Source organism: Rana temporaria, chromosome 6 (genome assembly GCF_905171775.1).
Source record: "Rana temporaria chromosome 6, aRanTem1.1, whole genome shotgun sequence".
Lineage (NCBI taxonomy): Eukaryota > Metazoa > Chordata > Amphibia > Anura > Ranidae > Rana > Rana temporaria.
The window spans coordinates 11,609,737-11,671,782 of NC_053494.1; the positions used below are offsets into that span (position 1 = coordinate 11,609,737).

Sequence of the window (62,046 nt, forward strand, 5' to 3'; positions counted from 1 at the left end):
GGAGAGAGGAAAGAAGGAGAAACAGAGATATCAGAGAGAAGAATAGAGTGTAGTGAAGGGGTGTGCACTCCGGCCCTGGAGGAAGATACTCCCGAGCCAATCCCTTCTCATTATGTAGTTGATCCAGGGGTCCCATATTTTGTTGAACCATGCAACTATTACATTTAAAATTGCTGAGAGGTGCTCATTCACCATTATCCATGATAGTTTAGCTTTCAGCAGGTGAAAAGGGATAGTAGGGGACCTCCAAGATTTGGCTATAGATATTCTTGCTGCAACAAATATAAAGGCTATAAGTCTCTTCGTTTGTTTCGATGCCCCCTCCACGGGACGTCCCAACAATGCTTGTAGAGGTGATTTAATGAGGTTCACTTGGGTCAATGAGTTTATAAAATTGTATGTCCGTCTCACTTTCGGACACATCCACCAAGTGTGAAACATAATACCGTCCGTGTTACCACCTCTAAAGCACCGTGGGGAGGCCCCCGGGACGTAGGTTGCGACTTGCGCCGGGACCATATACCTGTCAGGGCTGGATTCAGCCCTTCCTTCTCTGTGCTGGCAGCTCAGCTGTCAGCTAATTGCCAGCTCCCATCTCTCCACAGTGATCCACCTGTTGATGATCCTGCTCTTCAGCTCTGGCTGCTTAAAGCCTTCCAGTTCATTTGCTCTCTGCCTTCGCCTGTGTTAACATCACAAGAGACTTTCTCCTGCGTTCCTGTTGAAGACCTGCTTGACTGACGTTCCCTCTGGCTACAGATCCTGCTTGCTGTATGTCTACCTTTATCGCTGGCTCTTGGACATTGGCTTGGCCGACTACCCGATCCGGTTACTGAACTCTGGCTATGTTTTGACTACGCTTACTCTGTTTACCTTTTTATTTTTATTATTAAAAAATGTGATTTAACTGTAATTCTGTCTCAGTCTGATTCATGGTTTCTGACAATACCACTGCATGAAGACTTTATAGTTTGCCTCTATCAAAGAAGTATTAACCACTTCAGCCCCGGACCATATTGCTGGTCACGGACCGGGCCACTTTTTGCGATTCGGCACTGCGTCGCTTTAACTGACAATTGCGCAGTCGTGCGACGTGGCTCCCAAACAAAATTGGGGTCCTTTTTTTCCCACAAATAGAGCTTTCTTTTGGTGGTATTTGATCACCTTTATTTTTTGCGCTATAAACAAAAATAGAGCGACAATTTTGAAAAAAAAATAATATTTTTTACTTTTTGCTGTAATAAATATCCCCAAAATATATATATAAAAAATAAATTTTTCCTCAGTTTAGGCCGATACGTATTCTTCTACATATTTTTCATAAAAAAAAAACGCAATAAGCATTTATTGATTGGTTTGTGCAAAAGTTATAGCGTTTACAAAATAGGGGGTAGTTTTATGGCATTTTTATTAATATTTTTTTTTTACTAGTAATGGCGGCGATCAGCGATTTTTTTCGGTACTGCGACATTATGGCGGACACTTCGGACACTTTTGACACATTTTTGGGACCATTGGCATTTTTATAGCGATCAGTGCTATGAAAATGCATTGATTACTATAAAAATGCCACTGGCAGGGAAGGGGTTAACACTAGGGGGCGGGAAAGGGGTTAAGTATGTTCCCTGGGTGTGTTCTAACTGAAGGGGGGGGGGGTGGACTGACTTGGAGAAATGACAGATCGCTGTTCATACATTGTATGAACAGAAGATCAGCATTTCTCCCCTGACAGGACCGGGAGCTGTGGGTTTACACACACAGCTCCCGGTTCTCGCTCTGTAACGAGCGATCGCGGGTGCCCGGTGGTGATCGCGCCCGCCGGGCAGGCGCACCGGGATCAGGGACGAGCCCATGTATTTGTTTTAAGGTAATAATGTGAAAAACAAACTCCTGAACAACATGTTCCAGTTTTCAACAGAATCTAGCGTATATGACAGCATTGTAAATTAAGATCTAATTTAAAGTTTAACCCCTTCCATACCGGGGGGCACTTATACACCTTCCCGCCCAGACCAATTTTTAGCTTTCAGCGCTGTTGCAATTTGAATGACAATTGCGCAGTTGTGCTACACTGTACACAAACTAAATTTTTATCATTTTGTACCCACAAATAGAGCTTTCTTTTGGTGGTATTTGATCACCTCTGGGATATTTATTTTCTGCAAAAAAAAAAAAAAAATGACCGAAAATTTAGAAAAAAAAAGATTTTTTTTGTTTCTGTTATAAAACATTGTAAATAAGTATGTTTTCTCCTTCACTGATGAGCACTGATGGTACTGCAGTGACGGGCACTGATAAGGCGGCACTGATGGGCACCGACGAGGTGGAACTGATGTGGTGGCATTGGTGGGCACTGATAGGCGGCATGGATGGGCACTGATAGGCGGCATGGATGGGCACTGATAGGTTGCACGGATGGGCACTATTGTATGTGTTGTACTAATGGATGCCAATCAGTGCCAAACAATGCCTGCCAATCAGTGATGCCCATTGTGGGCACTGATTGGCATCCATTTTGTGTGTCCTCCTCATCCCTGGTGGTCTAGGGTGGCATCCTTTTTTTTTTTTTTTTTTTCACTGCTGTTCTATATGACCATCCCTGGTGGTCCAGTGGGCATCCCTGGTGGTCCAGTGGGCATCCCTGGTGGTCCAGTGGGCATCCTCGGGGGGGGGGGCTGTGCTGATGATCGATCGAGCACAAACCCCCCCCCTGTCACAGGAGCAGCCGATCGGCTCTCCTCTACTCGCGTCTGACAGACGCGAGTGAGGAAAAGCCGATTACCGTCTTTTCCTATTTACATCGTGATCAGCCGTGATTGGACACGGCTGATCACGTGGTAAAGAGTCTCCGTGAGAGACTCTTTACCTTGATCGGTGTTGCGGGGGGTGTCAGACTGACACCCTGCAACAACGATCGCCGCGATGCGCGCCCCCGGGGGCGCGCAGCGGCTCAGAATCCTGAGGACGTCATATGACGTCCAGTCAGGATTCTACAACCACTTTGCCGACGTCAATTTGTCATTGGTGGTTAAAGTAGAGCCTATAATAACAAGCTTTGGAAAACTGAGCCAGATCTTCTGATGGTGCTCATTTAGAAGTTCCAGGTTTGTGTTGGACCTAATTCAACACTCATCATATACATGAGAGCTGTACCAAAATTACTGCAAAAATTGGCATAAGATTTTTATTACCTTGCATAGATTGTTCAAATTTCACATGTTGGTAAAGTAAGGTTTCCTCCATAGCAACTCTGTCTTCATTTTCGTTGTGGGTAAATAATGGATTCCAAGCAGAAGCAATGTGCCATCATTGAGTTCTTGACGAAAGAGGGATGCAGGCTGTCCGACATTCACAGAAATAGCGTAAAGAAAGTGCAGCGCTAATAAGTGAACAATATCAAATTTGTGTAGAAATTCAGGGCCAGATTCACATAGAAATGTGTTACGCTGCAGCGGCGTAACGTATCCCATTTACGTTACACCGCCGCAAGTTTACAGCGTAAGTGCTTGATTCACAAAGCACTTGCCTGTAAACTTGCGGCGGCGTAGCGTAAATCCGCCTGGCGCAAGCCTGCCTAATTCAAATGGGGCGGGGACCATTTAAATTAGGCGCGTTCCCGCGACGAACGTACTGCGCATGCTCCGTCCCTAAAATTTCCCGACGTGCATTGCCCTAAATGCAGTCGCAAGGACGTCATTGGTTTCGACGTTAACGTAAATGGCGTCCAGCGTCATTCACGGACGACTTACGCAAACGACGTGAAATTTCAAATTTCGACGCGGGAACGACGGCCATACTTAACATTGGCTAGACCACCTAGAGGGCAGCTTTAGTTTTACGCGACGTATCTCTACGGAAACGATGTAAATTTAGAGCGACGGGCAAAGCGGACGTTCGTGAATTGGCGTAACTAGTCATTTGCATATTCTACGCCGACCGCAATGGTATCGCCACCTAGCGGCCGGCCTAGAATTGCAGCCTAAGATCCGACGGTGTAAGTCACTTACACCTGTCGGATCTTAGGGCTATTTATGCGTAACCTGATTCTATGAATTAAGCGCATAGATACGACAATCGTATCTCAGAGATACGACGGCGTATCAGGAGATACGCCGTCGTATCTCTTTTGTGAATCTGGCCCTCAATATATAAAGTAGCATTAAACTCAATGGCCCAGATTCACATACCTTGGCGCATAGTTATGCCGACGTAGCGTATCGAATATACGCTACGCCGACGTAGCGCAGAGCGGCGAGCACAGTATTCACAAAGCACTTGCTCCCTAATCTACGCTGGGTTCCCTCGGCGTAACTCGTCGTAAGTGGCAGTGGGCGTGAGCCATGCTAATGAGGCGTGACCCCATGTAAATGATGGGCCGAGCGCCATCAAGATACGAATAACGAACGGCGCATGCGCCGTCCCATGGACGCTTCCCAGTGCGCATGCTCAGAATCACGTCGAAACAACTGCCTAATTTATGTCGAATCACTGCCTACGACTTTTACGTAACCTACGACTAGCCCTATTCACATAAAAAACGACTAGCCCTATTCACGTAAAAAACGGCGGCTGTGTTCCCTGGTGCAGCCCTTTGCATTGATGCTGCAGATTCACAAAGATCTGCACCGGCGCAGCGTATCTGATATACGCTACGCCGCCGTAACTTACCTGGCTTTGGTTTGAATCCAGAATGAATTTGCGCCATAAGTTACGGCGGCGTAGTGTATCTCTCGCGGCGTAAGGGCGCGGAATTCAAATGCGGCGAGTAGGGGACGTGTTTCATTTAAATGAAGCGCGTCCCCGCGCCGAACGAACTGCGCATGCCCTCTCCGTCAAAACTCCCAGGGTGCATTGCTCCAAATGACGTCGCAAGGACGTCATTGTTTTCAGCGTGAACGTAAATGGCGTCCAGCCCCATTCACGGACGACTTACGCAAACGCGGGAACGACTGGCATACTTAACATTGAGTACGCCACCAGATAGCAGCTTTAACTATACGCCGGAAAAAGCCGAACGGAAACGACGTAAAAGAATGCGACGGCCGCTCGTACGTTCGTGGATCGTCGGAAATAGCTAATTTGCATACTCGCCGCGGATTTCGACGTGAACGCCACCCAGCAGTCGCCGGAAAATTGCATCTTAGATCCGACGGCGTACTAAGGCGTACGCCTGTCGGATCTAACACAGATGCCGTCGTATCTTGTTTGGTGGATACCAAAACAAAGATACGACGCGCAAAATTTGAAATTACGCGGCGTATCAACAGATACGCCGGCGTCATTTCTTTGAGGATCTGCCCCACTGCGTACATTAATGCGCCAGGCGCAAGTATGTTGGTGAATCGGCGTATCTCACTCATTTGCATATTCGAATCGTAAATCAATGGAAGCGCGTAAATATGCGCCCACGATACGACGGCGTAGGAAACTTACGTCGGTCGGATGAAGCCTATTTTCAGGCGTATCTTGCTTTCAGAGTCAGGCGCGGCGTATCTCGAGATACGTCAGTGTAAGTGCTACGTGAATCCGGGCCAATAGATTGAACACATCTAAGGGCCAGATTCTCAAAGGGTTTACGACGGCGCAACGCCATTTGCGCCGTCGTAAGTCCTAATCTGGCCCGGCCTATCTATGCGACTGATTCTTAGAATCAGTTCCGCATAGATATCCATTAGATCTGACAGGCGTAAGGCTCTCACGCTGTCAAATCTTAGATGTAATTTTTTTTCCCGCCAATAGGTGTCGCCGACGTCGTTTTCCCCGTCGTCTATGCAAATTAGCTATTTGCGCGAGATTCCCGAACGTACGCGCGGTCGACGCAGTGAATTTACGACGTTTCCCTAGCTTTTGCGACGCGTAAAGTTGCCCCTGCTATATGAGGGGCAACCAATGTTAAGTATGGCCGTAGTTCCCGCGTCAAAATTTTAAAAAAGTAAGTCGTTTGCGTAAGTCGTCCGTGAATGGCGCTGGACGCCATTTACGTTAACGTCGAAAACCAATGACGTCCTTGCAACGTCATTTAGCGCAATGCACGTCAGGGAAATTTTAGGGACGGCGCATGTGCCGTACGATCGGCGCGGGAACGCGCCTAATTTAAATGATCCACGCCCCCTACGGGATCATTTAAATTACACGCCCTTACGCCGGGCAGTTTTCCGGAGCGCACACGCAATTTACGGAGCTACTGCTCCGTGAATCAAGCGTAGCGCAGGAAATTTACGGAGGCGCAGCGCCAAAACGGTGCGCTGCGCCTCCGTAAAAAATGGGCAAAGCAACCAGAATCTACCCCAATTAGTCCAATCTAAATGGTGCATCCAAATCTAGTGAAAAGCAACTTTTATAAAAGATCCACCACCAATAACACCAGCCTCTTACCGGAGAGATTGAACCCAAGTAGGTGTAGACCTATTGAGTCAATCTGGCTTTGTATGATGGTAAAGATAATTCGGGGTCACCATACACACACAGCTTCCAGGGGGGTGTTTGAGATGATGGATGTCAGATTATATTCAAAACCGACTCTGTTCCTGTTGCAGATCAGCTGTGTCCAATGAGAGTTGATCGCGATGTAAACACATGCTGGATGAAAGCAGGAGGTAGAAGAGAACCGATAACCAGCTTGTGTTGAAGGGAGATCTACACTGATAATCAGGGCGCTAATTATCAATGCCCTGATTATCAATTCAGTCCCAACAGTGCCAAACAGTGCCGCTTATCAGTGCTGCCAATCAGTGGCCATCATTGCTGCCAATCAGTCCCTCCTCATCATTGTCACCTATCATTGCTGTCTATCAGTGCCCATCAGTGTCACCTACCAGTGCCCATCAGTGCCACTTCTATCTGGCTGTTACTAGGCAGTATTCGTAATCTGCCTAGTTCCTGGTTCTCTAAATACAGAAATTTAACTGTTTACCCCCATCCTCCAGGTCTTTTATGAAAAAATTAAATAGGATTGGTCCCAGCACAGAACCCTGGGGGACCCCACTACCCACCCCTGACCATTCCGAGTACTCCCCATTTATCACCACCCTCTGAACTCGCCCTTGTAGCCAGTTTTCAATCCATGTACTCACCCCATGGTCCGTGCCAATGGACAGTAAGGCCCCGTACACACGAGAGGATTTATCCGCGGATACGGTCCAGCGGACCGTTTCCGCGGATAAATCCTCTCGAGGATTTCAGCGGATTTGGATCCGATGGAGTGTACTCACCATAGGATCGAAATCCGCGCCGAAATCCCCTTGCGATGACGTGTCACGCCGTTGCCGCGATGATGACGCGGCGACGAGCGCGACGCTGTCATATAAGGAGTTCCACGCATGCGTCGAATCATTACGACGCATGCGGGGGATCCCTTCGGACGGATTGATCTGGTGAGTCTGTACAGACCAGCGGATCAATCCGTTGGGATCGATTCCAGCGGATAGATTTGTAGACATGTCTACAAATTTTTATCTGCTGGAATTGTGAAATTTCCGCGGATAAATATCCGCAGGAATGTACACACCATAGAATCTATCCGCTGAAACCGATCCGCTGAGATTTTTCAGCGGATGGATTCTATCGTGTGTACGGGGCCTCAGGGGCAAAGCCACGTACAGTGGCGCATATTACCGCCGGGCGTAGCGTATCTAAGATACACTACGCCGCCGTAACTTACTTATTTTTTTTGAATCCTCAAAGAATGCGCGCCGTAAGTTACGGCGGCGTAGTGTATCTTTGGCGGCGTAAGGGCACGTAATTCAAATCGATGTGATGGGGGCGTGTTTTATGTAAATACGTCGTGACCCGACGTAAACAATGTTTTTTTTTAACGGTGCATGCGCCGTCCGTGGGGGTATCCCAGTGCGCATGCTCGAAATTAAACCGGAACAAGCCAATGCTTACGACGGTGACGTCATTCTACGCAAATCCCTATTCGCGAACGACTTACACAAACAACGTAAAAAATTCAAATTTCGACGCGGGAACGACGGCCATACTTAACATTGAGTACGCCACCATATAGCAGCTTTAACTATACGCCGGAAAAAGCCGAACGCAAACGACGTAAAAAAAAGCGCCGGCCGGACGTACGTTCGTGGATCGCCGTATCTAGCTAATTTGCATACTCGACGCGGAATTCGACGGAAACGCCACCTAGCGGCCAGCGTAAATATACACCTACGATCCGACGGCGTACTAAGACGTACGCCTGTCGGATCGATCCCTCATTCCGTCGTATCTTGTTTTGTGGATACAAAACAAAGATACGACGCGGGAACTTTGAAATTACGCGGCGTATCAATAGATACGCCGGCGTAATTTCTTTGTGGATCTGCCCCTAAATGTTTAACCACTTAAGGACCGCCTCCTGCACATATACGTCGGCAGAATGGCACGGCTGGGCACATCCACGTACAGGTACGTCCTGTACTAGTACCCAGCCGGTCGGAAGCTCCGTGACCGGGACTCACAGACCCGATCGCCGCTGGAGTCCCGCGATCGCTCCCCGGAGCTGAAGAACGGGGAGAGGTGTGTGTAAACACGGCTTCCCCGTTCTTCACTGTGGCGGCTGCATCGATCGTGTGTTCCCTTTTATAGGGGGACACAATCGATGACGTCACACCTACAGCCACACCCCCTACAGTTGTAAACACACTTCAGGTCACACCTAACGCCATCAGCGCCCCCTTGTGGTTAACTCCCAAACTGCAACTGTCATTTTCACAATAAACAATGCATTTTAAATGCATTTTTTACTGTGAAAATGACAATGGTCCCAAAAATGTGTCAAAATTGTCCGAAGTGTCTGCCATAATGTCGCAGTCACGAAAAAAAATCGCTGATCGCCGCCATTAGTAGTAAAAAAATAATAATTAATAAAAATGCAATAAAACTATCCCCTATTTTGTAAACGCTATAAATTTTGCGCAAACCAACCGATAAACGCTTATTGCGATTTTTTTGACCAAAAATAGGTAGAAGAATACGTATCGGCCTAAACTGAGGAAAAAAAAAATTTATATATATTTTTGGGGGATATTTATTATAGCAAAAAGTAAAAAATATTGCATTTTTTTAAAAATTGACGCTCTATTTTTGTTTATAGCACAAAAAATAAAAACCGCAGAGGTGATCAAATACCACCAAAAGAAAGCTCTATTTGTGGGAAAAAAAGGACGCCAATTTTGTTTGGGAGCCACGTCGCACGACAGCGCAATTGTCAGTTAACGCGACGCAGTGCCGAATCGCAAAAAGGGACCTGATCTTTTACCTGCATTTTGGTCCGGGTCTTAAGTGGTTAAGGGGAACTGTGTCAAATGTTTTTGCAAAATCCAGATACACCACGTCTACGGGCCTTCCTTTATCTAGATGGCAACTCACCTCCTCATAGAAGGTTAATAAATTGTTTTGGCAAGAACGATGCTTCATGAATCCATGCTGATTACTGCTAATCATACCGTTTTCATTGCTAAAATCTTGTATATAGTTCCTTATCATCCCCTCCAAGAGCTTGCATACTGTTGATGTTAGGCTAAGTGGTCTGTAATTCCCAGGGATGTATTTTGGGCCCTTTTTAAATATTGGTGCTGATTTTGGACATCAGGTTTTATTTAAGAGATTTTAGATGTTTTTCTATGTTGTAGAATATATAAAATAAAAAAATAGTTGTATTTTTGTTCCTAAAAAGTCCACGATTCTCCACTTTACATTGTGCAATATCCAAATAAGCCCCTGTACATACACACACACAAACACTACTACAGATGAGATAACCTGAATGTTTTTTATTTTGGCAATTCAGCAAAATTCTCTGGGGTCATGAAAGGTAAAATTATGTTTTGTTTGGGTGTTTTTCCAAGGGTGCAAGAAGACTTATGGGTAGGGAAAATCCTTGAAACTTTTTATTTTGCATTTTAAAAGAAATACTAAAAGTCAAAATCATGGGTGGATAGGGTGTTAAAGGGAACTGTGTCAAATGTTTTTGCAAAATCCAGATACACCACGTCTACGGGCCTTCCTTTATCTAGATGGCAACTTACCTCCTCATAGAAGGTTAATAGATTGGTTTGGCAAGAACGATTATTCATGAATCCATGCTGATTACTGCTAATGATACCGTTTTTATTGCTAAAATCTTGTATCTAGTTCCTTATCATCCCCTCCAAGAGCTTGCATACTATTGATGTTAGACTAAGTGGTCTGTAATTCCCAGGGATGTATTTTGGGCCCTTTTTAAATATTGGTGCTGATTTTGGACATCAGGTTTTATTTAAGAGATCTTAGATGTTTTTCTATGTTGTAGAATATATAAAATAAAATAAAAATATATATATATATTTTTAAATTAGTTGTATTTTTGTGCCTAAAAAATCCATGGGCCAGATTCAGGTAGATCCGCGCAATATTTGCGTGGGCAAAGGGCAACGATTTTTGCTCTGCGCCCACGCAAATATTTTGATATGCCCGCGATTCACGGATCAGTAGCTCCGTAAATTGCGCGGGCGCTATGCTAAATAGCCCGGCGTAAGGGCGCCTAATGTAAATGATCCCGCCGGGGGCGGGAATCATTTAAATTAGGCGCGCTCCCGCGCCGAGCGAACAGCGTATGCTCCGTCGGGAAACTTTCCCGACGTGCATTGCGGCAAATGACGTCGCAAGGACGTCATTTGCTTCTAAGTGAACGTGAATGGCGTCCAGCGCCATTCACGAATCACTTACGTAAACGACGTGAAATTTAAATTTCACGAGCGGGAAGGGCGGCTATACTTTAGCATTGGTTGCCCCTGCTATAGCAGGAGCAACCTTGCGCTAAAGTCGCCGTACGGAAACTCCGTACCTTGCGTGTGCAGGGCCCGCGCAACTTTTGTGAATCGGTGGTAGTATGCAATTTGCATACTATACGCCGATCACAATGGCCGCGCCCCCTAGCGGACAACGCAAGAATGCAGCCTGAGATATGAAGGCATAAGGAGGCTTATGTCTGTCATATCCTAGGCTGCAGTCCGCGTAGCGATGTTCCTGAATCAGGGGCATTCGCTACGCGGGAGCAAAACAGGTTGCGCGGGCGCAATAGCTTCTTGAATCTGGGCCCATGATTTTCCATTTTACATTGTGCAATATCCAAATAAGCCCCTGTACACACACACACACACACACACACACACACACACAAACACTACTACACAGATGAGACAAACTGAAAGCTTTTATTTTGTCAAAAATAATATATATATATATATTTTTTAACATTTTACCCAGTTATTGCCAATTCAGTCATGAAAGGTAAAATTACATTTTTTTTTTGTGTTTTTCCGAGGATTTTGTTTTTAAATTTTTTTTTTATATTTTATAAGTTAAATACAAAATGTAAATTTCAAAAGTTATAGAATTAAAAGCTTTCTGAATTCTTATATAAAAAAAATTAGACAGCTTGAATCAATCTTTTTGTTTTTTTCTGAAGTCGGGTCAGTCAGCTGGCGCCTAACACCGTAATACATACTAATATGATACTATAAAGACATTAGTCAGAGGGAGACCCAAACCCTGACACAGCAACAAAGTGTGTAGAAGGAGCTTGACCTGAAAATTACCGCCATCGTGACTTCAGCTTCAAAAATGTGACAAAAAGTTTACTGAAACTTCACTGAGAATTGCTGAAAGACGCCTCCCACTCCCAATCATTCAAGTTCTTCGTTTTACTTTTTTCATGTTCCCCATTTATGTTCCGTCACCCAGTAATAGGGTTTCACAGCTGAAAAAGTGCTAAACAGAAAATATGATTTAAAAAATTTTTTTTTTAGTATGACAGCTAAATTATGCTTTCTTTTACTTTAACTCTTTAATGGGTAATGACTTAAATGATTCACTTCAACACTCATAAATCATTTGACGCTGGCTTTTTTTCTGAAATTTTTTAGGGTAAATTTGACTTAAATGTCCCTTGTCCCTCTGCAATTTAGATATTTTGTTTAAAAGCAATTAACATAAAATGATTAAAAAAGAAAACATTTTGAAAAATAGAAAGTATTTCTTACAAATGTGACAAATAATAATAATAATAAAAAAAATTGTGAAAAATAAAAGGCATTCCCTACAAATCAGACACATAACTGAAAGTTATTAACATAAATTTTTTTTAACTTAAAAAAAAAATGGAAATGACATACATTTAATAAGTACATAGCAAACTACAAGTTAGACACACAATTAGAATTTAAATTAAAAAAAATAGAGAATTCCCTACAAATCAGGCAAATTAACAAAAGGTACAAAAAACAAAAAACAAAAAACACAAGGGCCCAGATTCAAGAAGCACTTGCGCCCGCGCAACCATAGGTTGCGCGGCGCAAGGGCTTACTTGCTCCGGTGTAACGAGTGCTCCTGATTCAGGAACCTCGTTACACCGACTGCAGCCTAGGATGTGACAGACATAAGCCTCCTTATGCCTTCACATCTCAGGCTGCATTCTTGCGTTGGCCGCTAGGGGGCGCGGCCATTGTGATCGGCGTATAGTATGCAAATTGCATACTACCACCGATTCACAAAAGTTGCGCGGGCCCTGCGCACGCAAGGTACGGAGTTTCCGTACGGCAACTTTAGCGCAAGGTTGCTCCTGCTAATAGCAGGGGCAACCAATGCTAAAGTATAGCTGCGCTTCCCGCTCGTGAAATTTAAATTTCACGTCGTTTACGTAAGTGATTCGTGAATGGCGCTGGACGCCATTCACGTTCACTTAGAAGCAAATGACGTCCTTGCGACGTCATTTGCCGCAATGCACGTCGGGAAAGTTTCCCGACGGAGCATGCGCTGTTCGCTCGGCGCGGGAGCGCGCCTAATTTAAATGATTCCCGCCCCCGGCGGGATCATTTACATTAGGCGCCCTTACGCAGGGCTAATTAGCATAGCGCCCGCGCAATTTACGTAGCTACTGCTCCGTGAATCGCGGGCAAATCGAAATATTTGCGTGGGCGCAGAGAAAAATCTTTGCTCTTTGCCCACGCAAATATTGCCCCGATCTACCTGAATCTGGGCCAAGGTGTGGCCCACACTTGTCTTTTGTTTTCAATTTAAAATGTAATTTAAAATTTATTGAAGCCTGTTTATGTCTCGTGTTACATAATTACATAGTAGGTGAGATTGAAAAAAAGACACAAATACATGGGGCCAGATTCTCAGAGCAAGTACGCCGGCGTATCTACTGATACGCCGGCGTACTTTCAAATTTGCCGCGTTCGTATCTTTAGTTTGAATCTTCAAACCAAGATACGACGGCGTCTGGCTTCGATCCGACAGGCGTACGGCTTTGTGCGCCTTCGGATCTTAGGTGCAATACTTCGGGGCCAGCTGGGTGGAGTTTGCGTCGTTTTCCGCGTCGGGTATGCTAATTAGCTTTTTCCGGCGATCCACGAACGTACGTACGCGCGGCCGTCGCATTCTCTTATGTCGTCGCTAGTCGGCTTTTCCCGGCGTATAGTTAAAGCTGCTATTTTGTGGCGTATAGATAGACCTGCCATGTTAAAGTATGGCCGTCGTTCCCGCGTCAAATTTAATTTTTTATTTTTTTTGCGTAAGTCGTCCGTTAATAGGGATGGACGTAACTCACGTCGAAGTTGTTTTACAAGCCGATCGTTTACAATCACTTTAAAGAGCGCACAATGGCTCTCCTGCGTGAATTGCCATAGGTGTATGGTGGCTCGCGCAGGCTCAGCTGTGGGCAGGCGGGCGTGCGCACTGTCCGTGCTGCCCCCCTGCAAAGTTCTGCCCTAGGCCTGGGCCTTGTTGGCCTAGGCCAGGATACAGCATTGCTGATCTCCTCCAATTATCAGATTTGTGCTGACACGCCCCCACCCTGCACAGCCATTCTGGGAAGCTCAGTGTGCTGCTGTTTTGCCTCCCCAGCTTTTATGCAGCTGAGAAAAGAGGGAATGTGATCATTTATAAAAAAGGGAGAAAGGGTATTTATAATTTTTTTTAGTTTTTTTTTTATATCTATACACAAATGTTTTGCCTTTCATTTCTATTTTAAACAACACCTCCTAACTTTTTGGGATGGGAAAGAGGGACACCTATCAGCAGAAGTATGCAGGCATAGGACACACCCCTTGCCACGCCCCCCTAAAGGAGAATTGCACAAAAAAAACTAGATTGGTTAAACCCACAAGTGCTTTTTTTATATTTTATATTCCTTTATATTGGCTTTTGGAATTTAGAAATGCAGCAATTTAGAAATCGGATGAAAGGTTTAGCGCTGGGAAACACTTTTTGAAAGATAAAAAGTGCATTTTATATACATCTATAGAGATCAGACCAAAATGAGGGACAAATGAAGAGGAAAGAGGGACAGAGGGACATTGCTCCAAATCAGGGACAGTCCCTCGTAATCAGGGACAGTTTGGGAGCTATGTTTAAACTGAATGGGTTGTTTTACAAGCCGATCGTTTACAATCACTTTAATTACAGAAGTACCTTCAGTCTGAGATGCTGTGAGAAAGACAAAATTCCCTTTTCTGTAATGATTAAGAAGATTTTCAGAATTGCTTACTAAGTGTGAAGACGGTGTCAGTTCTCACGACGTTGACAGATGGGTGTTAAAATGTATTAAGTGGCATGGCGGTCCCTATGAAATTCCAGAAAAATGTGGACTTTAATGAGGGAATTTTGAGAAAATAATGTTTTTGATAAAAACATATCAGAAGATACAGTGGGGATCGAAAGTTTGGGCACCCCAGGTAAAAAATTTCATTAATGTGCATAACGAAGCCAAGGAAAGATGGAAAAATCTCCAAAAGGCATCAAATTACAGATTAGACATTCTTATAATATGTCAAAAAAAGTTAGATTTTATTTCCATCATTAACACTTTCAAAGTCTGCAAAAGTTTGGGCACCCTGCAGAATTTCTAGCATGCACTGCCCCCTTTGCAAAGCTGAGACCCGCCAGTGTCATGGATTGTTCTCAATCATCGTCTGGGAAGACCAGGTGATGTCAATCTCAAAGGTTTTAAATGCCCAGATTCATCTGACCTTGCCCCAACAATCAGCACCATGGGTTCTTCTAAGCAGTTGTCTAGAAAACTGAAAGTGAAAATAGTTGTCGCTCACAAAGCTGGAGAAGGCTATAAGAAGATAGCAAAGCGTTTTCAGATGTCAATATCCTCTGTTCGGAATGTAATTAAGAAATGGCAGTCATCAGGAACAGTGGAAGGTAAAGCAAGATCTGGAAGACCAAGAAAAATATCAGACAGAACAGCTCGCAGGATTGTGAGAAAAGCAATTCAAAACCCACGTTTGACGGCACGATCCCTCCAGAAAGATCTGGCAGACACTGGAGTTGTGGTACACTATTCCACTATAAAGAGATACTTGTACAAATATGGTCTTCATGGAAGAGTCATCAGAAGAAAACCTCTTCTACGTCCTCACCACAAAAATCAGCGCTTGAACTTTGCAAATGAACATATAGACAAGCCTGATGCATTTTGGAAACAAGTTCTGTGGACCGATGAGGATAAAATAGAACTTTTTGGCCGGAATGAGCAAAGGTACGTTTGGAGAAGAAAGGGCACAGAATTTAATGAAAAGAACCTCTGTCCAACTGTGAAGCATGGGGGTGGATCAATCGTGCTCTGGGGTTGTATTGCAGCCAGTGGCACAGGGAACATTTCACGAGTAGAAGGAAAAATGGATTCAATAAAATTTCAGCAAATTTTGGATGGTAACTTGATGCCATCTGTGAAAAAGCTGAAGTTAAAGAGAGGATGGCTTCTACAAATGGATAATGATCCTAAACACCTCAAAATCCACGGGGGATTACATCAAGAGGAGTAAACTGAAGGTGTTGCCATTGCCTTCACAATCTCCTGACCTCAACATAATTGAAAATCTATGGATAGACCTTTAAAGAGCAGTGCGTGACAGACAGCCCAGAAATCTCAAAGAACTGGAAGACTTTTGTAAGGAAGAATGGGCAAAGATCCCTCAAACAAGAATTGAAAGACTCTTGGCTGGCTACAAAAAGCGTTTACAAGCCAAAGGGGGCAGTACAAGATATTAACTCTGCAGGGTGCCCAAACTTTTGCAGACGCCATTTTTTTGTTTTCTGTAATTTGGAAAGTGTAAATTATGGAAGTAAAATCTAACTTTTTTTGGACATATTATAAGAATGTCTGATCTGTAATTTGATGCCTTTTGGAGATTTCTCCATCTTGCCTTGGCTTCGTTATGTACATTAATACAAATTTTTACCTGGGGTGCCCAAACTTTCGATCCCCACTGTATGAGGAAAGGTTGTATTGTGTAGGGCTTGTTATCTTGTTTAGAGGTAGGAACAATGCAATTGCCAAGTTGCAGAACGTGAGATGTTACAAAACCAATCAGAACCTAATAATGCCGATTTGGATTTGCATGCAGGCACTATTAGGGAAGCATTGACTGAGAAATCCAAACAGTGTGATCAGAGAAATTCACAGGAATGCATCGGATATAGAATTCAGCAATCTGCAGGAAAAGACAAACTCAAACTCTCCACTCTCCTGTGAACTCTCTTTGGACCACTGTATCCCCCCCACTATCTATTCATTCTGGCACTTCTCTCCTTCATGTAAAGGAGGGGTAGGTTCATTGCCTAAATACATTGTGCAAAAAGGTGTCCCTCTTTCTGATCTTGGAAGCAGTGGCGGTTCGTCCATAGATGGCGCTGGAGCGCCGCCCCCTCTGGCTCTCGCCCGCCACTGAGTCTAATAACATACATTAATGCATTGCATGAATGTATGTTATTGTTGCCAGTTGCCGCTGGTCTATTCAGAGATGGCCGGAACTTGAGCGCCGGTCACCTGAATAACGGCAGCTGGTTGGCTGTGCGGAAGTGCCTATCAGAGCATTATTGTATATTGTGATGTATTTATAAAGGGAATTTTTTTTATTTTTTATTTACTGACGGGTCACTTATGAAACCCCAGAACCGGTGAAAGGTTAAAGCCGAACATCAGGCAAACACATCTAAATACACAATTGAAGTATCGTTCTCATCTGTTCCACCTGCCAAAAAACATTCCATATCCTGTATCCTTAAATAGTCATTTTCTGGACGGATTTAGAATTCTTTTTAGGCTGTTGCAACATAAAACTAAAAAATCATTACGAAGCAAAACTTCACTACTAGCTTTGTCATACATGACGTCATGTATGACGAAACGATTGGGTGGAGTATATGCTCAATACACCATGCTAGTTTGTGATCTGTAGATGACATCAATTGAGCCGAGGCAAAGTCACTGGACTGCAAATATAAGATGACTTTTGACTAATAAAGGATGGAGCATTTCTGAAAATTGTTACCTTCGTTGTATATTGTGATGTATTTATAAGGGGATTTTTTTTATTTTTTATTTACTGACGGGTCACTTATGAAACCCCAGAACCGGTGAAAGGTTAAAGCCGAACATCAGGCAAACATCTAAATACACAATTGAAGTATCGTTCTCATCTGTTCCACCTGCCAAAAAACATTCCATATCCTGTATCCTTAAATAGTCATTTTCTGGACCAATTTAGAATTCTTTTTCGGCTGTTGCAACATAAAACTAAAAAATCATTACGAAGCAAAACTTCACTACTAGCTTTGTCATACATGACGTCATGTATGACGAAACGATTGGGTGGAGTATATGCTCAATACACCATGCTAGTTTGTGATCTGTAGATGACATCATCTGAGCCGAGGCAAAGTCACTGGACTGCAAATATAAGATGACTTTTGATTAATAAAGGATGGAGCATTTCTGAAAATTGTTACCTTCGTTGTATATTGTGATGTATTTATAAGGGGAAATTTCTATTTTTTTTATTTACTGACGGGTCACTTATGAAACCCCAGAACCGGTGAAGGTTAAAGCCAAACATCAGGCAAACATCTAAATACACAATTGAAGTATCGTTCTCATCTGTTCCACCTGCCAAAGGACATTCCATATCCTGTATCCTTAAATAGTCATTTTCTGGACCGATTTAGAATTCTTTTTCGGCTGTTGCAACATAAAACTAAAAAATCATTACGAAGCAAAACTTCACTTTTTTGTTGCTTTTTCAGTTTTGTCACGTCAACAAAACCCGCAGCAAGGAGACCTCTGCATTTCATGGAAAAGATGATACAACTCATGCAGAGTAAAACTAACATTGATACAACCCTACCGCTGTCAGAGCCATTTTTTGCATTTTTGCCCACATGCTCAAAAAATTATTTTAGGCCTGAAGATGACTTAACACCCCCCAAACATTATATAGTGTATGAAACCATGGAAAATAAAATGGCCGTATTTTCCAGTTTCTATGTCACATGATTTTTAACGCAACAGTTTATCAAGAGTAAAGATATACTCAAACTATAAAAGATTAGGTTACGCCGAGTAAATAGATACCAAACATATCGAGTGCTTCCGAGAAATGGCAACAAACTTTTCTACATAAATTTTTCATAGGCGAAACTTCAAATCCCCCTACAGGTCATCAGTATAAAGTTAAAGGGGTTGTAAAGGTAAAAAAAAAAATCCCTGAATAGCTTCCTTTACCTTAGTGCCGTCCTCCTTCACTTACCTCATCCTTCCATTTTGCTTTTAAATGTCCTTATTTCTTCTGAGAAATCCTCACTTCCTGTTCTTCTGTCTGTAACTCCACACCGTAATGCGAGGCTTTCTCCCTGGTGTGGAGAAAGCCTCTTGAGGGGGGACGGGGCGAGCAGGAGTGTCAGGACGCCCACTAAAACACAACTCCTTACTCTATCTGCAAAGTAGAGAGTGTCCTGACACTCCTGCTCGCCCCCTCCCACCTCAAGAGGCTTTCTCCACACCACACCAAAAAAATTGCATTTGAAAGACTGCCAAAATACAGTGTGACATAAAATATTGCAACAACCGCCATATTATTCTCTAGGGTCTCTGCCAAAATAATATATATATAATGTTTGGAGGTTCTAAGTAATTTTCTAGCAAAAAAATACTTATTTAAAATGTCAGAAAAGACCTGGGCTCGGATTCACAGAGAGCAAGGCGCACATTACGCCGCCGTAGAGCAAACACCGTACGACACGCCAACGTAGCGCGGAGAGGCAAGCATTGCATTCAGCAAGCCAGTGCTCCCAACGCTTCGCCAGCGTGGCGTGGGTTTCGAAGGCGCACGCCGGCGTAGGTGGAAGTGGGCGTGACCCCATGCAAATGATGGGCCGAGCACCAGACAGGTACGTAGGTATCACGAACTGCGCATGCGCCGTGACGTGGACGCATGCACAGCACCCCCCTGCGCCTGCTCACAACCACGCCGGCACAACTGCCTAAGCTACGCCAGATCACCGCGTACGCCGTGAACATAACGTACGCCCAGCCAGACACACGTCCAACGCACAATACGCCGGCCTGTGTTCCCTGGTGCAGACCCGTGCATGTCTGTTGCCGGGTTGCACCTCCTTTATGGGGAATAACTTTACGCCGGACGTACAACTTACGCGCATCTCGCGTAGCATGCGCCGGGCACACGCACGTCCGTGAATCTGCGTATTTCCCTCATTTGCATGTTTGAATGGCTAATCAATGGGAGCAGCACCATGCGTCCAGCCCATATGTGCGCCCACCCTACGCCGGCGTGTGCAAGCTACATCGGCGGGGTGTAGCCTGTTTTTAGGCGCATGTTGGTTCGTGGGTCTGCCGCACACATACGCCGGCGCACATTTGCACTTACGCGGCGCAAAAAAAAATGTGCATTTATAATTTTTTGTCAAAAGTTGAACTTATCCTTTAACTTTAAAAAAAAAAAACATCAACAGGGGTGGGGGAAATAGTGTGTATAACATTTTAGGAAGAAAAAAAGAAAACTGTAAGAAGAGAGCAATATTTATTTGAGAGTTTTGTAGAAACTGCTGAGTGTGCGCACAGAGTTTCATCCAGCCGATACTCATCACCAGAGATCATCGCCTTCTACTAAACTCTTCCCACAAAGCAGAAATGAGTTTTTAGGAAACAGAAACTGGACATCATGTACAGGTGCACGCTGTTTGTGATGGGGCCCCCCGGCTAACTGGCACTGTAGTAGCTGTGACAATACCTGTCATTGTTCCTAACAGAAAGGTTTCCTAAATCAAGAACCGGAGAAGTGTCTGCAGAGTTGGTACAATTACTAGGGAGCAGGGCTTTGGAGAAGAAGTGTTATAGGCCCAGATTCACATACATTTGGGCGTAGCGTAGCGTAATCCATTTACACCACGCCGCCGCAAATTATTTGAGCAAGTGCCGTATTCGCAAAGCACTTTCTCCGTAATTTGTGGCGGCGTAGTGTAAATGGCCCGGCGTATGGCCACGTAATTCAAAGGGGGCGGCTTGTATTCAAATTAAGCGCGCCCCCGCGCCGATTGAACTGCGCATGCGCCGGGCTGAAAAATAGCCCAGTGTGCATGCTCCAGCTGACGACGGAAAACGTAAAGTCGTATTCAAGAACGACTTAGTAAAACGACGTCACCGATGGAAAAAGACGACGCGGACCCGACGCCGTACTTAACATGGCATACGGCGGACTGACGTAAGGTTACCCCTCATATAGCAGGGGTAACCTTACGCTCACGGAAACTACGTAAACGACGATGACGCGGTGCAAATTCGTTCGGGAATCGGCGTATCAGGCTCATTTGCATAGTCAAATGAGAACTGGACGTAAACGCCACCTAGCGGTCAGCGTTGTATTGCATTTAGGATCCGACGGTGTAAGTGACTTACACCAGTCGGATCCTAGCCTAATTCCGGCGTATCTTGTTTTGCGAATACAAAACAATGATACGCCGGCGGGAATTTCGAATTACACCGGTGTATCTGTAGATACACCGGCGTAACTCGTTTGAGAATCTGGCCCATAGACTTGGTTGTATTAATAATAATGTAGCACTGCCCCCTTGAGGTCTGCTTTGATTTACCTTTTCATCTCTACCGCCCTGACCCTGTGAACCAGTGGCGTCATGAGGGGGGGGCTGGGTCCCCGAAAAGCCCTGGGTCTCAGGCATGCACCGTTGTATTGTTAGCCCTGCGCGCCGTCGGTGGCCCGATTTGATCCCGAGCGCCACAGAGTGCGGCCAAGTGACATAACAGATCCCGCCTGCTGGAGCCTGCAGTGCCAATGCTGGGACCGCGGGACGTGTGACGTCCATCATAGGTGCTGCAAGCTCCAGAAGGCGGGCATCACAATGCCACCGCGCTACATCACTATGTCTGCCGAGTTAGTACAATTACTAGGGAGCAGGGCTTTGGAGAAGTGTTATAGACTTGGTTGTATTAATAATAATGTAGCACTGCCCCCCTGAGGGCTGCTTTGATTTACCTTTTCATCTGCACTGCCCAGACCCTGTGAACACTCCAACCAGTGGCGTCGGGAGGGGGGGGGCTGTTGCCCCAAAAAGCCCCTGATCTCAGGCATGTACCGTTGTATTGTTAGCCCTGAGCGCCCGATCTGATCCAGAGGGTCACCGAGTGACATAGCAGGTCCCGCCTTCTGGGGCCTGCAGCGCCAATGCCGAGACCGCAGGACGTGTGACATTCATCATAGGCGCTGTTTGACAAAAAGTATTGCAAGGGCCGCCATTTTATTCTCTAGGGTGTTAGAAAATAAAATCTATATAATGTGTGTTTTAAGTAATTTTCTAGCAAAAAAAATGTTTTTAACTTGTAAACGCCAAATCTCAGAAAGAGGCTCGGGGCTTAAGTGGTTAACCTCTTAAACATCAAAACATTTATAGATGGCATTAAGTGCCTTGATTTTTATCCCTCCCTTCCATGTTTTGTGTTACATTGTGAAAGTGCTGATCGCTCTGATTTCATTGTGTTGTTGGAGGGGAAGTGGCCGGTTCTCACTCCTGCGCACTTTCTCTGTAATTTATGATGGAAAATTTAATAACATTTATTATATAAAGAAATGAGCCACACAGGCTGAAGTTTCTTTCCATAATTAGCGGCAGGAAAGTACCGTGAAATGTTTGTTGTCCTAATACTGCCAACGTGTATATAAACCTGGTCTCGTTCTTAACGTTGGTTATTTCCGCAGCAAAGCAAAATCCAGATCGCAGTCACAGTGAGATCAGGGACACGTCGCGCTCGTAAAACAAAATCTGACCTGCAGAAGCTCGTTCAACGCGTTTCGTCTTATGGCCTCTTTGATTTTAGGGTGCTCTATTTTGTGTCAGTGTAGCACTTCCAGTTACTTAGTACCTATTGCAGAGGGTGTTCCCTTCATCTGCTTTGCTCTACAGAAAGGCAGCACCATATTTTATTCAGGTATGATCCAGGGTCACCATCTATCCCTGGATTGACGATGTCAGGAAAGGTTTCACCTGCTGGTGGCGCTGTCACTCCCAGATCTATGGGCCGCAGTTCCGGTGTCCACCAGCGGGTATCGCCCGGCAGTCTGGAGCCGACATCATCTCCAGAGACTGATTGCGGGAGGTGTACTTATACCCGGCAGATGCTTGCACACATTGCCTTGGTATTGTCTCCTTGTGCCTTGACCTGTGTTCGCTAGCCTGTGTTCCTGTATCCTGTGACCCTGAACCCTGTATTCGTTCCCTGAACCCTGTATCTGTTCCTGGACCCTGTATCCGTTCCTGAACCCTCTATCCGTTCCTGAACCCTGTATCCGTTCCTGAACCCTGTATCCATTCCTGGAACCTGTGTCCGTCCCTGAACACTGTATCCGTTCCCAGACCCTGGAACCGTTCCTGAACCCTGTATCCGTTCCTGGACCCTGTATCCGTTCCTGGACCCTGTATCCGTTCCTAGACCCTGTATCCGTCCCTGGACCCTCTATCCGTTCCTGAACCCTGAGTCCATCCCTGGAACCTGTATCCGTTTCTAGACCCTGTATCCATGCCTGGACCCTGAATCTGTTCCTGAACCTTGTATCCATCCCTGAACCCTGTATTAGTTCCTGGACCCTGTATCCGTCCCTAAACCCTGTATCTGTTCCTGAACCCTGTATCTGTCCCGGAACCCTGTATCCGTCCCTGGACCCTATATCAGTCCCTGAACCCTGTATTCGTTCCCTGAACCCTGTATCCTTTCCTGAACCCTGTATCCGTCCCTGGACCCTCTATCCGTTCCTGAACCCTGTATCCGTTCCTAGACCCTGTGTCCGTCCCTGGAACCTGTATCCGTTCCTGAACCCTGTATCCGTCCCTGAACACTGTATGCGTTCCTAGACCCTGATCTGTGCCTGGACCCTGAATCTGTTCAGAAAGTACCATATTCAGAAAGAACTTGCGCCCTAAGTTACGGCGGCGTAGCGTAAATGGGCCAACGTAAGCACGCCTAATTCAAATTATCAAAGCAGTGGGCGTGTTGTATTACAATGAGCCGTGACCCCATGTAAATGAGGGGCCGAACGAACGGCGCATGCGCCGTCCGTGGACGTATCCCAGTGCGCATGCTCAAAATCAAGTCGGCTAGAATGCCCAAGATACGTCGAACACTGCCTACGACGTAAACGTAACTTACGCACAGCCCTATTCACGTACGACTTACGTAAACAACGTAAATTTTGACGGTCGTTCCGACGTCCATACCTTAACATGACTTTCCCCTGCTTTATGAGGGGTAAAGTTACGCCGGTCGTACGCCTTACGTCAACAGCGTATATTAATACGCCGGGCGCAAGTACCTTCGTGAATCGGCGTATCTAGGTCATTTGCATATTTAAAATGGGAACGCCGAATGCGTCCAGCGTAACTATGCGCCCACGATACGCCGGCGTAGGCAAGTTACTTCGGACGGCTGAAGCCATGTTTTTGGACATATCTCGCTTTGTGAATCGGCGCAAAGATGCGACGGCGCACATCTGAAATTACGGCGGCGTATCTGGAGATACGCCAATGTAAATGCTTTCTGAATCTGGCCCACCAAGTGTAAAAAATAGGCCTGGTCCATCCATCATGTATTGATACATATCATTCGGATAGCTGCTGTTCCCTTGTTTGGTTGAGTTTTATAGACTGTGGTGCAGTTCAGCAAATTCCCTTGATAAACATTGAATATTGAAATTCCTCAGCTACCTTTCTCCTCGATTGGCTGTGTGAACAGGTAATTGCTGGGCAATCTCTGTCTGTTTATGCTACGATTGTAGTGTACACACTGTGGCCCTAGGTCCGGCAGTCTTCCCTCGCCCGGGATTGGCTGCTCCCGTTATGGGTGAGGAGTACAGATGTGTTATGTGTAAACACGGACTTGTGTCAGGATGGTTGGCGCGGCGCAATGCCTCATCAATAACTGATTTCACACACAGCTCCTCGCCTGCTCTACCCGACACAGAGGGGCCCCCCAGTCCAGAGATATGGGGGGGAACATGAGACTGTGGGTGCTGGGCTCAGCCTTGGTGGAGACGTTGCTCTTTTCTGGGTGTCTTCTTGGTTGGAACTCGCTGAGCCCCATCCTGGTGGAGATTGGGGTGCTCGCTCGAAACTGCTATTCAGGTCTGTATCTGCACATTGCATGGCCACTTATGGATTTATTTTTCTCCACGTTTGTCAGTTTTTTGTGTGTGTTTTTTTTTCTCACTAGATGGAGGGTGTGAGTCCTCAGGCTAGCCCTGAAGTCTAAGGGGAGCATGTGTGGCCCTTAGGTTCCTTCCTTCCTTTCTAGGGGGGGGGGGGCTCTTTTCGGGAGGACCCTCTCGACCTAGTACTCGGTTGTCAGCTTCTCTGTCCAAGAGAAGAGGGATCCACCAGGGCTTCTAGCTAGGTGGACTGAATCCTGGAAGACGACTATATTTGTTCTATTGTATTCTATTCTGTTCTACTCTATTCAATTTTTTTCTATTCCATTGTTTTCTATTCTTATCATCATCCTATTTTTTTTTTTTTTACACCTTGCACTTATTTGTTTCCAATTTTTCGAATTCAAATTCGTTATTTCATGACATTATTTTGTTTGATGATGATTTATTTCAGGGTTGTTACTATCGTGATTAGGATTTTTTTTAAGGCCTCGTACACACGGGCAAACATGTCCGATGAAAACGGTCCGCGGACCGTTTTCATCGGACATGTCCGCTCGGAGATTTTGGTCTGATGGTTGTACACACCATCAAACCAAAATCCGCGCGGACAGAATACGCGGTGACGTGACGACGACGTAAAGGCGACGTGACGGTGACGTGCGCGAACCCGGAAGTTAAATGCTTTCACACATGCGTCGAATCACTTCGACGTCATGCGCGGGTTCTCGGGCCAGCGCACATGTCCGATCGGTCATACTGACCATCAGACATGTCCGGCGGACATCGTTTCAGCGGACAAGTTTCTTAGCATGCTAAGAAATTTTTGTCCGCCGGAAAACGGTCGGCTGGACAAATGTCCACTGTAAAACGGTCCGGTCGGCGGTGCAGACGACCGAACATGTCCGCGGAAACTGGTCCGCAGACCAGTTTCAGCGGACATGTTCGGTCGTGTGTACGAGGCCTAATACATCTGAATCTCCGAATATTGAAAATCGTGTCCGATGTTTAGTAGCCAGCCAGAGACCCAGAGAATTTTGTTAGAAAATGTTAGTTTTTTGGAATGTTCGTTCCATTTTCTAATGGTTAGGGGTTAGGCCTCGTACAGACGAGAGGATATCCGTTGGAAACGTTTCCAGCGGACATTTCTGCTCCCGATTTTGATCTGATGGGCTGTACACACCATCAGATCAAAATCCCCGCGGAAAACATACGAGGTGACGTGCCGCGCTGTCGCCGCGACGATGACGTGGCGACGTGCGCAACCCTAGAAGGTAAATACTTCCACGCATGCGTCAAATCACTTCGACGCATGCGAGGGATGGGGATCGCTTGGACTTATCCAGTGAGTCTGTACAGGCGACCGGATCAGTCCAACGGACAGGTTTCCAGCGGATAGATTTCTTAGCATGCTAAGAAAATTTTATCCGCTTGAAAACCGTCGGCTGGAGAAATCTCCACCGAAAAATGTCCGCTAGGCCGTAACACACGATCGGATTTGTCTGCTGGAACTGATCCGCGGATAAATCCCAACGGACAGATCCGGTCGTGTGTACGAGGCCTGAGAGTTGCACTGGCACCGTTACTGTTATCAGTATCGATTGCCGAGTATTGTTCGTGAAAATGCTCCCGATACCGAAACCGATACTTTGGGGTGAGATTTGCGTCCATACAAAATGAATTAGGCTCAAATCGCACTGCAAAGAATCACATGCAATTCATACAGGAACTGCGGTGCAATTCCTGACCGAATCACGGGTGATTCTTTGCAGTGCGATTTGAGCCTAATTCATTTTGTATGGACGCAAATCTCACCGCAAAGTGAGTACTTGACCAAAAGTATCGGTACTCATCCTCGCTAACAAACACCCGGTATAGGTGCATCACTAATTCGTTATGATAGAATGATTCATTTTTGGGAATTCGTTTTGTATATTTCATTTTCTATAATTCAGATTCGGTTAGTATATTTGTTATTTTCAAATCGATTCGAATTTTGGAAGATGGCTTTATTTATTCTATTCTATTCTACTCTATTTTTTTCTATTCAATTACTTTCAACTCTTATCACTTTTGTACCTTATAGTATTATTTGTAATATATTTCAATTTCAAATTCATTTTTTTTTATATTATTGTTTATTATTATTGTTTATTGAATATTTTTGTTAAGCGTTAAATCACATAAGTATCAAAACGCTACCCAGCGACGGGACCAGGTGCCATTCGCCGTACATATTTATATACATTTTTTATTAATTAATTTATTTATTATTATTATTGTTATTATTTATTTAATTGAATTAATTTTCATATTTAATTATACTTTTAATCCGTTTTTGAATTTTTCAAATTCGAATTGGTTACTTCCTTATGTTTTTTCGTTTTATTATAATTTATTTTGAATTCGTTATTACTGATTTGGAAATTCAGATACATCCGTATCTCCGAATAACGAGAATTTTGATTTGTAAATAAACAAATTGCACATCTCAAGATTTAGTGTAAAGCTGGCCAGAGACCCAGAGAATTTTAGTTTTTTTAGAATGTTTCTTTAATTTTCTATAGGCAGATTCAGGTATAGTTACGCCGGCGTATCAGTAGATACGCCGTCGTAACTCCGAATCTGCGCCGTTGTATATTTAAGTGTATTCTCAAATTGAGATACGCTTAAATGGTGCTAAGATACGACCGCCGGCGCCGTTGTATCTTAGCTGTCTATTTACGCCGGCCGCTAGGGGCGTGTATGCTGATTTACGCCTAGAAAACGTAAATCAGCGAGATACGCCTATTCACGAACGTACGCCTGCCCGTCGCAGTAAAGATACGCCGTTTACGTAAGGCGTTTTCAGGTGTAAAGATAATCCACCAAAAAGCTGGCCTAGCCAATGTTAAGTATAGACGTCGGAGCCGCGTCGAATTTTTCAATTTTTACGTCGTTTGCGTAACTCGTCCGTGAATGGGGCTGGGCGTAATTTACGTTCACGTCGAAACCAATGAGTCTTTGCGGCGTAATTTGGAGCATGCGCACTGGGTTACGTCCACGGACGTTCAAAACGTCATTTACGTGGGGTCGTGCTTAATTTACATAAAACACGCCCACCTCTTCCACATTTGAATTAGGCGCGCTTACGCCGGCACATTTACACTATGCCGCCATAACTTAGGACGCAAGTTGTTTGTGAATACTGTACTTGCCTCTCTAACTTTTGGTGGCCTAGCATATATGAGATACGCTACGCCTGCCTAAAGTTAGGCACGTGTACCTGAATCTGGCTACTAATGTTTAGTGGTAGAGTTGCCCCGGCACTGATACTGGTATCGGTATCGATGCCCAGTATTTTTACAAATTACTTTCATTTTCTGATGGTTAGTGGACCCAGATTGATGTTTGTTTTAAAAAATTGCTCGAGGGCCCCATGCCACTAGGGGGCCCCATCAGGGTTGTCCCTGAAATGTCCCTTACTGACATCCTTTTTGTCTAAAAATCCCAAGATTATAGCTGTCCTGTGTGTGTGTGGCCCCATAATCTATTGCCCCGGGGGCCCCATAATCTCCTATTGCCCGGGGGCCCCATGAGTTTGTCAGTCCGCCCCTGGGCACAGGATAGAAAATCTTTCTCAAATAAACAAATTTCTAATTTGTTGTTTGAAGAGGAATACCGTTGTTATGGTAGAAGCTAGCTACCATAACCCAGGCTTCTTCTTCAGTGGGCGGTCCGCTACAAGATAAAAGTGGTCTCCGCGGCGGATTCGCCACAAGATCACTTTTATCGGCTGCAGGAGAGGGGCCCCCCCCCCCCTCTCCCGCCGCTTACCGGAGCCGTCGGCAGTGGCGTAGGCGATCGCGTCTGTCCCCTTGCTGTGTATGGAGACGAGTGAGGGGGAAGATGGCCTCCACCCGTCTCTTCATATCACTGCAGGGCGGAAGCGACGTCAAAACATCACTTCCACCCATAGGTCTTAGATGGACATCTCTTAACCACTTAAGGACCGGACCAATATGCCGCTAAATGACCCAAGGGGTTTTTACAATTCGGCACTGCGTCGCTTTAACAGACAATTGCGCGGTCGTGCGACGTGGCTCCCAAACAAAATTGGCGTCCTTTTTTTCCCCACAAATAGAGCTTTCTTTTTGTGGTATTTGATCGCCTCTGCGGTTTTTATTTTTTGCGCTATAAACAAAAATAGAGCGACAATTTTGAAAAAAATGCAATATTTTTTACTTTTTGCTGTAATAAATATCCCCCAAAAACATATATATTTTTTTTTTTCCTCAGTTTAGGCCGATACGCATTCTTCTACCTATTTTTGGTAAAAAAAATCGCAATAAGCGTTTATTGATTGGTTTGCGCAAAATTTATATAATAGGGGATATTTTTTTTTCTTTTTACTACTAATGGCGGCGATCAGCGATTTTTTTCGTGACTGCGACATTATGGCGGACACTTCGGACAATTTTGACACATTTTTGGGACCATTGTCATTTTCACAGCAAAAAATGCATTTAAATTGCATTGTTTATTGTGAAAATGACAGTTGCAGTTTGGGAGTTAACCACAAGGGGGCGCTGTAGGAGTTAGGGTTCACCTAGTGTGTGTTTACAACTGTAGGGGGGTGTGGCTGTAGGTGTGACGTCATCGATCGTGTCTCCCTATAAAAGGGATGACGCGATCGATGCGCCGCCACAGTGAAGCACGGGGAAGCCGTGTTTACATACGGCTCTCCCCGTTCTTCAGCTCCGGGGAGCGATCGCGACGGAGCGGCTATAAACGAATAGCCGCGCCGTTGCTGTGAAAATGACAATGGTCCCAAAAATGTGTCAAAATTGTCCGAAGTGTCCGCCATAATGTCGCGGTCACGAAAAAAACGCTGATCGCCGCCATTAGTAGTAAAAAAAAAAATGATAAAACTATCCCCTATTTTGTAAACGCTATAAATTTTGCGCAAACCAATCGATAAACGCTTATTGCGATTTTTTTTTACCAAAAATAGGTAGAAGAATACGTATCGGCCTAAACTGAGGAAAACAAAAATGTATATATGTTTTTGGGGGATATTTATTATAGCAAAAAGTAAAAAATATTGTTTTTTTTTCAAAATTGTCGCTCTATTTTTTGTTTATAGCGCAAAAAATAAAAACCGCAGAGGTGATCAAATACCACCAAAAGAAAGCTCTATTTGTGGGAAAAAAAGGACGTAGATTTTGTTTGGGAGCCACGTCGCACGACCGCGCAATTGTCAGTTAAAGCGACGCAGTGCCGAATCGCAAAAAACGCCTTTGGGCATTTAGCAGCATATTGGTCCGGGGCTTAAGTGGTTAATACATTTTATGTTAAAAAAAATCATCTGGACAGGCGTCCATATTCAATAAAAAAAAAAAAAATCCAGTACATATAGAATGCAGTAGACAGTCACTGACTACATCAGGTAGCATATTTGTTTGCAACATATATAATTCTAGAACTTACATGGCAACGTGTTTCGCAGACAATGTCCACTTCTTCAGGATCCGGATAGTCAGCAATTGTAGGATAGTTTTTTTTTTGTTTGTTTTTTTTAATTACTTAAACTTACCTTAAAATCTATTAAAATGAATGACACTTATTAAGATGTCCTCCATATTTCAGATTCCGGGCTTCCTGCGGAGAGGAATAACTACTCAACACTGGTGTATGGAAGTAATTACACCGATGGTACGAATGTTTCTGTATCACAGCTATTGGGTTGGTGATGTATTGAATGACATTATTTATACCTATAAATGATCGCCGCATACAAGCGCTCATTGTACAATACGTTTTAGGTAGAAACAGTGGGGTAGATTCAGGTACCTGTTACGGCGGTGTATCTCCAGATACGCCGCCGTAATTTCAAATCTGCGTCTGCGTTTCGTTACGCCGATTCACAAAGGCAGTTACGCTGTAAAAATAGGCTTCCTCCACCGACGTAACTTGATTGCATGCAATATCACTTTGGCCGCTAGGGGCGCTTCCGTTGTTGTCGGCGTAGAATATGCTAATTTCCTAGATACGCCGATCCACAAACGTACGTACGCCCGTCGCAATGTATTTACGTCGTTTACGTTAGGCTTTTTCGGCGTAAGGTTGTACCTGCTATTAGGAGGCGCAGCCAATGTTAAGTATGGACGTCGTTCCCGCGTCGAAATTTGAAATTTTTACGTCGTTTGCGTAAGTCGTTCGTGAATGGGGCTGGACGTAATTTACGTTCACGTCGAAACCAATACGTCCTTGCGGCGTACTTTGGAGCAATGCACACTGGGATATGTACACGGACGGCACATGCGCCGTTCGTTAAAAACGTCAATCACGTCGGGTCACTAGTCATTTACATAAAACACGCCACCCTGTTCCACATTTGAATTAGGCGCGCTTAGGCCGGCCCATTTACGACACACCGCCGTAACTTAGGAGGCAAGTGCTTTGTGAATACTGCACTTGCCTCTCTGACTTACGGCGGCGTAGCGTATATGCGATACGCTACGCCGCATCAAAACTAAGCCACTGTATCTGAATCTAGCTATAAAACTTTTTTTTTTTTTTTTTACTTTTACTTTAATAACAGAGTAATGACAAAATCTAATCACCTGGTCTAAGTGAGATGCTTTGTCTTCCTGTATTAAAGACCGCTCACTGCTGCTCTCTCTCCTTGTGCAGGGTGACTGGTCTTGTCTCCGCCCCCTCCTGTAGTTTCATGCAGGCAGCCTGTAGTGGGTGGAGCCTGCTGGGCCCCTCCCACAGCTTTGCACAGGCTATGTACTGCACAATGATGATGTCACAGCTCCCTTACAAGGAAATATCTGGGTTTTCAAAGGCATTTGGTGCACACAGAGAGGATCTGTGATCTATCCTCTGTGCCTATTGATGAATATATTTGAATGAATGTTTTTTTTTTGTCCCTGGAGTTCAGCTTTAAACGAGTATTCTGATTGGTTGCTGTGGAGTGAGTTTATTATTTTTTGGTTTTCATGCAGAGGTGTCCTCGTCGCTGGTTCGGAACGACCCTGGACCTGGTCAGCCAGCACTGGAGGACTTCTGCATCTCTCAGGAGCAGAACCTGAACCTGGCCTTCACCCTGGGGTCCTTCTTCCTCTGGGGATCCTTTCTCCCCTTACAGCTGCTCTTGGGATATGTCCAGATCAGGTCACTGCGGCAGATTGGAGGGTGAGTGACGTGGACACCCCAATTATTTTCTGATATGCTATTCTACCCGCCATTCGTCATTTACACATCTACATCTGTCTACATTCTCATGTCACCCCATAGGGCCCTGATAGCCGTGTCTTGTCTGATGCTGGCCTATTGCTGCACCAACCCTCCCAGTAAGTACTGAGATTCATATATTGTATGCCGGAGCACAGTCCCACTTCTCCTGTTCTGTATCTATGGACTTTGCACAGTCCCACTTCTCCTATTCTGTATGTATGGACTCTGCACAGTCCCACTTCTCCTATTCTGTATGTATGGACTCTGCACAGTCCCACTTCTCCTATTCTGTATGTATGGACTCTGCACAGTACAACTTCTCCTGTTCTGTATGTATGGACTCTGCACAGTACCACTTCCCATATTCTGTATCTATGGACTCTGCACAGTACCACTTCCCATATTCTGTATCTATGGACTCTGCACAGTCCCACTTCTCCTATTCTGTATATATGGACTCTGCACAGTACCACTTCCCATATTCTGTATCTATGGACTCTGCACAGTACAACTTCTCCTATTCTGTATATATGGACTCTGCACAGTCCCACTTCTCCTATTCTGTATGTATGGACTCTGCACAGTACCACTTCTCCTATTCTGTATGTATGGACTCTGCACAGTACCACTTCCCATATTCTGTATCTATGGACTCTGCACAGTACAACTTCTCCTATTCTGTATATATGGACTCTGCACAGTACAACTTCTCCTATTCTGTATATATAGACTCTGCACAGCACCACTTCTCCTATTCTGTATGTATGAACTCTGCACAGTACAACTTCTCCTATTCTGTATATATGGACTCTGCACAGTCCCACTTCTCCTATTCTGTATGTATGGACTCTGCACAGTCCCACTTCTCCTATTCTGTATATATGGACTCTGCACAGTCCCACTTCTCCTATTCTGTATATATGGACTCTGCACAGTACAACTTCTCCTATTCTGTATATATAGACTCTGCACAGCACCACTTCTCCTAGTCTGTATGTATGGACTCTGCACAGTACAACTTCTCCTATTCTGTATGTATGGACTCTGCACAGTACCACTTCTCCTATTCTGTATATATAGACTCTGCACAGTCCCACTTCTCCTATTCTGTATATATAGACTCTGCACAGTCCCACTTCTCCTATTCTGTATGTATGGACTCTTCACAGTCCCACTTCTCCTATTCTGTATGTATGGACTCTGCACAGTCCAACTTCTCCTATTCTGTATGTATGGACTCTTCACAGTCCCACTTCTCCTATTCTGTATGTATGGACTCTGCACAGTCCAACTTCTCCTATTCTGTATGTATAGACTCTGCACAGTACAACTTCCCCTATTCTGTATGTATGGACTCTGCACAGTACCACTTCTCCTATTCTGTATGTATAGACTCTGCACAGTACAACTTCTCCTATTCTGTATGTATAGACTCTGCACAGTACTACTTCTCCTCCTTTCCTGTATGCCGGGTGTAATTCTCAGTATTTGTTCTTATTCTGTATATATGGACTCTGCACAGTCCCACTTCTCCGATTCTGTATGTATGGACTCTGCACAGTACAACTTCTCCTATTCTGTATGTATGGACTCTGCACAGTACAACTTCTCCTATTCTGTATATATGGACTCTGCACAGTACAACTTCTCCTATTCTGTATATATGGACTCTGCACAGTACAACTTCTCCTATTCTGTATGTATGGACTCTGCACAGTCCAACTTCTCCTATTCTGTATATATGGACTCTGCACAGTCCCACTTCTCCTATTCTGTATATATGGACTCTGCACAGTACAACTTCTCCTATTCTGTATGTGTGATCTCTGCACAGTCCAACTTCTCCTATTCTGTATGTATAGACTCTGCACAGTACAACTTCCCCTATTCTGTATATATAGACTCTGCACAGTCCAACTTCTCCTATTCTGTATGTATGGACTCTGCACAGTCCCACTTCTCCTATTCTGTATGTATGGACTCTGCACAGTCCAACTTCTCTTATTCTGTATGTATGGACTCTTCACAGTCCCACTTCTCCTATTCTGTATGTATGGACTCTGCACAGTACAACTTCTCCTATTCTGTATATATGGACTCTGCACAGTACTACTTCTCCTATTCTGTATATATAGACTCTGCACAGTCCAACTTCTCCTATTCTGTATGTATAGACTCTGCACAGTACAACTTCTCCTATTCTGTATGTATGGACTCTGCACAGTACTACTTCTCCTCCTTTCCTGTATGTCGGGTGTAGTTCTCGGTATCTGTTCCTATTCTGTATGTATGGACTCTGCACAGTACAACTTCTCCTATTCTGTATGTATGGACTCTGCACAATTCCACTTCTCCTGATCTGTATGTATGGACTCTGCACAGTACAACTTCTCCTCCTTTCCTGTATGCTGGGTGTAATTCTCAGTATCTGTTCCTATTCTGTATGTATGGACTCGGCACAGTAGTACTACTTCTCCTCCTTTCCTGTATGCCGGGTGTAATTCTCGGTATTTGCTCTTATTCTGTATATATGGACTCTGCACAGTACTACTTCTCCTATTCTGTATGTATGGACTCTGCACAGTACTACTTCTCCTATTCTGTATATATGGACTCTGCACAGTCCCACTTCTCCTATTCTGTATATATGGACTCTGCACAGTCCCACTTCTCCTATTCTGTATATATGGACTCTGCACAGTCCCACTTCTCCTATTCTGTATATATGGACTCTGCACAGTCCAACTTCTCCTATTCTGTATGTATAGACTCTGCACAGTACAACTTCTCCTCCTTTCCTGTATTCCGGGTGTAATTCTCGGTATCTGTTCCTATTCTGTATGTATGGAATCTGCACAGTCCCACTTCTCCTATTCTGTATGTATGGACTATGCACAGTCCCACTTCTCCTATTCTGTATGTATGGACTCTGCACAGTACTACTTCTCCTCCTTTCCTGTATGCCGGGTGTAATTCTCGGTATTTGCTCTTATTCTGTATGTATGGACTCTGCACAGTACCACTTCTCTTGTGTTCCAGGTCTGTCCATGTTCCTGCCCTTTGCGTTGGTGGCTCAGGGGGTCGGGGGAAGTTGTGTTGCCTTCTCCTCATTGATGGTAAGAGAGGGATAAATGATGCCGGTAGCGTTATGAATGGTTTCCTTATCGGAGAGATGTAATGTGTTTGGTGAGAAGTGAGTGTACACACACCGTGACGTCCTCTGTGTCATATAATAACACGGCGTTGTATACACAACACATCCATATAATCAGCTCCATTCACACCCAGACACACAATGTGGAACTTTATCCCTGAGATCCAGGAGGGGGGAGGGGGAGAGCATGTGGGGATGGGTGGAGGGTATGATGTATGGGGGGACTCTGGTGGGGCCCCAGATGAAAAAGGGACACTCTAATGGGGACCTTGATATAAGGGGAGATTTTGATGGGGACCCTGATGTAAGGGGGAACTCTGATGGGGGACCCTGATGTAAGGGGTGAATCTGATGGGGACCCTGATATAAGGGATGACTTTGATGGGGACTCTGACGTAAGGGGAGTTTCTGATGTGGACCCTGATGTAAGTGACTCTGATGGGGACACTGAGATAAGGAGGGACTCTGTTTGAGACTCTTATGTAGGGGTGACTCTGATGAGGACCCTGATGTAAGAGGGAACTCTGATAGGGACCCTGATGTGGATCCTGATTTAATGGTGGACTCGTGTAAGGGTGACTCTGATCGGGACCATGATGTAAGGGGTGACTCTGATGCGGACGCTGATGTAAGAAGGACTCCGATGAGGACCCTGATGTAAAGGGGGCACACTGATGGGGACTCTGTTGTAAGAGGGGTTTCTGATGGGGGCCCTGATATGAGAGGGCACTCTGATAGGGACCCTGATGTAAGGGAGGACTCTAATGGAGATCCTGATGTAAGGGGAATCTGATGGGGACCCTGATGTAAAGGGGGAACTCTGATGAGGACCCTAATGTAAGGGGGACTCTGATGGGGACCCTGATGTAAGGGGGACTCTGATGGGGACCCTGATGTAAGGGTGACTCTGATGAGGAGCCTGATGTAAAGGGTGCACACTGATGGGGACTCTGATGTAAGAGGGGTTTCCGATGGGGACCCTGATATAAGGGGGAACTCTGATAGGGATCCTGATGTTAGAGGGCACTTTGATATGGACTCTGATGTAAGGAAGGGCTCTGATGGGGATCCTGATGTAAGGGTGGACTCGGATGGGGACCCTGATGAAAGGGGTGACTCTGATGGGGACCCTGATGAAAGGGCGACTCTGACGGGGACCCTGATGTAAAGGGGGAACTCTTATGAGGACCCTAATGTAAGGGTGACTCTGATGGGGACCCTGATGTAAAGGGGGCACACTGATGGGGACTCTCATGTAAGAGGGGTTTCTGATGGGGCCCTGATGTAAGAGGGGTTTCTGATGGGGACCCTGATATAAGGGGGAACTCTGATAGGGATCCTGATGTTAGAGGGCACTTTGATATGGACTCTGATGTAAGGAAGGGCTCTGATGGGGATCCTGATGTAAGGGGGACTCTGATGGGGACCCTGATGTAAAGGGTGACTCTGATCGGGACCTTGATGAAAGGAGTGACTCTGATGGGGACCCTGATGAAAGGGGGCACTCTGATGGGGACCCTGATGAAAGGGGGCACACTGATGGGGACTCTCATGTAAGAGGGGTTTCTGATGGGGCCCTGATGTAAGAGGGGTTTCTGATGGGGACCCTGATATAAGGGGGAACTCTGATAGGGATCCTGATGTTAGAGGGCACTTTGATATGGACTCTGATGTAAGGAAGGGCTCTGATGGGGATCCTGATGTAAGGGGGACTCTGATGGGGACCCTGATGTAAAGGGTGACTCTGATGGGGACCCTGATGAAAGGAGTGACTCTGATGGGGACCCTGATGAAAGGGGGCACTCTGATGGGGACCCTGATGAAAGGGGGCACTCTGATGGGGACTCTGATTTAAGGAGGGTTTCTGATAGGGACCCTGATATAAGGGGAGACTCTAATGCGGACCCTGATATAAGAGGGCACTTTGATATGGTGCCTGATGTTAAGGGGGACTCGGATGGGGATCCAGATGTAAGGGAGGACTCTAATGAGGACCCTGATTTAAGGGGGGATACATTTTTTTCACCCCTAAATATTTATATGCTGAACAGTATGGAGAGTGTGATGTACACCAAGTGATGAAGCACAGTGTTTGAGTCATATACAGTGTTTCCTTAATTCAGACCACATACATTGTTTCCTATGCTCAGGCCCTGATGAAAGGGGTGAGTTTTGGCCCCTGAAACACGTTGTCTTTCTTCTTTGGTCTTCCACCTGATTTTCCATACATTGGAATGAACTTATGGTTGGACTATTAACCAGTGTTGCGGCTCTTCAACCCCAGATCCATATTTGTACATTTTTTTTTGGCGCAGTGGTGATAGAGGTTACCCAGGGCGTTAGTATCCAATATCAATCATACACTGCTGCAACACTATTGGATAATAATACCAGTAGGACAACCCTAGCGCTACCTAACCACTCCTCCGAAGGGTCTGACATTTGTCCTTTTACCCTTCAGCTTCCACATTTCCTGCCTGACGTCGGCGCGGTTTACCCCTCTCTGGTGATAGCGAGTTTTGCAGCGTCGGCCACGGTGTTGACCATCGTCAAGGTAAGGAAAGTAGAAAGCGTGCCCATTGGTCACAGACAATGGTAGTTTCTTTGGACAGGAAAAGAAAAAGATGGCGCACCGACCTTGTGCATTATCCTTAGATATATTTTATTAGAAGTAAAGTATAAGAAACTACTCACAAACTCGGCCGTTTGAAGGAATTTGGGGGCCCCAAGCAAAATGGGGGTCCCCCAAGCACCCCCCCCAGGCAAAGCCTACGTTAGCGCTACACTAATTTTTTACACCCATGTTCTAACTCCTCCCCCCCTCCCTAGTTCCTAAGTTTTTCTATTCTCACCTCCCCTTCTTCCCTGTAGGCTGCCGCTGTAGCATGGCCGATCTCCTCTTCCTCATGTCAGTCCGGTGTTCTGTCATTATGGGTCCCCTATCAGGTAGTGCCCGGGCCGGGTACCGCGCGGTACAGGAGATTCAGTTTCCTGTGTTCCCAGTCGGACTAAAAGGAAGTGAGCACTCAGTGTGCACCTCCTGTCAGTCCGGCCGGGAAGAGGAAACTGAATCTCCTGTACCACGCACGGTACCTGGCCGGACTGACAGTACTCCGGGAGGAAGGAAGAGGAGCTCGGCCACGCTACAGAATGGGAAGAGGAAGTTGGGGGCCCCAGGCCAACTCGGGGCCCCAAGCAATTCTTTGTTTTGCCTGTCCTGTAGCGACGGGCATGCTCACAAACAGATGGTAAAATCTTGCGATATAAATAATCTCCAGATGACAGCAATTGGTCTGAAGACAACGGACTCCAGGTGGTACAGGAGGAGATTTCATAGGCTACTGCAGGATGACGCGTTTCGAAAGGAATACCTTCTTCCTCAGAGCCCAGCAGTGGTCTTTGGACAGTGGCTGAAACAAAACATTTCTACAGATACAGCTATTTACATCTTTAAACTTTAAACCCCAACCTGCTTTATGTTCCGCAGAGGCGGTGCTAAGTTTGTGCCTGCCCCTTCCACTGAGTTTATTCCCACCCCTTCCCTTTTTTTAAAGAGATATTGCACAGTGTCAGGTCACCTGTGGCCAGGTGACAAGTGCACCCCGTTGGGGTCAGGGATGCACCACAGGGTAGTGAAACCTATGACCGACTGCTGCGATAAGAGAGGAAGTGTGAACCCAAGATCGCCCAGGGCGCGGAATCTAAGACCAAACTTTGTGTTCACCAGAGCCTCTAGTGGTGAGGATGGCCTTCGCCGCAGCTGGATCCAGGTCGCGACCCCTGGGATCCCCTAGGTCACGCTCCGCAGGGAGAGAGGGGAAGCAGCAAGCAGTCAAGCGGTAGTGATGGGTAAGCCGAGGTCGGGGCAACAGGCAGACAGGGGTAACCGAGGGACATGCAAAAGGTCAAGATCACAGGCCAACAGGAGAAGTCAGGGACAAGCCAAAAACGGTACACAGGAAGATAATCGTAGCACACTGCAGACAGGAACTAAAGCAAACAACACTGTTGAACAGCACTGCAGGCCTGTAGTGCAACAGTTAATATGGACTTCCTGGGATGGCCTGGGTGGGGCCATACAGGAAGGAGAGGACATAAGAAGGGAACCAGAACAGAGTCAGGCCTCTTAATGGACAGATGGAAACAGGTAAGCTGCCAGACTATTGCATATCCATGACACACAGTATATTGAGGAAGATTTCTCTTTCTGAAAATTCTAGCTGCCCGGCTGTTATGTTAACCAGACATTCCAACCTTTCTCTGTTTCCGCAGGTCCTCTACAATTTTGGGGTTCCCCTCGTCCCCATAGTCTTGGGGTACGGGGCCCTTTCTTTCTTCATGTTCCTGAACAGCTTCTTCTGCTGGAAACTGGATGAGAACATTTCGGATGAAGGGAACATGTACAGGTGGGTGTCTGGAGGGCAGCGGTGAGTGGTGATAGGGTGAGCTGGAATCAGGGGTAAGGGAAGGAGGGGTAAGGGCAAGGGTTCTACTACATCCTCAAATTATCGCTGCATTTTACATGTACAGTACAGAGCTGCCAAAGGATGTGTATATGTATCCATCCAGTCCTGAAACATGTTGATATTGTTGTTCAGTAATGAATTCTTATGACCATTTGTATTAGGTGCTTCAAACAACACAACCAGATACAGTGCCTTGAAAAGGTATTCATACCCCTTGAAACTTTCCACATTTTGTCATGTTACAACCAAAAACGTAAATGTATTTTATTGGGGATTTTATGTGATAGACCAACACAAAGTGGCACATAATTGTGAAGTGGAAGGAAAATGATAAATGGTTTTCAAAATGTTTTACAAATAAATATGTGAAAAATGTGGGTGGGGGGTACATTTGTATTCAGCCCCCTTTACTCCGATACCCCTAACTAAAATTTTGTGGAACCAATTGCCTTCAGAAGTCACCTAATTAGTAAATAGAGTCCACCTGTGTGTAATTTAATCTCAGTATAAATACAGCTGTTCTGTGAAGCCCTCAGAGGTTTGTTAGAGAACCTTAGTGAGCAAACAGCATCATGAAGGCCAAGGAACACACCAGGCAGGTCAGGGATAACGTTGTGGAGAATATTAAAGCAGGGTTTGGTTATAAAAAAATATCCCAAGCTTTGACCATCTCACGGAGCTCTGTTCAATCCATCATCCGAAAATGGAAAGAGTATGGCACAACTGCAAACCTACCAAGACATGGCCGTCCACCTAAACTGACCGGGCCGGGCAAGGAGAGCATTCATCAGAGAAGCAGCCAAGAGGCCCTCTGGAGGAGCTGCAGAGATCCACAGCTCAGGGGGGAGAATCTGTCCACAGGACAACTATTAGTGGTCTCTCCACAAATCTGCCCTTTATGGAAGAGTGGCAAGAAGACATTGGTGAGAGAAAGACATAAGAAGTCCTGTTTGCAGTTTGTGAGAAGCCATGTGGGGGAGGGGACACAGCAAACATGTGGAAGAAGGTGCTCTGGTCACATGACACCAAAATTGTACTTTTTGGCCTAAAAGCAAAGCGCTATGTGTGGGGGAAACTAACACTGCACATCACCCTGAACACACCATCCCCACTGTGAAACATGGTGGTGGCAGCATCATGTGGTGGGGATGCTTTTCTTCAGCAGGGACAGGGAAGCTGGTCAGAGTTGATGGGACGATGGATGGAAACAAATACAGGACAATCTTAGAAGAAAACCTGCGGAGGTTCACCTTCCAGCAGGTCAACGACCCTAAACATACAGCCAGAGCTACAATGGAATGGTTTAGATCAAAGCCTATTCATGTGTTAGAATGGCCCAGTCACAGTCCAGACCTAAATCACATTGAGAATCTGTGGCAAGACTTGAAAATTGCTGATAACAGACGCTCTCCATCCAATCTGACAGAGCTTGAGATATTTTTCAAAGAAGAAGAATGGGCAGAAATGTCCCTCTCTAGATGTGCAAAGCTGGTAGAGACACCCCCAAACAGACTTGTAGAGAAAGGGGGTTCTACAAAGTATTGACTCCGGGGGGCGCCATACAAACGTACCCCACACACTTTTCACATACTTTGTGCCTCACTCACCGACCTTCTCCTGTCCTGAGTCCTTGGTGAAGAATTTACCCGGACATGCATACCGAGTGCTTCTCCAGCTCCTCTGTTCCAGCTTCTCCCAGCTCCTGAGCTCCTCTCCCGAGGCGCCCCCCAGATTGTGTTGGTCTGTCACATAAAATCTCAATAAAATACATCTATGTTTTTGGTTGTAATGTGAAAAAATTGGGATAATTTCAAGGGGTATGAATACTTTTTTAAGGCGCTGTACACAGGGTGTTATAGAAAACCATTGGCAGCAATAATGAGGACCAATGGAAGGGGTAACTTTGTCCTTCTGAGCGTAAAACCCAGAATGATCTTTATTATCCGCTCCTCGCAGGGTGCGGTTGCGCCTGAACTGCTCTGAGATCCTACGAAAGAAGGAAGAGCAGAAGGAGGAGTGGTGCCAGAAATCTTTGAAGTCCAAATTCCACGCCTCTCTGCGGGACCGGGACCGGCTCCTCAGCCGAAGGAGGACCCTGAGCTTCAAGAGGCCAGAGGGTAGGTGAGCAGCAGGTCCATCCCTGAACTAGGGTGACCACATTTCCAAACTACCATTCAGGGACACCCCCCCCCCCTTCCCAAAAATCAGCTTGTGCTGTAACGAATCACAGCACAGTGATTGGACACAAGAGGCGGGATTTATGATTTCTCCAATCACAAGCAGGGGGCGGGGACTGTGCTCCTCCAGGCATTCCCGGGCAGGACAAGTACTGTCAGTGAGTAAAGCGGTGATGTGGCGGGCTCTTTTGGGGTCATCAGATTGGCCCGAGGGTGGGGGGGGGGGGTTGTGTCAGTTTCATTCCGGGACACTGTATTGTCCTGAAATGAAGGTGCCCGGGACAGACCTGCAAAATGTGGGACTGTCCCGGGCAGTCAGGGCCGTTTGAATTAATTTGGGGACCCAAGCAAAATGGGGGCCCCAAAGCACCCAACCCCCCCCCCCCGCGCACGCAAAGCCGACATGTTCTTACTCCTCCCCCCTCCCTAGTCCCTATGTTTTTCTATTCTCACCTCCCCTTCTTCCCTGTAGGCAGCCACTGTAGCGTGGCCGAGCTCCTCTTCCTCCTGTCAGTCCGGTGTTCTATCATTATGGGTCCCCAGTCCCCTATCAAATAGTGCCCGGGCAGGGTACAGCGCGGTACAGGAGATTTAGTTTCCTGTTCCCGGCCGGACTGAAAGGAAGTGAGCACTCAGTGTGCACTTCCTGTCAGACTGGCCGGGAACAGGAAACTGAATCTCCTGTACCACACGCGGTACCCGGCCGGACTGACAGGACTCCAGGAGGAAGGAAGAGGAGCTCTGCCACACTACAGCCTGGGAAGGGGAAGTTGGGGGCCCCAGGCCAGCTCGGGGGCCCCAAGCAATTGTTTGTTTTGCCTGTCCTGTAGCGACGGGCCTGTCCGGGACACGTGGTCATCAGTCTGCTACAGGAAGGAGGAAGCCTTAGTCTCCCCTTCCCCCCAGGGATGGCTTGGTACCATGATACACCAAATAAGGAGAATGTGGGAGGAGTTCTACAAATACAAGGAAAGTTGGTGTTTTTTTGGACAATTTTTTAAGTGTTTCTGTTCCCCCCCCCAGGCTCAGCGACTCCGTCCCTCCAGGAAAGTCTCATGACCCCAACCTTCATTCTGCACCTCTTTTCGGACTCCGTCCTGCTTACCTGGATTTATTTCTATATTTCCTCGCTGAACTTACAACTGAGAAGGGCGACTGATCTCCATCGCCAAGCAGGTGAGGACACAACCTCTCCCCCGGCAATCTCCTAGCATCACAACTTGGGTAGCACCGATTCCAAGCAAGAGGATGTAAAATCCAGAAGGAGAACTCAATTCACAGTGTACACAGCTAGGAGATTCCCAGTTCAGGGGATGCAGACTCTGGTCACATGTTTCTGTGCTGTGCAACCAACCTTCTCGTACTCCAGTGAGATGGTGCGTTCGAAAATACACACATAGACCTCTTTCCAAAAGTCTTCAGGTCTGTCCGGTGAGGTCTTTCCTCTTCTCCTTTGGGGCCACAGTCAGGGCTGTCTTAACCACCCTCCGCCCGCCAATGACATATTGACGTCGGCAAAGTGGTTGTAGAATCCTGACTGGACATCATATGACGTCCTCAGGATTCTGAGCCGCTGCGCGCCCCCGGGGGCGCGCATCGCGGCGATCGTTGTTGCAGGGTGTCAGTCTGACACCCCGCAACACCGATCAAGGTAAAGAGTCTCTCACGGAGGCTCTTTACCACGTGATCAGCCGTGTCCAATCACGGCTGATCACGATGTAAATAGGAAAAGCCGGTAATCGGCTTTTCCTCACTCGCGTCTGTCAGACGCGAGTAGAGGAGAGCCGATCGGCTGCTCCTGTGACAGGGGGGGGGTTTGTGCTGATCGATCATAAGCACAGCCCCCCCCCCCCCCCGAGGATACCCATTGGACCACCAGGGATGGCCATATAGACCACCAGTGAAAAAAAAAAAGGATGCCACCCTAGACCACCAGGGATGAGGAGGACACAAAAAATGGATGCCAATCAGTGCCGCAATGGATGCCAATCAGTGCCCACAATGGGCATCACTGATTGTCAGGCATTGTTTGGCACTGATTGGCATCCATTAGTACAACACATACAATAGTGCCCATCTATGCCCATCCGTGCCACCCATCAGGCGGTATGGATGGGCACTGATAGGCGGCATGGAATACTCCATTCCCGGCTGTTTCTGAGCTGTCCCTAAATATTTCCGAGGCTCTCCGGCGCCCCCCCCCCCACCTCTGGCCACATGCGGTATTGCATGCCATAGAAGTCAATGCGGAACGAATTATCTTCATTTCCATTAACGTCTATGGCGGAAACTCGATTTGATATGCAAGTGCTTTGGATTACAAGCATTCTCCTGCAACGGATTATTCTCAGAATACAAGGTTCCACTGTACTGCGAGCAACGGATGAAAGATGAGTATTGCAGAAGACTGAGGACATCTGGTGCTAGAAAAGAAGTACTGCAGGTCATCACACCAGAATAAAGTTAGAGGAACTGCAGTCTGCTCACATAATTTGTAATAAAAACATCTTTGCCATTCTGAAGCTTCCCTCCAACCACTTTGCATATTATTTTCTATATACTGTGATTCTGTAATTGCCAAATATGCTGCAGAAATCTCCCTCCACTGAGTCTGGCTGCAGCCATTTTAACTGTGGGCAGCTGAAGCTGCTGCCTGTTCACTTCCTGGATTTACACAGACATGCAGAGGCACACCTCCAGCTCTGCAGCTCTCATTGGCCCTCTTATGATGAGAGAGAGAGAGAGAGAGACTGAGAGAGTCTGAGAGAGAGAGACTGAGAGAGAGACTGAGAGAGAGAGAGACCGAGAGAGAGACTGAGAGAGAGAGAGACCGAGAGAGAGAGAGACCGAGAGAGAGAGAGACCGAGAGAGAGACCGAGAGAGAGACCGAGAGAGAGACCGAGAGAGAGACCGAGAGAGAGACTGAGAGAGAGACAGAGAGAGAGAGACTGAGAGAGATAGAGAGAGAGAGAGACTGAGAGAGAGAGAGACTGAGAGAGACAGATAGAGAGAGACAGAGAGAGAGAGACTGAGAGAGAGACAGATAGAGAGAGACAGAGAGAGAGAGACTGAGCAAGAGAGAGAGAGACTGAGCAAGACAGAGAGAGAGACTGAGAGAGAGACTAAGAGAGAGAGACTGAGAGAGATAGAGAGAGACTGAGAGAGAGAGAGAGAGAGAGACTGAGGGAGACTGAGAGAAAGAGAGAGAGAGAGAGAGAGTGAGTGAGAGAGAGTGAGTGAGAGAGACTGAGAGAGAGACAGAGACAAAGAGAGACTGAGAGAGAGTGAGAGAGACTGAGAGAGAGAGACTGAGAGAGAGAGAGAGAGAGACTGAGGGAGACTGAGAGAGAGAGAGAGAGAGAGAGACTGAGGGAGACTGAGAGAGAGAGAGAGAGAGAGAGACTGAGGGAGACTGAGAGAGAGAGAGAGAGAGAGAGAGTGAGTGAGAGAGACTGAGAGAGAGACAGAGACAAAGAGAGACTGAGAGAGAGAGAGAAAGAGAGACTGAGAGAGAGAGACTGAGAGAAAGAGACAAAGAGAGACTGAGAGACTGAGAGAGACTAACCAGACAAGAAACAGGAAGTGGGCTGTATAAGGGATTTACTGGCAGAAAAAAATAATTACTATCCAAAGTTAAAACAACAACAACAAGGGCAGAAGATTTAATAGATGGAAAGATGAAAAAAATTACTGAAGGTTTGCTTTAAGTATCACAGAAGACTGAGGACATCTAGTGGTGGCAAATAAGTACTGTAGAGGACAACACCAAGGTAAGTATTACAGATGACTAAGGACATCTAGTGGTGGGTTTATTTACTTATCTATTTTTTAATATAGTTTTGCATTAAGACAGGTAAATATGAACTACTACTAATGACTATAGGGCACTCTCATTTTCATCCAGAAGCTTGGTCGCTGGGCTCCTATATTTTTGTGTTTAAAGGGTAAGTTAATGTGGCGAATGGTCAATGTGGCCATGCTGACCAATGAGAATCTCTGCTGAGCATTTCAGGACGGTGTTTTGGAGCAGTGTAGAGATTCCCATTGGTTGACACAGTCAAATGGCCATGCTGACCAATCACAGCTCCCCATTGCCTGTGTGATTATGCTAGACTGCCATTGGGGCTGTTTAGTAAAGATTCTCTGGTTATAGCGACTGGTGGAGGGTGCAGAATATTGGCTTGGGGCCAATAGTAGAGACTGGGGGAATGGGAGGGTTACAAGAGTTAGTTCATTATTTCAGTTGTTTAATAAAAAGGTGAACTTACCTTATTAACAGACTATTTTACCAGATTTGCCCGTTGTTTATAGAGCTCAGCAGCTCAAGCTGAAATTTACATACACATCTGAATGAGTACAATCAGTGGCTCCTCCCCCTCCCTTGGCTGCTCTGTTCAGACTGTTCTTGTGCGTAGTTACATTTAGAGAGGGAGAGTCTGAAAGCGAGTCGTTTTTGCTGTGCTCTTTGATTGGGAAGCCCATAGTGGTCTGGGGAGGGTAAAGCCAAGGAACTACCATTTTACAAAGAAGTCACACCAAGCCTCGCCCATCTAGTAACTTTTTTCATAGTGTGGGTCAGGCTGTATAAACTCATCACATCAATCATTTAAATGGGTGGAGCTACAGAGAGATCAGGAAGTTGGTGGGATTCCATAAAGGAATGAAAATTGTTCATGTTTGGCCGGGGTGTTCCTTGTCTCTGCAGATCTCTATTCCTCCCTGTTTGGGGCTCTGCAAATGCTCGGCTTGTTCGCGGCCCCTCTAATCTGCGTCCTGCTCCATAACCACCACCTGAGGAAGCGACCCGGGAAGCACCCAGAGGGCGAGAACAGGTAGGTAGCACAGGGCCGTGTTCCATATGTTTTCTGGACAAACGTGGGCTTCCAAGTGAACCTGTCAGTTTTCCCATTCAGGAGCCATTGGTGCTTCTGCGTATCGGGAGTACATGGCCACTTCTCCGAAGGCAGTGCTCGGAATATTGTCACCTGATGAGAAGGAGGAATACGTTATCCCTGTGTAAGCTCTGATGTTTATAGTGCTCAACAGCTCAGGCTGACATTTCCATAAACAACTAAATAAATCATAGCATTGTCTCTAAAACATCTATGGTAGCCATTCAAAACAAGGGTTCCCTGTATTTCTAGGGGTTCCTCAAGAGCTTGCTAGGGGCTGCCTGAGCTGTGCCCGATTGAGCTCCCATTTGATATACCAGTATAGCTCCTGGGCCAACATCACTTGGCAGAATCAGCAGCAATGCACCAATAATCTTTTAGTTATCTGTAAGTGGTGCATTCTTCTTCTTGTTGACGACCAATGTAAGGTGTAAAGAAAAGTGTAGCGCCAATGTACCTCAACTCCACTTTGGTGGGAAACCGAAAGGAGAGAGATAATATAAGATTGGAAATAATCCAAACGTGTACTTAACACCGTGAGGTGTGGTGACAATTATTTGTAATTGGGAATTTTATAAATCCCCCAAAAATAAATAAATAAACTTGTGAGGTGGGAATAGACACCTATAATACAAAAAAATGTCTGTGAGACAAGTATTCCTGTGTGAATATTAATGTGAACCTCAGAGGATCAACATGCACCTGTTACCAGTTAAGTCCTGTTAGGAACTTAGGAGAGAGATGATGGTACCCTCAAATAAACACACACTACAGCAATTAGCCTGCAAAGGCAGGTGAGCTATAGGTTCAAAACAAGTCTTTTTGGGAAAACATCTTAAATCATATGGGATGATATTAAATTCGCATAAATTATATATAGTCCAATCCCCTGTTGGGAATAATACATATATATGGTCCTTTTGATTGTGTAAATGCGATGTATATCCTCAGTAGCACGCTTCAATCAGACTTTTACGAGAGAAGAAATAACTGGGTACTCTTACCAGAACACGATGACCCACTACTCATCTTACGATGGGTGGGTCTCCAAGGCTTGTACGGGCCGATTGCCCTCTCTGGTTACCCTTGCGATGTAATTCTCTCAAGGCCTCTCCAGCCTTATGTAGTCTCCAGATGGTGTTTGGTACGAGATTATACTCACAGACAAAAGGACGCAGATGTTCTCCAAAAAAAGTTAGGTGATGGAATCAGTGGTTGATCACAACAGAGTATGTGGAAAAAGCAAAAAAAGGCTCCACATAGTGTAAAAAAGTTACAGTTTTAATGAAAACTTCAAACTTGTGTCACTGAAAAAAGTGAACACTCTGGATAAAATAACACTTTGAACAAAAATTATTTTCAAACAAAGTTCAGCAATAAAAATCAAAAGTCCAACAAAAATCCAAAAAACCATGCAGCAAACCAAAGAGCTTTCCAATCCAATAAACAGACAGAAAGTATCCACAGACAATGCAGGTGATGGCGGTATGACCTGTGTACCCTACCGGTTTCGTCGCTATAAGGACTTCTACTGGGGTGTATACAGAGGTCTATGCCATCCACTGCCAATATATAGCCTGAAAGTCCACCTGTCTGTAATCTTACCTTGTTCCACAGCTGACTCCGGCGTGCGCTCCAATTAGGCACACATGTTTGGATTTGCTCTCCAAAGCCCGGAAGTAGTGGGGAGGGCCATTAGTGATAGTGGGCGTGTATACTGGAAGTGTTTCTAACTATCCAGTTTGACGCTGTCCTCGTTCTCCACCCCTCGCATAAGCCCATAGGCATAGAGAGCGCTAGACGTCATGACGTCACGCGCATGCGCACATCACCATCTTGATGCCGCGCTTCCGCGTGTCACAAGGTAATTCAAGCCTCGTTTTCACGCCCGGGAGATGTGTTCATACAGCGCTGTGACGTGACGCACACGCTCTCCATACAGTGGTGCCGTGTGTCCGCGTGTCACGATGCGTTCCACGCCTCGTTATCACGTCATGCAAGCAAATTCTTGCATGCAGGACAGCGGCATCTTGTGGGCAACTAGGGTTAGTGTTTCATTGAAGTCATATGACAGCAAAAACCTTTAAAGTTGATGTTCCACAGTTACCTCTAATGGTCATAAACACATCCAGGTAATTCTACATATATTGGGAGAAACGTGGGTCCCAAGGATTTGATCCCAGACAGGTGGATCGACAATATGCAAAGGAAATAAAAAATATAATATATAGAGCCAATCATCAATATGCATTTAAACCGGCCACATTATATACTATCACATAGAACTATGAAGGGAATGTAGAGATTTATCAAGCTTTTTATATGTATTAAGGCAATAAAATATGTCCAAACCATATACAATGTCCCGGGCAAACCAAGGGGAAAAAATTGTTATTATCGCTAAGCCTGGTTGATGAAGGCATTAACGTCCCACTCAACGTTTAACCCATGTGGTACAAAACATTTTAGCTGGTATATCCAGAATACCTCAAGCTTGGACACCCCTCTGACTTTGGGCTCGCCCCTCCAGTGGGGGACAAACCTGTCTATAATCTGGAATTTAGTGCCTTCTAGTTTTTTATTATGTTTTTCTACATAATGCCTGGGTACAGTGTGATTAGTACGGCCTTTCAAAATCTTTGCCACATGCTCACCTACCCTTGTGGAAAAGCTCCGTATGGTGCGGCCAACGTACTGTTTTCCACAAGGGCAGGTGATCAAGTATACAATATTGGTTGTGGCACATGTAAAGAAGTGACGCATGGGGTATTCAATCCCCGTGGTGGTAGACCTAAAACTGGTGGTCTTTTTCCTACCATATATATTGTTGGTGCACACTGTGCATCTCCTACAGGGATGATATCCTTTTGAGAGGGGAAAGAAAGACGGCTTTATAGGGGGATCAGGGACATTCGGTGCAATCTGATTCCTCAACGAGGTGGCCCCTCTGTAAATTATTCCAGCATTTTCGGGAAGGGATGGCCCCAAAATTCCATCACTCTTTAACACTTTCCAGTGTTTAGAGATGATCCCCTTTACCTGCCTGTATTGCACTGAAAATGAGGTAAAGAAAGAATTTTTGAACTTAGACTCTCCCACCTCCTTTTGTCGTGCCACAGTGAGTGAGGTTCTATCAACTGTTGCTATATTGTTAATTTCCTTATCGACCAAATGACCTGGGTAGCCTTTATCTACAAATCTTTTTTTGAGGATCTGCGCTTGTGTCTGGTAGTCTTCGATGTTCGAGCAGTTACGTCTAATGCGCAATAACTGACTCTTAGGTACCGAAGAGAGCCAGGATGGATGGTGACAGCTATCAACCGGAATATAGCCATTCCGGTCGGTGCTCTTGAAGTATGTTCTGGTTGTTAATTGGTTATTTTGGACAAAGATCTCTAAATCTAAAAAGTGAATACTGGAATGGCTAGCCTCATAAGAGAGTCTAATACCCAAATCATTTGTATTCAAAGTAACCATGAAGTTGTCAAGGGACTCCTGGTCACCCCTCCATAGGAGGAGGATGTCGTCTATGTATCGAGCCCAGAGTACTACCTCTGGCCGATTATAAGCATAGACGACATCCTCCTCCCACTTGGCCATGAAGATGTTTGCCAGGCTGGGGGCAAACTTTGCCCCCATAGCCACTCCTTTACGTTGTAAATAGTATTCCCCGTCATACCAGAAATAGTTGTGCGCAGTAGCGAACCGCAGGAGCTCCATAATGAAGGTCCTTTGCGCACCGGGAAGGGTTTCTGAGCGCCCCAAAAAACATTCAACTGCTTTATACCCCAACTCATGAGCGATACAGGTATATAAAGAGGCAACATCCGCTGTCACCAGCAGCATGCCCTCCTCATATGCTACATCCTGAAGGAGTGAGATGGCATGCCTAGTATCTTTTAAGTAGGAGGGGATATCCTTGACTATGGGCTGAAGATGGTAATCGATATACTTGCCCAAGCGTGCTGTTATGGAGTTAATCCCACTAATAATGGGCCTCCCTGGGGGATGGACACTGTCTTTATGAATTTTCGGTAAAAAGTACATCACCGGAATTCGTGGTACTTTTGGGACCAGATAGACTCGTTCTTTTTTGTCCAAAATTCCCTTCCGGGTACCATCTTCAATAAGCTTCATCAGAGAGCTTTTGAAGTTGTTAGTGGGATTTGAAAGTAATTTAATATAGGTTTCAGAATCCCCCAGTATTTTGAGCATCTCTTCATGATATGCTGATTTGTCCAAAATAACGATCCCCCCTCCCTTATCTGCAGGGCGAATGATAAGGTCTTTGCGTTCGCATAAACTTTTCAAACCTTTCCTGATGTTAGGGTCAGAATATGTTCTTTTTGGGGGAAGGTCGTCCAAATCTTTCAAAACCAAATCCCTGAACACCTTCACACTTGGAGCCATTGGGCAGGGAGGGTTGAAAAGGGATGGGTTCGAAAGGCCTGTATGGATGATTTCTGAGGTTACTTCTGATAAATTTGACCTAATTGGATTACTCAAAAAATAGCGTTGAATATTGAGCTTGCGCACAAACTTCTGGACGTCTATAAATGTGTCGAATTTATTTAAGTTCTTAGGGGGAACAAATTTTAGCCCCTTGTCCAAAACAACCTTTTCAGCTTCCGTGAGTGTGGTGGTGCTGAGGTTGAAAATACCTGTCCCTATTGAACCCTTGGCCTTTTTCGACCGGGCGCGCCGCCCCCCTCTCGTGCCGCGTTTTGTTCGCCCTCTCTGTTGTAATTGGCATGATCCCTGTAAAAATCCCCTGGGTGATTTGGTCTCGGTTGGTCTTGATTATAATGATATGGGGATCTATCATGTTGATTGACCTCTCGATACATGTACCCATATTGGTCATATGGTCTCGGTGGATAGTCCCTGTATGGAGGCCCCCCTCCTCCTCCCCTTCTCGGGGTGGTAGGAGGATGTCTCTGGGGGTAATCGTTGTAATTTCCACCATAGGGTGAATAGTCACGTGACCGTCCTTCTCGTGATTGATCTCTTGGGTTATGATGTTTACCTCGAGGTCCCTTCCCCTTTCCTCTGTTATTCTGTGAGTTACCATTCTGATATGCATTTGGGGTGCAGGGTCCAGCCGGTCTAACATTAGACCCACTTGACCTTGTAGAAGGTACTGCTGCCAATACTGGCTGCGAGAAAGAGAGGATTTTAGCATCACTGGTGGACGGTTGCGACAAATCCATATCTGTTTGTTGATGGTCGGTATTTGTGTTAAAATTGGCATTTGTTTGCCAACTAAACACAGTACCTGACTTGTAATCGGCAAGATCCCTATTATATTTCTTTTGTTTCTTAATCACCAATGTAAGGGACATTCTTCCCACTGATCACCAATGTAAGGGACATTCTTCTCACTGATCACCAATGTAAGGGACATTCTTCCCACTGATCACCAATGTAAGGAACATTCTTCCCACTGATCACCAATGTAAGGAACATTCTTCCCACTGATCACCAATGTAAGGAACATTCTTCCCACTGATCACCAATGTAAAGGACATTCTTCTCACTGATCACCAATGTAAGGGACATTCTTCCCACTGATCACCAATGTAAGGAACATTCTTCTCACTGATCACCAATGTAAGGGACATTCTTCTCACTGATCACCAATGTAAGGGGCATTCTTCCCACTGATCACCAATGTAAGGGACATTCTTCTCACTGATCACCAATGTAAGGGACATTCTTCTCACTGATCACCAATGTAAGGGACATTCTTCCCACTGATTACCAATGTAAGGAACATTCTTCTCACTGATCACCAATGTAAGGGACATTCTTCCCACTGATCACCAATGTAAGGGACATTCTTCTCACTGATCACCAATGTAAGGAACATTCTTCTCACTGACCACCAATGTAAGGGACATTCTTCCCACTGATCACCAATGTAAGGAACATTCTTCCCACTGATCACCAATGTAAGGAACATTCTTCCCACTGATCACCAATGTAAGGACATTCTTCCCACTGATCACCAATGTAAGGGACATTCTTCTCACTGATCACCAATGTAAGGGGCATTCTTCCCACTGATCACCAATGTAAGGGACATTCTTCTCACTGATCACCAATGTAAGGGACATTCTTCTCACTGATCACCAATGTAAGGGACATTCTTCTCACTGACCACCAATGTAAGGGACATTCTTCTCACTGATCACCAATGTAAGGACATTCTTCTCACTGATCACCAATGTAAGGAGCATTCTTCCCACTGATCACCAATGTAAGGAACATTCTTCCCACTGATCACCAATGTAAGGGACATTCTTCCCACTGATCACCAATGTAAGGAACATTCTTCCCACTGATCACCAATGTAAGGGGCATTCTTCCCACTGATCACCAATGTAAGGGACATTCTTCTCACTGATCACCAATGTAAGGAACATTCTTCCCACTGATCACCAATGTAAGGAACATTCTTCCCACTGACCACCAATGTAAGGAGCATTCTTCTCACTGATCACCAATGTAAGGGACATTCTTCCCACTGATCACCAATGTAAGGAACATTCTTCCCACTGATCACCAATGTAAGGAACATTCTTCCCACTGATCACCAATGTAAGGGACATTCTTCCCACTGATCACCAATGTAAGGACATTCTTCTCACTGATCACCAATGTAAGGGACATTCTTCCCACTGATCACCAATGTATTGGTTTTAGCTGGGTTCCCCCAGAACTTAAAATCATTTTAGGGTTCCTCCAGGGTAAACAGCTGGGAAATGACCATCTATGGATCCTTTATGAAGGACGTATCAAAGTTAGATGTCTGCATACTTCATACATAGATGGCAGGGCTGATCCTGTCCCATTGAGGTTCCATGTCCATGTTTTTTACTTCCGATGGTCTGAATGTTTTTCAGGGCTTCATACCGAATTGTGTGCAGTGTGAAGAGACTCTGCGTAGTCTACGGCCTCAGGACTCTCCTAATTTGTGGCTTCGGTGTGGTGTGTCTGGTCTCATCTCTGGAACTTCAGGTAAATACTGATATATAATTGAATCTGTTTGTAACACGACCTCCATCCTTCCCTTCCTGTACAGTTGTAGAGGCTCCTCTCCTGGACTATAATGGCTTACTCTAATTTCACTGCACACTCTGAGCGTCTCACAATGTGCATTAGAAGCTGCACCAAGTCCAATAAAGCCCTCCTAATTTCCTGTCTGGGGGACGTCCAGCACCAATCCCTTTCCTCCCCAGCCTGACTGGCCTTGGTCCACCCCTTTCATTCATTGGCTTTCAGTTCTTTCCATCATGGAGGCCCATCATCACATGTAGGCTTTACCAATGCCAATACATCCTGCCAAGGAACGCCCACTCCTCCAGACCGACACCCACTCATCAAGGCATTCTGATAGTTGCATAACTCCTCCCACTCTTTGCATCAGCACTGAGGACTCTTGAGAGGAGTACTGAGGCCGGGTGCTGTGATGTTTTCAGGATGCCGTGTACAGCATTCTCTCAGCCCCTCCCACCAGGTTGTGTGCTGTGGTGTGTGCAATGTTAGCATTGCACAATGTATTAGAAAAAACAACAACGTCCCACTCCCAAAAAAAAATACCAGACCCTTTTCTGAGCGTCCAGACCCTTATCCGAGCGTGCAGACCCTTGTCCGAGCACGTGACCCCCCTCAAAATCCATACCAGACCCTTGTCTGAGTGTGCAGACCCTTGTCCGAGCACGCAAACCCTTATCCGAGCAACTGACCCCCCTCAAAATCCATACCAGACCCTTATCCGAGCGTGCATATCCTTATCCGAGCATGCAGACCCTTATCCGAGCAAGTGACCCCCCTCAAAATCCATACCAGACCCTTATCCGAGCATGCATACCCTTATCCGAGCATGCAGACCCTTATCCGAACATGCAGACCCTTATCCGAGCAAGTGACCCCCCCCTCAAAATCCATACAAGACCCTTATCCGAGCGTGCAGACCCTTATCCGAGCAAGTGACCCCCCTCAAAATCCATACCAGACCCTTATACGAGCATGCAGACCCTTATCCGAACATGCAGACCCTTATCCGAACAAGTGACCCCCCCTCAAAATACATACCAGACCCTTATCCGAGCGTGCAGACCCTTATCCGAGCGTGCAGACCCTTATCTGAGCATGCAGACCCTTATCCAAGCAAGTGACCCCCCCTCAAAATCCATACCAGACCCTTATCTGAGCATGCTAACCCTTATCCGAGCAAGTGACCCCCCTCAAAATCCATACCAGACCCTTATCCGAGCGTGCAGACCCTTTTCCGAGCATGGAGACCCTTATCCGAGCAAGTGACCCCCCCTCAAAATACATACCAGACCCTTATTCGAGAGTGCAGACCCATATCCACGCAAGTGACTACCCCTCAAAATCCATAGCAGACCCTTATCTGAGCATGCAGACCCTTATCTGAGCATGCAGATCCTTATCGGAGCATGCAGACCCTTATCCAAGCAAGTGACCCCCCCTTAAAATCCATACTAGACCCTTATGTGAGCGTGCAGACCCTTGTCCAAGCAAGTGACCCCCCCTCAAAATCCATACTAGACCCTTATGTGAGCGTGCAGACCCTTGTCCACGCATGCAGACCCTTATCCAAGCAAGTGACCAACCTAAAAATCCATACCAGACCCTTATCCGAGCATGGACCCCCCCCCCCCCCCCCTTCAAAATCCATTCCAGACCCTTATCCGAGCAAGTTTTTTTTTGAGTTTCAAAGTGATTTATAAATGTATTTATTATTATTGTAATATAATTAATATTATATAGTGTGTATAAATATATATACATATATACACACACAAATACACTATACAATATTAATTATATTACAATAATAATAAATACATTTATAAATCACTTTGAAACCCAAAATAAAATTCAGCCTAAATTAACCTATTCATGGACCTCTATTAGCATGCTAAAATCTTTCATTTATTATGACATAATATATCTATATAATATTAATTATAATAATAATAATAAATTATATATATATATATCATGGAAACTTCTAAAAATAATTCAGCCTATATTACCCGATTCAGGAACATTTATTCTGGTCGAAACTGAATTGCCAGGGAGGAAAACCACAAATCTAGCGAAATGCCAAAAACAGATTTTGGGGAAGTGTTTAAATTATTCAGGATGTGAAAAATGTGTAGAAAACTGAAATTTAGGCTGGGATCACACTAGTGACAATCGGAAGAGGTTTCCCCCGCATTCAATTCACATGACAGGCGGTTGTGACTGGCTCTCAATGAAGCCGGTTCACACATCTCCGGGGGGGCTGCGGAGCAAATTACACAGGGGTCCTGTGCGTCTTTGGCTCCGTTTTAGAAAAAAAAATGTCTCTGATTGGTCCCTGATACAGAGAACAGAGACACACCGGATCCCCTGCTGTCAGCCGCATCCGTCTGCAGTGTGAACCCGGCCTGAAAGAAAATTCACAAAACTATCATCTTCCCTTTTTTACAGCAAAAACAAGTCAGTGCTTACAATATAGTAATGCCACTAAAAGCGGTAGGACCTCGGGGGTCACGTACCTCCAGAGGCGGCTCTAGGCTTTGTGAGGCCTTAGGCAAAACTTGACATGGGACCCCACTCACACCCATGATGGGAAAAATAATTCAAAGACAAGGGCCTCTTCCCACAACCCTGGCCAGTGGTTGTGGGGGTCTGCGGGCAGGGGGCTTATCCGAATCTGGAAGTCCCCTTTAACAAGGTGGCCCCCAGATCCTGCTCTTTAAAACCTAAGGGGTGGGGCCACCCGGTAATGTCACCTGCTGAACCCGCCCCCCCCCCCCGTGACGTCATTGACTGAGGGCATGCTGGGTCATTAATATCACAGGGGGGTGGTGTCACCGATATTCACTGGTTGTTAGGGACGCTGGCAGCCCTGCTCCTGAGTCAGGGCTCTTAACGCTGCCTGAGCACAGCAACGCTAAGGTCCCCTGTCCCTCAAAACTGGGGTAATGCATTGGGTAAGTTAGGCGGCCGCGAGGCCCCTGTGAGTGTGAGGCCTTAGGCGACCGCCTAATTTGCCTAATTAAAGAGCCGCCTCTGCGTACCTGTGGCTCATGCACACCAGGTGCTATACGTTGTGTTGATCTGTCCTGATCAATTCAAGGACGCTGAGAAAACAATTGTTATCTATGTGTCCTGCTTACACCATTAAAGTGCGTTTAGCATGCGTTGCACCCAAAAGCTACCGGTCTGCTTTTTATGCAACAAAACTCACAAAAATGTATTTTAATGTGTTACAACTCGCCGTTGTGCAATAGAGTTCCATGAAGAGTGTTTCTTTTAACCACTTACAGACCGGAAGATTTTCCCCCTTAATGACCGTGGCATTTTTTGCGATACGGCACTAAGATTGTACGGTTATCTTATTGACTTCTCATCTCTCAGATCCTGGCGTTCGTCTTTCACATCATTGGAAGGGCGTCCATGTTTATGGTTAGCACCAGCCTGTATCACGTCATGTGAGTATAGTGAGAAGGAATTCTGGGTTTTCCGGGATCTATACAATTATAAGGATCTATTTTATTTATTTATTTTATTCAGGTTCCACAAGGATCACTTTGGATCTCTGCTGGGAATCCATACGGTCATCACATCCCTCTTCGCACTTCTACAACATCCGCTCTTCCTGCTGCTTACCGGCCCGCTGGAGGGCGATCCTTTCTGGGTAAGAGAGACGGCCGCAGCTCTTTTCTTAGGTCAGAAGAGCGCCAACCCTATAGGGCCAGATTCACAGAGATCGGCGTATCTCTGTGCGGGCGTAGCGCATATTATATGCGCATCCTATATGCGCTACGCCGACGTAACCTAGAGAGGCAAGTACAGTATTCACAAAGCACTTGCTCCCTAAGTTACGGCGGCGTAGCGTAAATGGGCCGGCATAAGCCCGCCTAATTCAAAGTAGGCTGGTAGTGGGCGTGTTGTATTGAAATGAATCGTGACCCCATGTAAATTAAGCGCCGAACGAACGGCGCACACTCAGATTCACGTCGAATTTACGCTCCTAAGATACGACGGCTCAATGGCAACGACGTGAACGTAACCTACGCCCAGCCCCATTCACGTACGACTTACGTAAACAACGTAAAAATCTACGCTTGTTCCGACGTCCATACTTTGCATTACCTGCGCCTCATATAGCAGGGGTAACTTTACGCCGGACGTAAGCCTTACGTAAACGGCGTAGCTAAATCCGACGGGCGCAAGTACGTTCGTGAATCGGCGTATCTAGGTCATTTGCATATTCAACGCATAAATCTACGGAAGCGCCCCTTGCGGCCAGCGTAAATATGCACCCAAGATACGACGGCGTACGGCAACTTACGTCGGTCGGCTGAAGCCATATTTCAGGCGTATCTGGTGTTAGGAATCAGGCACATAGATACGACGGCGCATCTGGACACTTACGCTGCGTATCTGTAGATACGCCAGCGTAAGTGTTCTCTGAATCTGGCTCATAGTTGAGTTAATTCAACCAATTCTAGAATGACAAGCCAACGCGTTTTGGAGGGTCTGAAAGGCTCCATTCATCAGAGCTCAAATGGTTAAAGATTTTCACTGTCTGTTGGCTTTGTTTTGTTGTTTTATTGAGGGAATTTAACTTGGATGGGGTGTGGGAAATATGGGATGCCCAGTAGAATAATAGAAAAATTGCTAGTGACAATTATATACACTTCTCCAGACTCCTCCTGCACAACTCCTACTTGAAGACTCGCGCTCTCCATGGGAGCGGCTAGCACATGGTGGTTAGGCCTGACACTGGCTCAGCCATGCCTTTGGAATTGCCCTTTGCAGGCAGAGACCACAGGCCCTAATAGTGTAGCAGAAAAAATGGAAAGTCTCCTTAGTGCTAGCTGTCCTAACAGATGGACTACTGCTCCCAGTCAGCCCTCCTCAGGCCCTGACTTCACTGCCTGCAACATCATAGTCCACACTACTGGCTTTGCACACTCCCAGTCCTCTGGCATGCCTCCCCAGTCCTCCTGACTGTGCATGTCACTCACTAGCCCTCCTGGCTGCAACCGGTGGTTCCCTCCTGAAGACTTGCCAGGCAGTACTAGCTCCTGCTGGCCTCTCCAACTCCTCCTGTTCAGATCCTTCATAAGTTCTTGAAAGGCTCCGACCTGCACCCAAGTCCCAGGCCCAAGTTTACCCCCCCCCCCCCCAGACTGGGGAGCTGCCTCAAAAGCCCAGACAGCCTAGTACTTCATCTTCAGTTCTTCCACCCCAACGACTCCCCCCCCAGCTGGGCCGACCCGGGGTATTTCAAGGATGCCTGCCCCTGCCAATCCTAGTTGGTGATTGGTCAAGGCTCCCTGAAACATCCCAGACAGCTCCACCTCTCTTCCCCTAGACTCCTCTAGAAGAAAGAGGGAGGTAACAGTGAAGTGATGCTGTCTTTGAGTCATAGCTGCTACTCTGAGCCATTCCCAGCCCTCACACACCCAAAAAAAAAGGCCTAGCGTCCTGCTAGGCCTGCTTAAATTTGCCTGCACTACCAAAAATCATAACCTCTCGTACCTACCTATGTGAAGGGTGCCTACACTACAATGGCCAGTGAGTTGTCCAAGTCCAAGCTAAAGAGGTGGTGTACTTCCCAATCATGGGAATAGCAAGCTGGAGACACAAAACATGAGGACCTTTTGGGAAGGTAAGGATAAGGGGGGGGGGGAGAGAGAACAGATAGAGAGGGGGGAAAAAGAGAAGGAAGGGAGGCAGTGGGATGGAACAGGGTGGTCAACGGAGAGGTTTAATTTTAACGCCCAGCAAAAAAATGTATAGATAGGCAGGGCTAAAAGAGGCAAGGGCGTAATTGAGCCAGGGTTCCCAGATTGAGGAATTTGGATTCCTTAAAGGGGTTGTAAAGGTTTGTTTTTAATTTTCTAAATAGGTTCCTTTAAGCTCGTGCATTGTTGGTTCACTTACCTTTTCCTTCCATTTCCCTTCTAAATGTTTTTTTTCTTTGTATGAATTTCCCACTTCCTGTTCCTCCTCAGTAAGCTTGCCCCCATCATCCGACCTGTTCTGGCTGGGGGTTAGTCAGCGTGCTCGCCCCCCTCCCTTAGGACTACATCCCTGTGGGAAGACGCTGTGGACACCCACAGGGATGTTCTTCAGCCGGGGAGCACCAATTTTTCGAAGCCGGGCACCCCTCCCATGTTAAACGGTCATTTCTCCAGTGACTTTGGGGACCTTGTACCAGCCGGTCTTTGGTCCCCTGGACCCAAAACTTGGCACACAAACATGTAGCCCCATTTCTCCTCTACAAGTGTGCAAAGTTTGTTGTCTGGGGGATCTACGGCTGGGGAGCACCGAATTTTCAAAGCTGGGCACCCCTTCCATAGACTTCCATGTTAAACGTCAGTCTAGTCATGGGCACAGTGAGGCATGCACATGGACACAGCAAGGCATGCACACCCTAGGCTTATACTCGAGTCAATACGTTTCCCCAGTTTTTTGTGGTAAAATTAGGTGCCTCGGCTTATATTCGGGTCAAGTTATACTCGAGTATAAACGGTAGCTTGGCGAAAAGAATTAAAGAATAACAAAGAAAAAAAAAAATATTTGCAATTGAAATTCTTTTTTTTTTTTTTTCAGATTCATGTGGTGTTCCTGGCGCTTTCCCTCGGCTCATTCGCTGTCCCGGTCTACCTGGTCATCAGGAAAAGGCAGAAGCAGCACCATGTCCTCTCTCGCCCCGTTTATTATCACCCAGCCAAGATCCTCACCCACCCCGCTAAAACTACAGCCTGACATCAAAGAGATTTATAGATTTTTTTACAGTCGTTATGAGTGAATCAGATCAGTTTAATGTAAATTATTACAAATATATATCTGTTTAAAAAATCCTGGTGTAGTTTCTTAATTCTATACATGGAGGGCCGTGTGCGTATATATATATATATATATATATATATATATATATATATATATATATATATACACACATACACACATACACACATACATACACACATACATACATACATACACACGCATCTCATAAAATTATATATATCTATAAATCTGAAAGACCGATTTGTGGAATTTTGATTTAGCGCAATTCTATTTTATTTTTATTGCTGTGATGCGTTTCACGCACATGCGCTTTTTCAAGTCACGGGAAAACTGCCAATCTTCTTAGATGGCCCTCAAGGTGTCCCTGTTTCCCAGAGATGGATCACGGTGGCGGGAGGGGGTGTGTCTAGGAGGCTTTCCAGACACCCCACCTTCCACCCACCGCCTCCAGGAAAACAGGGACACCATGAGGCTGCACTAAGGAGGAGCGCCCTGTGTGCTCAGCCTGCCTAACAATCGCCAGACTGGAACTTCTCTGGGAGGAGATCACCACCCTGGAGGAGGAAAACAACCCCCACCATCCCCGGATCCTTCCCAGTCCCCGGAGAACAAGGTTGTGAAAAGGGAAGTTCTGACAGATGCTTCTTATGGAAGGTGGAGGTTCTGAGCACGGACAGCTGACCAGGTCCATCTAAGAAGGTTGCCAGTTCTCTTGCGAATTGACAAAGCACATTCGTTCGAAACGCGTTGCGACAACAACCATACGCTTGCGCAGGGCCGCCATCAGAGGGGTACAGGCAGTACACCTGTACGGGGCCCAACGGTCTCCAGTGGCTCCGCCTGACCCCCGCACAGGAAGCGTCGGCATGTGTCGTTGCAATGTAAATGTCGGCAGAACCCCCCCCAGCTTACCAACAACTTCAACAGATGTGATCCTCGGCAATCGGCGCCCCCCCCCTTTATCAACGTCAGTGGATGACAGTAAAGTAATCCTCGGTGTCCGGCGGCAGCATACCCCCCCCGTGCTTAACAACTTCAGTGGATGTCAGTACAGTTCCTCATGGCTCCTTCCCGCTTCCACCCGGCGGCCGTCCACAAGATCATCTGCGGTGCGCCGAGCTTGGTCATCCACAGTCTGTATTACAGGAGCTGTCCATCACCATTTTCCCACGGCCCTCTCACATATGAGCTTGGAGGTGATGTCCCATCATAGCCTGGAACTCTGCATTGGTTTCGTTTGCTTTTATATCCTTTTTAATCAAACGGAAATTAAACAGTTGTTCTTTTGCAATTACTGGCCAGTCTCTGGTGTGACCAGCAACCAATCCTGCAAGGACAAACAATTGCACCTAGGGCCCTGATCATTGTCTTCCCGAGCCCCCCCAAAACCTTGTATTTAGGGTTGTCCAGTATCGGTATCGGGACCGATACCGAGTATTTGCGGGAGTACTCGTACTCGCGCAAATACCCCCGATACCTAAATAGAATACTTTCCCCCCCGCCGCTGCCGCCGCATCGCGCCGCCGCATCGAGGGACATGGCTAGAGGGACATTGCTGCATATGTGAGGGACATGGCTAGAGGGACATTGCTGCATATGTGAGGGACATGGCTGCATATGTGAGGGACATGGCTAGAGGGACATTGCTGCATATGTGAGGGACATGGCTGCATATGTGAGGGACATGGCTAGAGGGACATGGCTGCATATGTGAGGGACATGGCTAGAGGGACATTGCTGCATATGTGAGGGACATGGCTAGAGGGACATTGCTGCATATGTGAGGGA

The 62,046-nt window shown here is 46.0% G+C and overlaps 1 protein-coding gene across 2 annotated transcripts; it reads left to right on the top strand.

The window, feature by feature from the left end:
* The first annotated feature begins 24,238 nt into the window (after positions 1–24,238).
* On the top strand, positions 24,239–60,302 carry LOC120943085 (large neutral amino acids transporter small subunit 4-like). 2 transcript variants are annotated; one of them, XM_040356186.1, is made up of 14 exons: positions 24,239–24,471; positions 30,123–30,218; positions 31,487–31,676; positions 31,779–31,834; positions 34,758–34,834; positions 37,334–37,426; positions 39,145–39,278; positions 41,295–41,455; positions 42,539–42,691; positions 46,221–46,347; positions 53,313–53,427; positions 56,848–56,921; positions 57,004–57,127; positions 60,058–60,302. In XM_040356186.1, exons 1-14 carry the CDS (start codon positions 24,333–24,335, stop codon positions 60,211–60,213), a joined length of 1,695 nt encoding a protein of 564 aa, XP_040212120.1. In that variant the 5' UTR covers positions 24,239–24,332; the 3' UTR covers positions 60,214–60,302. The 2 variants fall into 2 exon arrangements, with proteins under 2 accessions (XP_040212120.1, XP_040212121.1); XM_040356187.1 differs by having other exon boundaries at positions 30,123–30,188; positions 60,058–60,301.
* The last annotated feature ends 1,744 nt before the right edge of the window (positions 60,303–62,046 follow it).

Excerpts from the sequence above, each read along its gene's own strand:
- LOC120943085 (XM_040356186.1), top strand. The coding sequence starts at position 24,333 with ATGGGGGGGAACATGAGACTGTGGGTGCTGGGCTCAGCCTTGGTGGAG. Across the intron at positions 39,279-41,294 it reads GATGAAGGGAACATGTACAG|GGTGCGGTTGCGCCTGAACT; the intron begins GTGGGTGTCTGG and ends CGCTCCTCGCAG. Across the intron at positions 53,428-56,847 it reads TCTCATCTCTGGAACTTCAG|ATCCTGGCGTTCGTCTTTCA; the intron begins GTAAATACTGAT and ends CTCATCTCTCAG.